This window comes from Podarcis vaucheri, assembly GCF_965113315.1.
Source record: "Podarcis vaucheri genome assembly, chromosome: 1".
Lineage (NCBI taxonomy): Eukaryota > Metazoa > Chordata > Lepidosauria > Squamata > Lacertidae > Podarcis > Podarcis vaucheri.
Genome location: NC_138759.1, coordinates 38,487,325 through 38,559,413, shown reverse-complemented (window position 1 = coordinate 38,559,413; position 72,089 = coordinate 38,487,325). Strand labels below are relative to the sequence as shown.

The following is a 72,089-nucleotide window of genomic DNA, read 5'->3' as shown; positions in this document are numbered from 1 at the left end:
CAACAGAGACGGGCAACAGTTTGGAAAAATTAAGTCCTGTGAGGAACAGTAGAAGAAACTGTGTATTTTTAGCCAGCAGAAGTTTTTTTTTTCTAGTACCTGAAGGGCTGTCACATAGAAGAGTGGGGGAGAAACCTGCTGTCTGCTGCCCCAGGAGGGTAGGTTTTCCATGTACATTAGAAGAATCATTTAATGGTAAAACCAGGTTGACCATGAAGCCAGTGTGGTGTAGTGTGGTGTAGTGGTTAAGAGCGATAGACTTGTAATCTGGGGAACCGAGTTCGCATCTCCGCTCCTCCACATGCAGCTGCTGGGTGACCTTGGGACAGTCACACTTCTCTGAAGTCTCTCAGCCCCACTCACCTCACAGAGTGTTTGTTGTGGGGGAGGAAGGGGAAGGAGAATGTTAGCCGCTTTGAGACTCCTTCGGGTAGTGATAAAGCGGGATATCAAATTCAAACTCTTCTTCTTCTTCTTCTTCTTCTTCTTCTTCTTCTTCTTCTTCTTCTTCTTCTTCTCCAGAGGGGTGGTTGGCTTCCTTTTACTGAAGGCCTTCAAGCAGATTGTTGGGGATGTTCTAGTTTTGTATTTCCTGGCAATGAGCCAGGATTAGGTGTAACTCTAGAATGACTCCATGGGATTCTATTATTTCATTTGCACATCACTTGATGTCATAGCAATTAAGCGATGAAAATGGATGCACAAACCTGATGCTGCTCCATAGTTAGATCAGCTACAGAGCAATCCACACTGTAAGAAGTCAAGAAAACTTATGACAGGGTTGATTGTGCCATAGTAATTTAACCCTGTTGCAAACTCAGTTCCTGAGCGGGGGTGAGCCAGGCCCAGCCTGGCAGAGAAAAAAAAAAGCCCTGAAAAGAGAATTTGACTTAAACCACTTTCTTTTTCCCAGTGTCATGTCTGCTGGGTTGTTAGGTAATGTGCCCAAGATGAACAGAATTTGGAATAGAGGTGAGTCTCCCTTGCCCCACCCTACTGCCTTTTCAGGACTGATTTCACCCTGACCCCTGGCTGAGGAGGGATGGTGGACTTACACAAGCATATCTCCAGCGGAGCCAGGTTGAGAGACTTTAGCTGCAATTTCACCTATTTGAAACACCACTGATCCCAACAGAAGTTGGGTTTGGATTGCTCCCTTATAGATCATAAAAATAAATGGTGAGCCATATCATACACAAGGTGTCCTCTGAGAACATGTGGAGCCCTGGTTGTATGCAGGAGTGAACACATCTACTGTGATTTTGGGCAGGCCAAGCTGATCTTTACTATATTCCTAGGAGCTCTTTCTCCTCATTCCACAACCAGTGGACCTTCTTGGTGGTAGCAACCACCCCTAGAATGCTCTCCCTTGGGTAGCTTGTGAAGTAGAGACAGTAACCACTGTTCAGGTGATTGGCACTTGGAGCACACCTTAAAAGGGCTAATTGTAACAGACGTTTGGTGGTAACAGGGACTTCTTTGAATTCCATTCAGAGGAAGTGTTTTGAATGCAAGCTGCTTTCCTCAAACAGAGCATTTCTTCCTCAGTGTCTGCAGGGTGGGGAAGCTCCCTTTGGAGGTAACAGTTTGAATCCAAACTTATTCCCTCAAACAGATAAAGCAAGCGTCCTCGGTGGCACTAGGCAGTTCCCAGTGAGGAACACCATAGATCAGTCAATCCCAACAGGCCTCCTCGTCAGTGTCGATCAGCTGATTGACAGACAGAAAGCACTACTTGCATAGGAACAACAGGAATCTTACTTTAAGCTCCTGATCACTCCCTTGTAACCACCTCCATACCTACCCCAGATATGATGTCTTGTGGCCCAAACTAGGACCCACGCTAATTAGACCCTCAAATGGGAGCTTCCCCAGTGCTGCTTTAGCCCTACATCTCCTGCTGTTGTGCCTATCCTGATGGTGAGGCCACATTTGTTATTCAAATTTGCTGTGCTTTTCTACCACGTCCGCCCTTCAATGTAGCAGGTTATTGAAGATATTTATTCTGTAACATGGCTGGGAACTTTAAATTGGCTTCCTGAAATCCATATGATAGACTATGGAGAAGAAGAAAAAGTATTCAGATGAAAACAAGGCCAGTTGGCATTTTGGAGTCAGTTGTTATTTTATTTCCATAATTATTGTTGATTATGATAACTGATAATTTCAGTAAGTTCTGTGATATAGTTAATTGGTCGAAGTCATTTAGATGCTCTTTTATCTGAAATTTTCTTAATTAACAAAGAACATTTAAATAAATTACCATAATATTGAAGGTCAGACAAATATTAGACATGGTTTTGTGCACTGTGTGATAGGACTTCTTCAGCAGATCAGGAAGCAGCAGCTAATTCTGCTATACAATTTCAATCGCAGGAAATGGTATTTAACTAAGTTCAAAATAGCATGTTTTTCTCCCTGAGTTCTAACCTCGGCTAGTACAACCTTCCTTTTCTCCTCTTCCCACCAGTCCTGATTAATAAAATACTTAATTATATGTTACTTACAAATGCTTATATAGTCTCCTTCATGAGTTCATCACAAGAAGCATGCTCCATATGATTTTCAGAGAGACGAGAGAGTAAGTTAATAGACACATATCTAGCACTGTGTAATCCACTTCCCCTGTCCCTTGGATGTCTGTTTGTGTGGCTGTCTGCACTGTTGAAGCCTGTGCATGATTAACTGCCCATGTGTTGGCTTCTTCCATGCAGATGTCTGTGCCAATGCAGAGCCAGTGGTTTCAAAGACTGTAGGGTATAGCCTCCACATACTAGGCTGTTTTTGCTGCATAGCATCATTACATTATCCAACATGTAATATCAGTAAAGGGGCATATTTCTAGTGAAGAGATCAAGCAGAGCTCACCTTTTATAACCCAAGAGTAGACCAAGCAGCGCCCATTCCTAGTCTGTCCCATTCCTAAGCCCCACCAAGGGGAGACCAGATGTGGATGCTGACTGACTCCCCAGTGGAAGGCCCCATGCCATCTTCTATGTGGCCGCCTGCAGCAAACACAAGCACCCCAAGGTCACACAGGAAGCCAGCTGCTGGTAAGTCCAGGAACTGGGATGTCCATCTTCCTCCTAATCTAATGCTCCCAACAGTTATACAGTGGTACCTCAGGTTAAGTACTTAATTCGTTCTGGAGGTCTGTACTTAACCTGAAACTGTTCTTAACCTGAAGCACCGCTTATTACTCAGGACAGCTATATGCTTTTAGAAAGTAGGTTGAGCCCTGGTGTATCACATCTCACTGCTGTTTTTTTTTTAAAACATTGAATGTGAAATGAAAAAATTGTAAGGAAATATGGAAAGGAGAAAAATAGGTTAATAGACTTGAAAGCTATGATGGTTTGTTGGTTGGCTGGTTTTTTTTGTAAAATCCCACCATCAAGTGAAATGTGAGAAGGGTCAAGAGTAGGTTTTTTATTCAATACCTCCAAGTCAGACATAGAATAATTAAACTAATAAAGTGTTATAGTTCAGAGACTCCACAAAGTAAAAAAATACTGGTATTGAAAGTCAACCAGGTACTCAGAACTTTAGACAAGGAATAGGAAATAATGACTGAATTAAAACCATCTAGAAATCATTATGGAACATAATGGGAAGGCAATATGTCTGTTGAAATACCACTGGATAAATGGTTTTGGATTTGGAAGATTGCTCACTATCTTACTTTTTCTATGAATATTAAAGAAAATCTTTATAAAATGTTGACCTGACAGTATCTGACCAATGCTAGAATAAATAAGACTTACCCAAGGACTGGTGGCCAAGGTTGTAGCTTCAAATTGAAATATATTTCATGTTATATGGCCATGCCCAATGATTAGGACCTTTTGGGAATTTGTGTTAACAAAAATAACAAATATATTCAGTCATGATCTCTCAAGAGACCATGCTGTAACAATGTTTGGATACCTTAAGGGCATTAGACACAAGAGGATTTGGAAATGGCAACTAACTTATTAGCAAAGGTGGAAAAGTACCTTACCTCCCTCTATTGATGCTTTGTTAGCATCTATAGTCTGGGATATGGCATACATGGTGAAATTTAAAAACTTTATGACAGTAAGGGAAAGGGAAAAGGAAACAAATAGTATGTTGGTCTTTTATTGAAATGATAAACTACAAGATCAAATTGGCCCACATTTTTTATTCAGAGGAATGTAGATTATGTAAGTACAATATAGTATGAAAAAAACATAGTTTGTATCCATATCATAAAATCTATTTAGAAAGTTTAGAAATTTCCTTCATGGATTATTTCTTCAGTTTGTACCCTGCCCTTCCTCTCTAAGGTGCCCAGGACACCAAACACATCAGATCATTAAAAACTTTCTATAAACCAGGGGTTAACAACCTTAGGCCCATGGGCCGGTAGAGGCCCACGAGGCTTGTCTGACCAGCCCATGGTGACCCCTGCCGCTGCCCCCACTGCCCCCATTCTTACCAGCATGGTGTGGCGTGGGGACTGACTTCTGGGTTGATGGTGCCCCTGTGCATGCGCACGGGTGCTCCTCCGACCCAGATGTGTGCCGGAAATAGCACGTGAGTACATGTGTGGGACAGAGAAGTGCCCATGTGCAAGCACATAGGCTATTTTCAGAGGAGCACCGGAAATAGCGTGTGAGCACAAACACGGGCACTCCTACGACCCGGAAGAGCGCATATGCGCACACGCTCCAGCCCATCCTCTGACGGACGGAGCATCGACCGGCCCAATCTTGGATAAGGTTGCTGGCCTCTGCTATAAACAGTTTAAAATGTTTTAAAAAGAGATAAAAGCAATCACATTCTCTCAGCCGATAATTTCAAGTTTTCCAGGAGCGGTAACTTTCATCCATCAAATGCCTGGGTAAAACGAATGTTTTAAAATTCCTCCTGAAAGTCAATGATGATTTTGTGTATATCAGGAAAGGGGGACCTCTGGGCCAAGGGGCAAGGTCTATCAGCACCCCACCCCAATTTGGCCAGCAAGTCTGTTTTCACTAAAACATACCCCCCTGACCAACACCTGACATCACATGTGGGCAGGTACCAGTGTGACCACAAGGGAACAATCAAGTGAGCTCCTCCTTATTCCTTTGCTGGAGCAAAGCATCTGCTACTGGCATCAGGAGGGCATTGCCTTGAGGAAGATGCGAGGGGGTTGCTTCAGCCTGGGGAAGCCACCAATCCTTGCTTGGCCTCTAATGTGCAGTGATGGTGCCTTTCTCTGCCAGCAACCCTATAGTCTTCTTCGTCTTCTTCTTTGGCGATCACTCATAGCTGAGTAAGATGTCTTCCAAAACAGGGTTTTAGCAGTGAGCCCGTAAGTGACTGTGGAGGCCAATGCTGGATCCACACGTCCTTCCACAATGGGGACATAAGTTTCCTGGGAACTGCCTAGTGCCACCGAGGACACCTCCAGGCAGGAGGTGATCACGGTGAGGGTTTGCCAAGCATGCCTTCCTCTTAGCATGTTTCTCCCTTTCATCCTGAGTTTGAGTGCCTTCAAAGCCCATGACACCTTTGGTAAAGGCTGTTTTCCGATTGGAGCGCTCGCAGGCAAGTGTTTCCCAACTGTTGGTGTTTATACTACATTTATTAAAGATTTGCCTTGAGAGAGTCTTTAAACCTCTTTTGTTGACCACCAACATAAAGCTTTCCATTTTTAAGTTCGGAATAGAGTAGCTGCTTTGGAAGATGATAAACAGGCATCTACACAACATGACCAGTCCAACAATATCGATGTTGCTTAGGTATGGAGAATGATCAACAACAGAATGATCAGGAGAATAAAGTAAGCTCCTATATTCATAGGATCTTCCTAGGATCACCTGCCCTCCCTTGGGTAACTTGTGAGGTAGAGACAGTAATGACTTTTAAATGCCTCTAAAAATCTTTTATGTTTGCCAAAGCTTCCTGTGACTCAGTCTTAATTTTTAATCTTTTGTTTTGTCATTTGCTCAGCATTATCTGTGATTACAGTTGCACTATAGATGCACTATAGATCCTGGAAATCTTATTGGATGTTGCCCGATGGTGATGATGATGAAGAAGAAGATGATGATGATGTAAGCAGCTTAGAGATTCTTGTGCTATTGAGCTGTCTATATAAATAAAGCAGTCTGTGAATACTGTAACTAAATATCAGTTCCCACCAAGTAATGTGCCTTTTTTCACTTACTTATAAATAGCTGAAAATTTATTTAATCTTATTATTTATATATTCTACATTCTGAATTCTTTTTTAATTATTAAGTTTCTATACTTGTTGGTTGTTGTCAGAGTTGTTGTTTTCTACTCCTGAAAATGAGGGTTTGATTAAGGATTATGCTAAGGAATCACTTCTCACCTCTATAGAGAAAAGAAGCAGAGAAGAACTATTCTCACTTTGAGAAGACATTTAAAATCATAATAGTGTTGGAGTCTGAGACCCCTCCAAACTACAGGAAAGTGTTAGGCTTCAGATGTGTCCAAATGACCTCTCAGAAATTACCGTATTTTTTGTTCTATAAGACTCACTTTTTCCCTCCTAAAAAGTAAGGGGAGATGTGTGTGCGTCTTATGGAGCGAATGCAGGCTGCGCAGCTATCCCAGAAGCCAGAACAGCAAGAGGGATCACTGCTTTCGCTGCACAGCGATCCCTCTTGCTGTTCTGACTTCTGGGATTCAGAATTTTTTTTTCTTGTTTTCCTCCTCCAAAAACTATGCTCTGGTGCGTCTTATGGAGCGAAAAATACAGTAGCTATTTGTGGACAGAGAATTTGGCATGGCCATGTCAATGGGTTTTTTCTAGTAGGAAGAGAAATTCTTCCACAGTTTTTCATTGTAGGGGGTCCACCAAAAGTTATGGCAGTAGGGCAGCTTCATTCTGTTTTCCCAAAATGTGTTTGTTTGCTCCCATAGCAAATGGCAACCAGGTTACCCTTTTGAATTCCTCCATGTTTCCCCAGACCTAGGGGTATAGAGTTGGGGATGTCTCAGCAACCACAAAAGATGGAGGAAGAATACTTGGATAATATTCTGCATAGTGGCCTTCTTTTTTCAAAGGGAAAGGAGGAGGGACTTAAAAAAAAAATTCTCAGGGAAATGTCTTCTGAGAAATTTTGGCTCAGCTCTGCAGTCTGCAGAGCTTCCAGGACAGTCCTGATGAATGGGTAGCACTGCAAGGGAGTTCAATTTGAAAAGAGCAAGCCAAAGCCATTAAATCTTCTCCTTATGTAAGAAAACCTGTTTCCAGCCAATTTTTATTAATAAAAGATGAAGGAGAAAATGGGCAGAGAGAGAACGAGAGAATAAGGTTTTTATTTGTTGTTGATTTTGTTTTTGCTGTGTCAGCCTTATAACAAATAAAGCCTCAGCTCTCCAGAGATGAGAGATTACATTTAAGTATTAATATCCTTGATATATTGTTGTTTACAACATTATGGATCTCTCTCCCTCTCCTTTTTTTACAGTATATATTTCCTTAATAACATCACTCTATAAGCCCAATAATATCATCTTATCAAATAGATACTTTGCTAATTAGCATTTATTATTCCCTTTTTTGTCTCAACAACATTTTTCTCCCTCTAGATTCCCTTTTATTGGGATTCATATACATGTTAATGCAAAGCCTTGGACCTGATGTTTTCTTTGATTCTTGCTTACAGTTATTGTAAAGGCCAAGTAAAGATAAGACAAAGCATTTCCACATTTTCTGGGGGGAAATTGGACAGTACAAATGGTTTTCATTTAGCCAGCCCAACAAACAATTCATTTAATGCCCACCCTGCAGTTCATTGACCACCATCATTTTAATCTTCAAACATAGTTGCAAGGAATCTGAGACCCTTATCCATCTTGCCAAATGTTTTGAAAGAGCTTCTGCATAGACATGTCCAATCTATTCTAGTCCTACAATTTCCATGATCCAACCATTAAGAAGTGGGGAATTTTTTTGAGTTGCTGAGCTGCCACCAAGTCCTGGCTTGTCTACAGCTGCAAAACCTAGAGCACCGGGCACCAAATTACTACCAGAAGTAGCAAATTAGGAAACTTTCCTGCTTGTTTGTTTTCTAGACCTTTTTTAATCGTCTCTTTCCTCACATTCTGCCAGTTTCCCTATTTACCTTTGCCACATCCAGCCCCCTTCAGTAAGGTTATCTGAAGGAAAGTATTACCCCATACAAACCAGTCCAGGCTCTGAAATGTTTGGGGGAGGGCCTATTGGTGGTGTTACCGGAAAAATCCGAGGGCTCCCTTGGACAAAAAGTAAAGACACCAACCAGAGTAAATTGGAGCAAATCAGCAGTCTGTAGGCTTGGCCTTTATTGAACTGTTGCAACAGGGTGCTCCCCTCACTTGCAGGAGAGAGGAAAGACACAGAAAAATGGTGTGCAAGACCTTATAAAAACTTCCTGAAATTCCCATCTTGTAGGTCAAGCCCACCCTCAGAAACATCATGCATACATTACAGAAAGGAGGGGTTGAGGGAGGAGTTGTGGTGGTAACCTGAGTGTCCTGTCACCTGGCTGGTTCCCTTCTCCTCCTCCCCATGAGTCATTTTCAGAAGACAAAAGGTAGTCACAGTTTCCTGCCCCCTGAGGGAAGATCTGATCATTGTCCTTTGTTCCAGTCCATGCTGAATCCACTCCCATATGGAAGTTCTTTGTGATCTTGATTGTCTTCTGTCTAGGACCATCAGGGTTGGCATAGCAACTGGGCAGGGCTCCTGTGGATGTGCTGGGATGTTCAAGGGATCATGGCTGGCCTGTATCAAACCTTCCCCATATTGTAGTCCTTCCTTCATGGAGTAAAATAAAAGTGGAACAGTGCAAATCCAATGTATGGTTGATTTTCTATGAATTTATAACAGAAGCGTAGCGTATGTAGTGTGTGAGTATGAGTGTGTGTGAAGTTTGTACAAACTGAATGATGGGGGGGTTTCCTGCTACAGTGGTTATTAATATTGTGCATATGGAAGCAATAGGGTGAATAAAAAAATGACTCTTCTTGAAATAAAAATTGTCCAAACAAAAAATATAATCCTAAAGCTTTACTAACAGAACTTGTTCCAAAACAGACACTCAAAACAATAATGTTACATCCAAATAGCTGCATAATATTATGTGCTTGTTCAAGCACAGGTACAGAATCTTAGAAACATAAAATTACGTCAAACAGGGCTGAAAACACAGCTCTGACTCCCACAGCCTCCATTACAGCCTGAGGCTGTGTTCCTGGAAAGAATCATCAACACACCTTCCTCTTGGGTGGTTTGAGAACAAAGAAACTAACACACAAAATGGAGATTTACAACTGAATACCCCATGTGATCTAAGTTAAACACCTGGTGTCAGCATATCAGATATACATTCCTAGTTAATTATCAACCTGTTAGGCTCTCTGCAACTCCTTTGTTCAGCTTTAGTGGAAGTTTCCATGCTATGCATATACAGAGTTGCTTACCATTCAATGTACAATTAAACAGTTGTACTTAACAAGCCCTTCTCTCAGTCCTGCTGCCCTCACCAGCACCTTGGTGAAGACACATGAGAAGGCCTTCCTGTGCCTTTCCTCCAAGCAACATTTGTGGGTCGGTAAAGCTCCCTTCCCCTTTGATACTATTGTCCATGATGTTTGCTGGCACAGAATATAACTATTCTCTTATGGGAATATAAAACCCAGGCATATGACCTATCTGCTCTAGCACTATTCAGTATGCACAGCAGACAGAGAACAAAAAATATTCCAGAATGTTGAGTCATTATATTAGTAAAGCTGGGTATTAATTTTTTGAAAGCTTACTAGGTGCAAAGCGTGGTTAGGGCTCTGTTTTCCAGAATGACTTCATTTCAGTCTGGAGTCAAATTACAGTATTCAGTTCGAGTAAATATGCCTTTTAACGAGGACAACCCAGGCATTGGAACAGGGCAGTGCATCAGCTATGGAGTTCCTAGATAAGTATTTAGTGGATCTCATGGAATTTAGTGTGGCTCTGAGGAGATTGTTGTGCCAGCACAAGCATTTTCACTTGCCTGACAGAATGAATTCTCCTTTCCTCCTACCTCACACTGTTCTGGGGTTTCTCTTGACCCATCAGATGTGTGGGAGGTACGCAGGGGGAGGAGAGGGAAAAGCCCCACAGTGCTAGAAGGAGTTCTTGTGCTGGCTTCTGCCAGCAGATCATGTGAGTTGGATCCAGCCCAATGTGTTTGAAGGGACCTTCTATGCCACCTAGTCCAGCCACCTGCTTGATGCAGAACATCTGCTGGCTGTCAAATGTCTACATGAAGACTTCTGGTGCAGGAGTGCCTACCACCCCTCTAGGAAACTGGATCCATGGTCAAACTGCTTACTTTCTGAAAGAAGCTTCCTTCATAGTAAACAAACAGAATTTCATTCAGCTGTTCTAAACTGAATATACTTTAAACATATGCTACAGTTAGCTAGCTTGCTAGTCGTCAAGGAAATGAATAACTGAATAATTAGAAATGGGAATTTGTCAACATTTTTATTAAAGTTCGATTAGTTTTAAAATGAGAAAATAAAATAAAGAGAAACCCTTATTCCCAGAGCTTTCTCTCCATCTTGCATAAAATGCACTGTGGCTATGATGAAAAGAGGAAATTGCTTCTCTGTTTAATGCAGAAAACCATGGGATTATACTGTATCACAAAAATACATGCCATTACATCTCATTATTGATCAATATTGCACTTTATGCACCCAATCCTGTGGTTTGGTCATGATAGGTTTGATATCCACATCTGCTTCTACTTAGAATAGCATCCCAACTCATCTTAATTAAGGAATGTGAACTGCAAATCACATCCACACCCAGAATAATGAGATAAGGCATGTCATTGAGTTAATTGGGGTCACAACTTTGAACATAACAGTGTGCTTCAGTGAATCCTATGACCGTGTGGGACGTTAAAATGATGCAGTTGCTACTTTGCAACCATTTCAGCTTTAAGTTCAAACAAACCTAACCTGGTCCTGGTCCTGGAATGGCGGCAATATACTTCCTCTCCCCTCCCTACCTGGCCACACCTTTTCACATATGAAGGAGGCACACGTAACTTATCCCCCAAACCCCATGGCCCAAATATGTGAGCCATGCTAGCCCTGATAGAGTTCCTCTCCTGCCCCAAGTCACAAAGCTCTAGGAATTCACAGGAATCTCCTACTTATAGCTGCCTGGCAACTAACTCAGCTGTTTAACCAGCTGTTTAACCAGCATCCCATAGTGAACAGTGTAGAATGCAAGGGATCTTTCTCTCAGTGTCAATTTGGTCAGCTGGCAGCAATAACAGCAACCCCTCCTTTGTCCTTACAACTGTGACATTGGAGAAGTGGGGGGGGGGCTACATGAGCAGGGGAAAGGGTAGCAATGTGGGCATAAATAACCCAGTAGGCTTCACCCCATGCCAACATCCACTAACACTAGAATGGATTTGCCATCATATCCTGCCTGTCTCTGGGGTCTTCCTAATCATTACATAGCCCCTACTCTATTGCTGCTGCATTCAGTGGCTTGAGCAAAAGTGTGTGGTTGTGCTGTTGTTTTCAGAATCCTGTTGATTAGGACTTTCTTGGTTTCATATATCAAAAATTAAAAATGGACATTTGAAATGTAGATATGAGAAAATGCAGATTCAAAATCTCTATTTGAACAATATATTTATAAGAAGTAATTGACCATTATAACCTATGGCAGTGTATCTTGTAATCAACCATTTGTACTGCACTAAACATCAACTCTTCTTTCTCTGGAATTAGAGCCCATGATTTGAAAGTAAGATTGAAACTGAACAGCTTTTCAGTATCCTGCAAACTCAGAGAGTAATGGTTTTAACATGGAAATTCTGAGATCACCTTATTTAATTATGCTGACTTTTCCAAACTTACAATTACAAGAGACTTTCATTGAACCCATTAGACTTGTTCATCCTCTACCCTCCCTCATTTCTGATTTACCAGGTGAGCATGATAAGACACTGACATTTTGTCATATCCATTAAACTTTGTTTACTGATGAAGACAATGACTCTGTCTATCAAAGAAAAAAAGAGCTAGATGAAAATGGGCACAAAGTTAACAGGATATGTGATGTGAATACTAGATATATAGATATTATGAATGATAGAACGGGGACTTCTACATGCAATCCAGATGCTGAGAATCAATTTTTTATTTCATTTTCAAACTAAGATTGACATGGTGATAGAGACAGACTGAACCAGAATCCCATTTAAAAGCTCCTTTGGGTGATACCATAGATCTTTCATTTGCAAAACAACCATTTGGTTATGAAACAGTTTGAAATTGCCTTCTCTGTTGAAATGGCTCAAAGTTGCACACTGCTCATATCAGTCCCTGAAACCAAGGTGAGACACACAGAAACTTTCCAGTGCACACATCTTTTTAAATGACGATTTATTATTCCAGACCATATCTGACCCACTAAAGAATCTTGCTTCATTTTCTGCCAGGTTGCTTAAGTTTGCTTTTCAGCTGCTGCTTCAACTCTCAGCCAAAACTGCTTCAGATTGAAATGAAGTTACACTGTTATCAAGGATCACCAAGTTCAGGTATGTCACTTTGCGTGTTACCTTCGGCTTAGCAGAAAACAACAGATATGGGAAAGAGCTCTGGGGAAAGTATGCCCTGCAAATGCACCAATAACGCTTCGTTCCCTGCAGGGCTAGCCCTAATCATTAGGCAGAGTGAGGCAACTGCCTCAAGTAGCAGATGTTGGAGGGCAGGAGCACACACAAACATACTGCATTGTTCCTGCTGAACCTCCTGGCCATTGTCTTATGTAGGAAATCAGAGCTTTGTGTGCCAGAGGCTTGTCAAACACTCCAAAAAGCAGCCTGATTACCTCAGGGGCAGTGGAAGATGCTGTCCCATTGGCAGTGATGAAATGAGGTTCAACTGCCAGTTGAACATGGAATAGGCAGAGAGCACCATCTTGTCCTTTGCCTCAGACAGCAAAATGTTTTGAACTGGCCCTGATGCCTGCATGGATAGAGGCGGGTGAGGGAAGATTGTGAGAGGGGACTGAAAAAGCAGAGAAATCTTCGGAATCCAGCCATTTGAATAAAGCAAATCTAGTGGTATTCACAGAGACTATTCAGTTCCTCTTTAACCAGAACACAATACAGCTTCTTGAATTTATCCACATGCAATTCTTTTAAAGTGTGAGAAGGTACTTTTTCATTGAGGACAAGAGTCAAAAGTGTTTGATGGTGGTGTATGGAACAGCGAAAGAGAAGGGACAGTAGATTACTATGTCTGCCCTTAATTGGGAGGACTTAAACTATGATTTCCCAATCCTCCAACGTTAGAGCTACCAGATGCCCTCTTCATAGAGGAATGTTTCTTCTTTCAGAACATGATATCTCATTAGGAAGTAATGAGCATCCATTATTCAGAGCTCTATAGATATACACAAAACTGCCTTGACAGCTATTGGAATTTTGATTTGCAGTGCTGTGGCTCAGAGTCTTTACACTTGTCTTATTTCTACAGTAGAATCGTATGCTAAAATATACACTTCACAACTGCCTCAGAGTTTCAACCAGTGCTCTGAACCTCTAACACATGACCAGAAACCTCTCAGGCTGCCATTTTAAATAGTGCCCTTTATCTGCTGTACATCCCACCCCATGCGCTCAGTATCCTCGCATAAAAGCTCCGCAAATCTGAGAGGAAATTGGAAGCCACGAGTCTCCGCGGCAGCACAGAGATCTGTACAGAATACAAATGTATCACATCTCTTCTCAGGATGTTCTCGTTCGTGGTGCTCCCAGCTAGAAAAAACAGCTTTCTTTATTGTACATAAAAAGTTATGCTGAGGAGAACAACGAATGCTGGGATAGCCACACAGACTCAGCCCTGACAGGAATGCTTATGAAAGTTCTCACTGGAAAAAAACAAAAACAAAATTCTGTTTCTCATAAACAGCTGCTCGGTGCCTCATAATGTATTCTGGGCACAGCATTCCTTCTTGGCCCATCAACCTCCTGCACCTGCTCCCCTCAGTTTACTTCACCTGAACAGATCGTGACATGAGTAACAAAGCAGCGTGTTCAGGAGCCCTGCAGTCAGCTCAGCGCTGCTCTCTCACAATCCACATCTGCACCCTTATAAATCCTGGCCCTCAGTCAGAAAATACACAATATCTGTGTGGCTTCTTGTTTATCAGTTACCCTTCTGACTGCTGTCTTTACCGAAAAGTGCCATGCAACTGTTTAGCATAAGAAGCAATATTTCCAGACACCATAGCAAACCAGGTTACTGCTGTAAATATTCTGCATGCCTTATAAAAGTGGCATATTGTTGGATGCAAGATAGTTCCTCAGAAATGCTAATATTTATAATTTAGGAGTCATAGGAGATTCTGAATGGGGCTGCCCATCAGCTGCAACGACTTGGGACACAATGTTATGGCATACAAATAAAGCGATGAATTATGATGAGGACCCTAACCTTCCCAAATGCCCTACAAAGAAAATTCACGATAGCATCTGGTGGCACCTTGATCATTGTGCTCAGTAATGCTGCTATAAAGAGTGTCACAGGTTTCACGGTTTCAGCTACAAATAACTATTCTGCAGTGTCCAAGAAGTAGGGTGATTGAAAGAAGGAAGATAGATAGATAGAAAAACACCAGGCTAGCCTATAAACTTTGGCCATGAGGATGATAGGAGGAGAAGGGAAAGAACATTCTGGGATCAAATGTAAACTATCTTGTTATGAGTTGGAGGAGTGGTAGGCTATATGCCTAAATTGCTTCTAATTCTTGGATTCAACCAGGATCGAATTGCTGGAATAGCTGAACAAGTTTAATGGTAATGGTCTAAGTATGAGCCATTAAAGTAACAAGGGGAGTGGCTCTGTGCCAAAGGGCAAGTGGGTGCCCCCCCCCAATCTTCAACTGTCTGTTACAAAGACAAAGGCCAGAGTTGAGAGTTGAGGGGTGTGTAAAGGAGATGCTAGAAGCAGGCAGAAGCCAGAGAGAGAGAGATATGCTTGACTTCTGCTTGAATCCAAGGCTGCAGCTAAGGGAGAATCAAGACCCTCTTGGGTTCTTGATGCTGTGAGCCCCTCCATCAGGATGCATGTATGTGTAAAGAAACCATATATCATAAAGACACCACAGTCTCTGCTGTCCCCTATTCCAAAGAAACCAAATCCTGTGTAAGCTCCTGGAACCCACGGTATCTCACACCACTCAGAGACAGAATCAGGCCAAAGACCTGCCAAAAGAGGGAAAGTCTTCAAAGGAGAGTGGAAGAACAACAAAGACAGGACTAAGCAGATCTCCCAGGGCAGGCAATTCCACAATTTGAGTGCCACAACAGAGAAGGTCCCTTATTCCTTATCATGGGACATGCTGAAAATCTTATTAATAAGATTCTGTAGACCCAAAGGATTCTATGAGATGAAAATGGGGGTGTTCAAACGCTGTGTCCCACCGGTGTAAGGATTTCTGCTTTTGCAATGGGACTGCCCCCATCTTCCCTGCACCCTATACAAATCTGCTCCAGAAATTTGGAGATGGGGAAGGAGTGTGCAGAGGGGTGAGAGGACAAGAACATTCCACAGTGCAAACAGAAATCTTTTCCTGGTGGAATGAATATTCATGTTGGATTCTACCAATGATCTCCTTGTTCCAATGTATCCTTATCCCATACAGGGATTAAAAAATCATTATCAGCACTTTGATTCTAGTGGAAGCAGCCAAGGCACCAGTGTTGTTTGTATAAAAATCATGTGCTTTTAAAAAATGGGTCCAAAGAAAAATTTTCTGCTGCATTTTGAACCAGCTGAAATTTATTAATTCCTGCAAACAGACATTTCCTCCAAGGACCTAAAGCCAGAATACATGCTTCTGTCCTTCCCCAATTTTGCTCCCACAGCAACTTTGTGTGACTAAGAAAGGATTGCTGGTCCAAGGTCACCTAGTGAGCATTGTGGCTGAGATGAGATCTGAATTGGGCTCTTCCCAGTTGTTGTCCAGCAGTCTAACCATTACACCATACTGGCTCCAAACAATCTTTGGTGCATTATTGTAATCCATTATTGATACTGCCTTTTACTGTTGCTACTAGATCCATTGCAAAGTTAGACATGCCTGAGAGTCAGTGAAACAAATAGTATATCATGAAACTCTTAAATCCAATTTACTTCAAAGCAAACCCAACTTTTTCTTCTGGATTGTGTCCATCCTGCAGTTTATCCAACTTCTCTGGAAAGTAGCTGTACTAGAGAGCACTTTGGGCAGAAAACAAATGGCATTCACATATTAGGACTGCAGAGTTTTGGATCCTGGACAAATACCCACATTTAAGAGATTCACAATCTGCTCAGGATAAATTATTCTTTGGGATGCAGTTCAGAAAATCCCTAATGAAAATTTGTTGTGTGACATTCATGAAATGATTACTCTGTACCTTTCGATTTCATAAGGGTAGATATTTGTCATTTACACAAGCTTATTCATGTGTCTCTCGTTCCTTTTTTTTTTTAATCGGCCACTGACTAATGTTTCTGTTCTTCTGGAAGACATTTTTTCTTAGTGAAATAACTTTTTAAAGAGCATTTATTCATTTCAAAAAAATGAAATGTCTCATCTCGTAATGTGGGAGGGGAAATACCTTTAACGGTAAACTTACTTGCATGGCAATGCAAAGCAAAGCAGCCATCATATTATGTGCCTTAAACTGTGCAGTGATTGAAAACATAGAAACTGGCTTAATAAAAGAGAAATGACATTTGACTCTTCAGAATCTTATCCTTTTCCTTTAAAAGCAGGAATGGAGAAGGAGTCTCCATGCACCTTGCCCTCAACTCATGCAAGGTGATGCACATTGATCCCAAAGGAACAGAGCAAGCAAATGGGCAGCAACATTAGTAATGAGGAGCTGGGGCTACTCAAGGAAGGGCTTTCCCCCCCCCACACACACAACCAACAAACTGGAGTCAATACTGCCAGTATCTATTGAAACTGCTTCATCTGTGAGTTTAGCCTTCAATTTGTTATTATTTATTAAATTTGTTAGTTGCTTTTTCTTGCCCAAGGAATTATTCACCTTATCAGGGAGCCTGCTTTTTTCCAGCCCCCCGCATCATGCACCCACCCCCCGCTCATGTTGCATCCCAGCAAAACATTCACACTTACAGCATTTGTATGCTCAAGTACAGAGAAAGGCCTTGATAGGGCAAGGTGGTATCTTCAGGAGGGACTTGAAGGGAAAGAAGATGCACATGGACAGGGAGAAGACACTTGGGAAAGCACAGTAGAAGAAACAGGGACAGACAGTGGAAGCGCTATTCTTGTTGAGTATTTTTGATGCACAGTGAATATGTGTTCATAAGGAATCTGGTTCAGAATGTGTTACGTTTAATACATTGCAGCCAACTGTCCATCATCTTTTTGGTGTCACCTTAGCACAATTTGTAACAGTTCATGCATATAGGAGTGGTGTGAATTCCAGCTTGTACATTTTTAAAAACATTGGCTGCTTCGCATTGGCTGGGTTAGATTTCCAGCGTTGTGTTGGGAAGAGACATCATCCAATAGGCATTACGAGGTGAGGCTGCCCTCAAGAGTGCTGACAGGATGGCATGAGGCTTTGTAGGGGCACTGATCTGGCAGTGAGCATTTTGAATCAATCCAATTCAGGGAAGGATAAATCACCATGAATCAATCCAATTCACCTCAACATTCAGTCCAGAGCTGTTGTGCACCTAGTAAATAGCCCCTCCTGCACAATAATTCACACATGGAGGGAACAAATTAATATAGGTCCCACTAGATTTCATTCCCAGTGATTCTTTATCCTGCACCACAACATGCTAACAAAACCTTTGGCTGCAATCCAGTGTCCCATTGCATATTCCCAAGATTCAGTCAGTTGTATTTAATTCTGCATTAACCGAGCACAGAACCACAGGCTTACAAATTAGTGCAAAATGACAGACTGGGTGGAAAGTACTGATTACGTTAAATAGCACTAAACAAGCAACCAATAGATATTATATACTTCATTTTATTGAATTGTTGTTTTTTTCTTAAGAGACCAAAACCTGAGCAAAGCCAAAGACTTTTTAGTCGCTTCCATCTTCAGCCACTTTTCTTCCACACAAATTAAAGGACACAGAATTCTCTGCTGATTTCCAGATTACTTTATTTTGTAATTTGGGAAGACTCTGAGAAACAGGCTGTAGAAGCAGAGGCAGCTGGTTGAAACAGGTGTTGCAGAAAATTATAATCCTGCTTTGATTAATCCTGTTGGGTTGTGGGTTTCTTTCCCTTTTTTTTAACAACCGCCCTCCGGTTATGCATGACAAGTAACCAAATAACCAAATGTATAGGCTTCATAGTGACAATCCAAGCTATTGTCAGGAGAAACATCAGGAATGATTGAAGTATGTGAGCCAACTTAATTTGCTGTTGATGGAGACAGGCTTTTCTAATGTCCTCTTAAATGCAAGCAGACTTTTTCACGGGGGTGTATGTGTATGTGAAATAAGTGTGTTTTTAGCACAACGGTCAGAAAGAAATATGCATTGCATTATCATGCATTTTAGCTTGCTGCTAGTAACCATACAAGCTTCTGTGCATTAATTTTGAGATTACATTAATAAGAAGTATGTTCAAATTAGTAAATAAGTTATCCGAAACTGTTCCAAGCCAGCCTAATCAAAACCGTTCCATTCTATGATGCAATTAGTGGAGTGGAGCGGGGGGCATTGCTCTTGAAAAGATCCAGGAATGTCATTGCAGGGAGAGCTGTAAATGTTAAACTATACGGGCAAATACTTTTAAAGTGACTATCTTGTTTGAGTGCTTCATTTGGAAGGACTGGCTGCTCGAAATGTTATGAAGAGAACTGACCTTCCCAAAGTGATAGGCAGCAGCTTTACAAAAGAAAATGAAAACCTTGTTATATGCCCCTTAAATAATGTGCAGCGATGACTCAGTTATCAGCTAATTAGCATGATCAAATAATGATACTAGCAGTGTCACTCTTAGTGTGTGCATGTCTGGGCCCTCATAACCCACTCACTCCCAAGCAACTGAGAAAGACAAGCAGATGGCTGTGGGTGGGGGTGGAAGTGACCAACAGACACAGCATTAGCACCTGCCATGAGCACACTATGGCTGACACTAGTTGCTGCAACCTCTATCTATCATCTGTCTATCTATCATCTATCTATCTATCTATCATCTATCTATCAATCTATCTATCTATCATCTATTAAAGGAGCAGCTTGGCATTCTTTGCGGTCAATGAAATTCAATCCACTTCTATATTCATTTACCCAGAATGCCTCTAGGTCAACAATTGATTTACCAAAACTTATATGCTGCTTGATTGTAAGAAAGCTTCTGAGTGGTTCACACAGATATACACTCAAATTCTTGATTAAAAGACAGTTTGAAACAGGTATTTTAAAATATTCAAAGGATAATCAAAATCGACCGTACCTATATAGAAGTTACACATGAAACTTCTATGTGTCTGGATGGGCTTGCATAAACAAAAATATTTCATGCAGCTGCCGAAAACCATTTAATAACTCTTCTGTTGGGGTTATTAAGCCTCTTGCAAGATCATGATGTAATGTTACAGGCAGTGCTTTTTTTCTTTAAAAAAATGTTTAGGTACTCACATTTTCTTACTCATATTGAAATATTGCCCCTCAATGGGGCCAAACTTAGATTTACAAAAAAATAGGGGTTTGTGTACCCCTGCATCAGAAAAAAAGCACTTGTTATGGGATTTGGTTCAGATACACATGTAGCTGGTGCAATTCTCATGTGGTCTTTTTAAAAACTTAACTTTCCCATCAACTCTCAGTCTGTTTTATTGCACCCCAGATACAAATAAATATACCTGCATCAGTGGACTACAAGATGAATGTTGGACAAAAATCTGTTTCTGTGCTGCTAAATAGCACCCGTTCTCACCAGCTTTCCCTTTTAATTGCATTAATTTATTTCTTTAGAATTGAACAGCATATATATTTGAACACTACGTACAGCAATTATCCAGATGGGCATACGTTACAAGGTTAAGTATATCAAGGGAAATAAGCAGGCAGGTGTGTGTGTGTGTTGTGATCCGCTGGAAACTTTCCTCTTTTATAAACATTAAATCTGTTTTCTCCACAATCTGCACTTTGGAAGGCTTTTTTAAAAAAACACCTGTTCTTTAGAATTGACCTGAAGATGCGTACACATAAGTTAAACAAGAGCATTCTGACATTTATTCAGAAAGCAAAGATTAATTTGATAAACAAAACATAACGTAAGTTTTAGGTGTGTATAAATCCAAAGGCCAATCTCCAGCTTCAAAGTAGAATCATCCATCCATCCTCCCCACAGAATGTCAGTATCTCAATATGTCCAAGACCCAACTTCTTATTTTCCATGTCAAGCCTTCCTTTCCTTGTTCATTCTCCTGATCCATTGATGTTGTTGCCATTCATCATCTTAAACAGGCACATAGTCTTGGCTTTACAGTGGTACCTCAGGTTACATACGCTTCAGGTTACAGACTCTGCTAACCCAGAAATAGTGCTTCAGGTTAAGAACTTTGCTTCAGGATGAGAACAGAAATCGTGCTCCGGCAGCACGGTGGCAGCAGGAGGCCCCATTAGCTAAAGTGGTGCTTCAGGTCAAGAACCGTTTCAGGTTAAGTACGGACCTCCGGAATGAATTAAGTACTTAACCTGAGGTACCACTGTATTTTCCATTGCGCTTTCACTCTTTTGCTCTTGCTCTCTCCTTTGTTCCCATATTCAGCCTGCTATCAAGTAATGCCATTTCTCTCTTTGAAACATTGCAATAATATGTCTCCTCCTCTATGCCCACTCTGCAAAAAAAAGTACAGTATGTCTGTGACTTGGTCCTCACTCATCTAGGCAACTGAAGTCTTCCTGGGTTTTCTATGGTTCCACCAATATTAGTCTTTAGCTCTGCTGCAAAAGTCATTCACCTCTCATATTGCTCTGATCATGTGACACCCTTCCTTAAATCCTAACACTTGCTTCCTGTTCACTTCTGGATCCAGTACAAACTTCTTGCTGTTGTCTTCAAAGCCCTCTGTAACCTGCCCCTGTCTCTCTCTGCCTTCACAGCCCAGCACAACCCTGCATGTGGAGTTTGCCTCATCACCACCCACCATCAAAATATTTCCTGTTGCCTCCAAAGATTCCATTGGAACTGCCTCACAGCACCCCTGTGTGCTGCCACCTTTTCATTTTCTCCAGATTCTTCCTCAAAACCCACCTTTTCCATTAGACCAGTGGCTCAACCTTGTCAATTCCGTGTTGCATTGCAACTAACCCTTAACTATGGCCAAGGACACAATAATTCCTTTTCAGCCTTTCCTCTATTATTGTCCTCAAGGAAGGGACCTACCATCTTGTACTCTGTAAAGTGCTATGCACTAAATCGTGCTATATTATTATTTAATAATGATGATAGTATCTGTGTTTAACCTACCTACCTACCAGCTTTAATGGGTATAAAACAGGATAGTCCAAGGCAGACCATGTTCAGCCCTTTGGAGGACAGGCAGAATAAAACTGTGATATATAAATACTGCCACCCAATTCAGTCCACAACATAACATTGTGTACTTGAGATGGTATACAAACCTGAGGGCTACCATTACCTCTGGGCCCTGGGCAGGTCATCTATTAGTTTTAGTTCCCCACCAGTTAAACTGAACTAATTGTAGTTCTTCTTATGTTGTGAGGGTGGACACAATGAAAGATTGTAGAGCACATTACAAATTAAAGGGAACAAATAATAATTGCAAGGTAGTTAGATGGAGAGATATAGCCTTGGTACAAGAACTTGTGCTGTGTAACATAATGAGCTGTTCAGCTCCCTGCATTCAGAGAATTATTACCAAAGAAATCTATTTTGAAATGATGACGTACTAACCACCCAGCTGAAGGGAGAAAACTTTAAATTACCCAGGGTAATTTACCTGTTATCAATTCCCAAGTATAGAAAATAATTCTGTTCTTCATTTCTAGCAGTGCACAGTTCATGCATTTAATATATGTGCAACAAAGCAGAGACCATGAAATAACAGATTCATTTCTGCTTGCTCCCATTTGCTAAGTTAAATTAAGATTTTTGTTGTTGCTGGCTATATTAGACTGAATATACAGCAAAATCATTTTTGAAAGGCAAGGGAATTCAGGAGAACCTGAACAATGTAACTTTACTGGAAAGCATAGTTAGCTGATCCTGTATATTATTTTTTATCATCCCTTCCCCCCAAGGCAATTGATTGAATGAATTGAGTGAGTCCAAACTAATTATCCCCAAACAAATGAATGCACAATATGGGGACCTTTTGACTCTTAACCAAAACGGACATTACTCTTCTTTGCTAATAATATGGAATAAAAAGGTATTTGGTGTGGCTCTCAAACACACCAAAAACAATATTCAGATATCACTTTCACAATTCCTAGTGGGACAGACTAAAGGTCCAGCTAGCTGAGCATCCTGTTTCACTTAATGGACAGACAGAGGTTTCTGGGAACACACAGGCAGGGCATAAAGGCAATAGCCATCTTTCCCTGTTGATCCACAGCAGCTGGAATTCACTAGCAAACCATCACTCTTTAATTGACCTGCTAAACATTTTTGTTTAGACAAGCCTACCCAGATGCGTAGAATGTTGACATGTGCTTTAATCTGCTTTTAGTTTATCTCTTGTTTTATTTTTTTGAGGATGTTCTGAATAGTTGCATTTAACTGTTTTCACCAATAATTTTATTGCTTTACTCTCTTTGTAAACCACCTGGAGGTTTTTGATGATCTAGTGGTGTGTAAATTTTATGAAACAAACAAAAAGCCATGATGGGAAAATCTATGGCCCTCTAGATGTTACTGGGCACCAGTTCCCATCACCCTTGACCATTGGCTGTGCTGACCAGGGTTGATGGGAGATTAAGTCCAATAACATCTGAGTGGGAGAGCAGAAGTTACTCATTCTTACTCATAGCCTTTTTTGTAAAAAAAAAAAAAAAAGAATTAATGATGCTTGGGCATAAAGTATGTATGAAAAACAGATGTACACACTGGCACTGCTCCAACATCTCTACACATCTTGTATATGCCCACTTCATCCCTGACCTTCCCAAACTGAGCAGGGAAGTGTTTGGCTGGACACACTTTGAAACCGCAGTCAAGTACCCTGATGATGCAGTGACCCAGAGCAAGCAGGGATGTCGGAGGACGGATGCACATTTCTACCCACATGCATTCAAAGCACTCATGAATCATAGAATCATAGAGTTGGAATAGACCACAAGGGCCATCGAGTCCAACCCCCTGCCAAGCAGGAAACACCATCAGAGCACTCCTGACATATGGTTGTCAAGCCTCTGCTTAAAGACCTCCAAAGTAGGAGACTCCACCACACTCCTTGGCAGCAAATTCCACTGTCAAACAGCTCTTACTGTCAGGAAGTTCTTCCTAATGTTTAGGTGGAATCTTCTTTCTTGTAGTTTGGATCCATTGCTCCGTGTCCGCTTCTCTGCAGCAGCAAAAAACAACCTTTCTCCCTCCTCTATATGACATCCTTTTATATATTTGAACATGGCTATCATATCACCCCTTAACCTCCTCTTCTCCAGGCTAAACATGCCCAGCTCCCTTAGCCGTTCCTCATAAGGCATCGTTTCCAGGCCTTTGACCATTTTGGTTTTCCTCCTCTGGACACGTTCCAGTTTGTCAGTGTCCTTCTTGAATTGTGGTGCCCAGAACTGGACACAGTACTCCAGGTGAGGTCTGACCAGAGCAGAATACAGTGGCATTATTACTTCCCTTGATCTAGATACTATACTCCTATTGATGCAGCCCAGAATTGCATTGGCTTTTTTAGCTGCCGCGTCACACTGTTGGCTCATGTCAAGTTTGTGGTCAACCAAGACTCCTAGATCCTTTTCACATGTACTGCTCTCAAGCCAGGTGTCCCCCATCTTGTATTTGTGCCTCTCATTTTTTTTGCACAAGTGCAATAGTTTACATTTCTCCCTGTTAAAGTTCATCTTGTTTGTTTTGGCCCAGTTCTCTAATCTGTCAAGGTCGTTTTGAAGTGTGATCCTGTCCTCTGGTGTGTTAGCCACCCCTCCCAGTTTGGTGTCATCTGCAAATTTGATCAGGATGCCCTTGAGTCCATCATCCAAGTCGTTGATAAAGATGTTGAATAAGACCGGGCCCAAGACAGAACCCTGTGGCACCCCACTAGTCACTCCAGGATGAAGAGGAACCATTGATGAGCACCCTTTGGGTTCGGTCAGTCAGCCAGTTACAAATCCACTGAGTGGTAGCATAGTCAAGACCGCATTTTACCAGCTTCTTTACAAGAATATCATGGGGCACCATGTCAAATGCCTTGCTGAAATCAAGGTAGGCTACATCCACTGCATTCCCTTCATCTACCAGGCTTGTAAAGTGCAAACTCCTTCTAAAGCCATCTAACCAGTGACCATCACCCAATTCAGAAATGAAATATCCATTCAGTGAAGGGCGGGTGGTGGTGGGAATTGTTTGTCTATCTTAAATCTAGTGCCAGTCAATTTCATTGAATCACCCAGAGTTCTAGTGTTCTATGGGATCTCGATCTCTCTTGATCTCTTTCTCTCTTGCTCTCTCCCTCTTCCTTACTCTGCACCATACATACTTTTATAAATTTTATAAATCTCTATCTACCTCCCCACTTAGTGGTTTCTACTATACATGTGCCCAATAAAAGCAGAAGAAGCATACATGGCAACAAATAATACTAACAAGTCCCATTAGCAGAAGCCTGTGTAATAGGTTCCGCTAGTACAACCGGACTTCTTCTCCATCTCCTCTCCCCACACCCCCATATTGGCTCAGGGGAGGCCAGGAGAACCTTCAGAGCAGTGGATGGGAGAGAAGACAGGATGGGTAATTCCACTTCTGCAAGCTGAAATGCTTGCGCTAATGATCAAGTGCCAAAGTGCTACATTGAATTCTTACCTATGGCTCTTTTCCCATGCCTGGAATCTAGCAGGGCATTACGGACCTATAAGGCTGACCCAGATTGCCCCAACCTCATGCCCTCCAGCTGTTTTGGACTACAATACTCACATTCCTGACCATTTACCACGCTGGCTGGAGATGATAGGAGTTGGATTCCAAAACAGCTAGAGGGTACAAGGTTGTGAAAGTCTGGGCTGAGCAATTCAGCAGATGGGGCTGGTGTGAGAATCCCAAACTTGGCTGCTCAAGCATAAACCAGCAGTAAAAAACCATTCTAACTAACTTATCCATATTCTCCATGGTTTGCTTCCTTTTCCAGACACTGAATCCCTTTTTCAAAGTGCCACACAATGCTTTAACTTGAAAACAGATGCAAAAAAAAAAAAATGGCGGGGCAGACATCAAAGATAGAATTCTGATTTTTTCTCTCTCTTTATACTGCTATTTTGCATGCTCAGTAATGAGATGAGCATCAGTTTAAAAATAAAATTGAACTTTTCCCAGACTATTAAAGTTCCTATTATTTCAGCCAGTGCTTTGTGAATCAAAACTTTCTTAATACCCTTTTAAAATTGATCACCCTCCAAAAAACTGCAGAGGCTCAGCTAAAAGAGATGCTATGGTCCACTGACCACATTAAATCCAAGCGTGAAGCTCTTAAATGGATTTTAAATGTATCATCCATATAATGTTTATTACAGTTCACACTAAATCCCTCTGATACTTCAATGCATTTTACTGAACAAGAATAGAGTGTGCTGTGAGTCTCCAGCTATAATTTATATATTTGATACAAAATCCTATTACAAATGGTCTTTCAAAATATGACATTCAACAAAATGATCCTCCCATAGCATGTGAAAGAACAGACTTCCATTAGCTCTCACATCCTTGATCAAGCGTTACCACCTTTATGGTGTTGTCATTTAACTTCAGAAGATCCATCAGAAAACAAAATATGTAACTTCCAAATTTCATTTGAAAACAAAACTGATATAAGCAAAGTGGGTTTTTTCATCTTCTCTCCTAATTTCCCCAGTGTCTTCACCAATGTTATTTCAGTTCACTATACCCTGTCCATCCTTTGCTCCTCTTAACTCAGAATAAAACCAAGACTGTACGTTAAAGTTTTGGGAACTACTTTCAGATCCAAAAGTTCAGTAGCACATTACATATTCAGCTTGAGGTATGGTGCAGGAAAGAAATATAACACAAGCATGTTTTTAAAAGAAGTCTGGAATTTTGAAATAATAGTACACAGAGAGAGAGAAAGAGATTGTGACACAGTCACATCAGGAAGAATTTGAATTCAGGAAATATGGCAAGCCTGAATTTCTAATGCTTTCCAGTGATCACTTGGTCCAGCATTGTTTTAGAGTTAGATGCACCTTGTCAGTAAGAGTAGTGATAGCCACAAACTTTAGTTAGGTGAGAAGAAAAAATGAAAAGCCCTACTAGAAAAGACCAAGAAGAAGAAGAGTTTGGATTTGATATCCCACTTTATCACTACCCTAAGGAGTCTCAAAGCAGCTAACAATCTCCTTCCTCTTCCTCTCCCACAACAAACACTCTGTGAGGTGAGTGAGGCTGAGAGACTTCAGAGAAGTGTGACTAGCAGCTGCATGTGGAGGAGCAGGGATTTGAACCCGGTTCACCAAATTACAAGTCCACCACTCTTAACCACTACGCCACACTGGCTCTCAGACCAAAGACCCATCTTGTCCAATATTCTGTACACAGCAACTGACCAGATGCCTATGAGAAGCCCACAAGCAGGACTCTCTTCCACTGGTGTTCCTCAGCAAAGTAAATAAGTTGGATCCAGACTTGGACATGCTTGGAGTAGACCTGATGAAATTAATCAAGTTGGGCTTAAGTACCACTGGTTTCAATGGTCTACTCTAAATATGTCCGTCTAGATCCAACTTGGCAACAGGGAATATGAATGATAGGGGAGGTCCTCATCCCATAGGCTTGGATATTGACACCTGCAAGCTGAAGGAAGCTCACAGAAGTGCATTTTCCCATCAACTCTTCCCTCATACCGCCCCAGGAAGCATCTCCAGAGGACTGAGGGACCTTCCTGAGCTGGGATGGGATGGGGCACTGGAGCTGCAGCAGAAAAGGTAATAGTAATTATACAGTGGAAGATAATCTTTATAGGGTTTCTGCTAGTGTTCAACTAGAACTCTCTCAAAGAAAGACTTGACCTCTGTTGACCCTTGTGTGTGAGAGCTGCATGCTTGTGCATGCGTGCCAGCAACAATATGGAGAATTGTTCAGTCAGTAATAAATATAAAACAGGTTAGTGATTCAATGAGTAAGTACATTTTGGATTCAACTTTAACTTCTTTGTGTTGCATGCTAGAGCTGTGCAGGACTCCTTCAGTCTGACTGAGGGCCTGATCCAATTCAAGCAGTGTGAATTCAAAGCAGGACAATCCAGGGCTTACCCAGCCTAATGAAACTCTGATGAAACATTCAGCCATGAGAGGGGAGAAGGAGGCCTGCAGGTCTAATTCAGTTCAGGATCCAGGATTTGGTGAGTCTGTTTCAAAGCCCTGTTGCACACTGCATCAACATAACAGTACTTTCTGATGTCATCTTCTGCCCTAGCTTGTCTTTAGCACTAAACGGGAGACTTTCTCTTCCACCCCTGCGCTCATAAAGCTTAACATGCATTATGCATGGTAATAGCCCTCAACAAAAATGAAAAGTTTCTGAGATTCATTACAATGTAAAGGAGCTGGCTAGCTAGCACACAGGGAAAAGAGGGCCTCTAAAACAGGATTTAGTCTGCTGAGGTTTGGGTTAAATAATTTGAACAGTTTGCTCAATGAGGCCGAGAACTTGTGGATGGATGTCTTGTAGCAGGGTTTGATTGACAATTTGACATTTTTGCTTTATTCAGTCTCCGTTAACTGCTTGTCTTTATGCACTTTAGCCCAAATAGCACCAAAGTAAACCTCTATTATTCAGAGTGGCTCATTCCTTAATCCTCATTGATTGCAGCTCATCTCTTATCTCCCTCCAAGCCTCATGACTCAAGAAGAGAAAATATCACACACACCAGCACAGGTGAGGAAGAAGACTCACTGATCTGGAAGGGACCTTGTGAAGGACATCTAGTCTAGTCCCTGCTCAGGCGTGCATGATCTTCAATGCAGGGTACAATTGCAGAATTCCTGACAAATGTCCATACATCTATCCTTCGCTTTAAATATTTCCAGCAAAGGAGAACCCACCACATGACTGGCAGTCAGTCACACAGTCAAACATCTTTAGGAAATATTGCCTAATGTTTAACTGAAATCTGCTTGCATGCAATTTCCACACATTAGTTCTGTCCATCGGTGCACCAGAGAACAAGTCTTCCCTTCTCTGCCTCCCTCACTGTGACCCTGAAATTGGCTCGATGGGACACACACAAAACAACATCACCTCAGCCACCTCTCAGTGAGAAGTTCAAAACCCTGCACCCTTCAATAACCTAAAAGAATTCTACAGGAATTCTAATGTCCCTTGAGAATGAGGTAGGAAAACAGAAACCTCTTCCATTGAAGAAGAAAACCTTTGAGAAACTGGAGTTTGAGACAAGTGTTGCTGCTTCGGTGATCACTTGTAGCCGAGTAAGATTGTATCCATGAATATGGTCTTAACAGTGGAATGGCCAGCAGTCATATAGAGAGGGATTCAAGTCCTGTGGTCATGCCAGTATAAATCTGCAAGCAACCATGCTTTTGAAAGGTTGTCACACAGGGAAGGAAGGACTCAATTGAGACGCTGAGGTGAGATCCAAAGATAGCACCCCAGCCGTGGAATGCTCTCCCCATGAAGGGTTGCCAGGTGATGAATGTGATGTCCTTTTGATGCCAGGTAAATACTTTTTTATCTGTCTAGGCCTTTTCGGGTCTTTATGTTTGTAAACCACTCTTTTAACCTGGCCTGGCACTCATATGCTCTGGCTGCTTTGTTCATTTTTATTGATCCAATTTTATTGTTCCTTTATTGCTTTTAAATCTTTGTGGGTTGCTCTGTGCGCCCTTTGGCTAAAGAGCAAGCAAAGAGATTTCCCAGATAAATAAATAAAATAATGTTATGGTTACTTAACCTGTTGACACCAGTTCAATCAGATCTCCAATCACACTCTGACTTTGATCTTCATTTTAGAGTGTGTGTGTGTGTGTGTGTGTGTGTGTGTGTGTGTGTGTGTATCTTTTAGGTCAGATGGATAACAGATACTGTAGCAAACTGGATTTACCCTCTTACGTAGACATCTTAATAGACTTTCCCACTTAGGTCTCATGGGCAATAATAAGTCCTTAGAAAAAAATAAAATAAACGGTACTGGCTTAATCTCTACCAGTATTTTAAAATGTCGTTTTAGGTCCTAGATTTAGTTCAGAGAGAAAATCTGAATTTGTGTGTTTGTCAAAGCAGATGGCTACTTAAATTTGATCTGCAAATCGAAAAGCGCTAATTATTTCCTCTTGCAGCACTAATTTAGAATTTTGTCCTGATGCTTTTCATCAGATCCCTGCATTTTAAGACCTTTAGGTGAAATGTTGCGAAAAATAAACCCTACGCAACTGTAATTGGATTCAGGCACTTGACTTTCTGTTAAAAAAACAAACCTCTGAACTTCTGTGCCTTGCCACTAAGGGGACTGCTCTTGCAATCCAGAATGCAATCATGATAACTGGGATTCTTAAAGCAGGACTTGTAAGAGACCCACAAAGTTTCCTCTAAATTAAAAATAATTAATTGCCAAAAATACCTCTAATTTTATGGATTAAAGGCATTAGAACAGCTTCGCTGCCAGTTTATCTCACAGCCCTAGCTTTTCACTTTTCTATTAGTTGGTTCACACATATTCACAGACCTTTTTCATAACAGGAAGTGTGGGAAGCTGGGGTGGCTGCAGATTGGTGGAGAAATGTTTACTGGAAAAACAAAGTTGGCCCCCTCTCAATGATCAAGTAAGCTCCACACTGACTGACATTCTGGTAAGATCGTTCCCTCTGATTAAAAGCTGGACCTGTTGCTGTCAAATAAACTGCCCCTCTCACCTCCTGATCCTGACATTTGCCTTACACTAGAGCTTTAAGTTTTCATTTTGCAAATATACTATCTCCCTCACTCCTCTGTCCCCTCACACTTTTCGCTCATATCGTAAAAGTTTTGATTTTATTAGACACTTTGTGGCATTTTTGGGTGTCTAGATCACTGAGGCACCACAAAGTGCTGCAGGGCTCACTGCTTTGATCCCAGAGATCTCGCTTCTTCACATTGGACATGCCCCAAATCCCTTTTAGTCATCCTGCCTTGGCTCAGGATTGTTTTGTATCTAGTGCTCAAGATTTTGAAACCCTAGTTTAAAGCTGTGTGCATCCTTAGTTTGAAGGAGGGGAAGGCTTTAGCTCTGGTAGTACTATAAAAGTGTTGATTCTCAGCATCTCTGGTTAAAGAATGTTAAAATGAAAACTATGGAGAACTGCTGCCAGCCAGGTTAAACTTACTGGACTAGATAGACCAATGATCATTAATCATTTGACCTATCTATTCAAAATACAGGGGTACCTCCGGTTACGAACTTAATTCCTTCCAGAGGTCCGTTCTAAACCTGAAACCATTCTTAACCTGAGGCGTGCTTTCATTAATGGGGCCTCCCTCTGCCACACAATTTCCATTCTCATCCCGGGGCAAAGTTCTAAACCCGAGGTACTACTTACAGGTTAGCTGAGTTTGTAACCTGAAGTGTTTGTAACCCGAGGTACCACTGTAATAATTGTAATACAACTACTACTGCTGCTACTACTATTACTACTGCTGCATAAGAGGAGGAGGAGGAGGAGGAGGAGGAGGAGGAGGAGGAGGAAGAAGAAGGAGGAGGAGGAGGAGGAGGAGGAGGAGGAGGAGGAGGAGGAGAAACAAAATGGCCATAGCTCATGTTTAATATTGCTTAGCATGTACAGTGGTACCTCGGGTTACAGACGCTTCAAGTTACAGACACTTCAGGTTACAGACTCCGCTAACCCAGAAATAGTACCTCGGGTTAAGAACTTTGCTTCAGGATGAGAACAGAAATCGCACAGCAGTGGCGCGGCAGCAGCGGAAGGGACCATTAGCTAAAGTGGTGCTTCAGGTTAAGAACGGACTTCCAGAATGAATTAAGTTCTTAACCTGAGGTACCACTGTATATATTTCCTTATTTTGTGTTCAAAGCACTTCACATATATCTCAATAAACCTTACAGAATGTTAGAAGGATGTTGGAATGAAGTTATGTGGTTTTAGCAGAAATGTTATAAAAGATTAAGAAAAAATAGATTGTTAATTCGTGAGAATGTAGAGTTACACTATATTAAGATAAATTATTAGGATAAAAACAAAGAGGGAAAGGATTTGCTGAAATAGCAAATTGAACTAGAATACAAAAAAAAGGGAGGTGCGAGAAGGTCAAGGAAACAAGCAAATGAAGGATAAGTTATGGAAGGATTGATTTGGGTTTTTTTCCTTTTTTCTTTTAATTGTTTTTCTTTTTTGTGTTTTTGCATTTCTTCTTTTTTCTTTCTTTCAATTCTGTAATTTTCCAAAACCTTAATAAACATTATTTTTTTAAAAAAAATCTCAGTAAACCTTACAGCACCTCTGGAACGCTGGTCAATAGTTCGAATCTTGTACAGTGAAGACTGTAGTTAGAGATAGCAGCTTGCCTAAAATTACCTAGTGAGATTGTGGCAGATATGTGTGTCTAACTGGTGGCTTCCTAGTTCACAGTAGCTACTATTAGCTGTGGTCATACATGTCTTGATTTGATGCATGCTAAGAGCTTCTTTTTTGTTTTACAATTTCCTTATAGTTTTTGTTTTTAAAAACTACCACTTATATAGCAGAATCGGCCAAATCTATGAGCTGTAGTATATGAGACACTGCAGATGATTTCATGTATACAGAACTAAAAACAATATAAAGCCAAAGGGGTAAATTTAGTTGCAAAAGGAACTGTTTACATCAAACATCAACTAATTTGAGCAAATAAAAATGAAAGAATACAGAATCTTGAACTGGTTCTCAAAATGATACCACTATCATTATAAACATGAAGATAAAGGCAGATCAATACATATAGAAAATGTGGTTGATTATAAAGGAAGAAAGTGGAGCGCAAATTATGTGATAGTTATAGGAATTTTTTTAAAAAATGGGCTAAAATGAGCATCAATGCAAGAGCCCTGAGTACAACTAGGGCCTTGCGATACAGTTTGTAATCAACCAAAAATATATAGCATCATTACTAATGCTATATGTGTTGCCAGGGCTTCCAGGGGACAGAAATCACTGAACAATCCAAGCTTTGTTTACTGGCAGAGATTCTCTTCAAGGGCAAATCATTTACTATACCACACAATAAGGCACTGCTGTCTTTTGCTAATTAAGTGGCATTCAATAGGCAACTGATACAATAATTTCCCTTTATGGTTTTAATGACTTTTTATCCAGCCATATAAATGATAAATGATTTCAAGTCTCAAGTCTTCTGTTAGGACGTGACTGCTAAAAGCACTTTGCTTCACCCCTCCGTCTCTCTCTCTCCCCCCCAAAAAAGTGTTTCTGGAATTTTTCGAGCTTTGTATCTACCTGTGGAACACCCTCCCAGTACAGCTACAGCAGGCAGCTGCACTTCAGGCTTTTGAGAAAGCCTGAAAGAGTCGTTTGTCTCTATTGGTCCTCCTTGAGTAATTTTTCACCCTGATTGCTAGAAGCTATTATATTTTTATGTTCCTGGAGTTTTGAACTTGTTTCATGTTTGGGCTTAACGATACAGATTTTTATATTGTAAGGGTGTGTATGTGTGTGTGTTGTATTACACTTTGCATAGCTGCCAACTCCCGGGGGCCCTGGGTACCCAGGCACCCACAAAATTCCCTATGAAGGGGCTGGGCACCCACAAATTTCGGTGCCAGGGCCATGCACACTGCATGGCACCCACAGCCCCAGGCACCCACAGTCATGGGGCCAAGCTGGCACTCCTGACACTTTGGATGGGCTTTGCGTGGAAAAGCAGGATATAATTCAAAGAAAAATCAGAGGGGTTTTTTTGCGGGGGGTGGTGGTGTGCATGCTGAATAGCACTAGTTATTGGGTTGGGTTTGATAAGTCCTCCAATTAACATTGGGCAAGTTGAACTGGAAAGGATTTAAATGCAAATCAGGATTTGCACCTTGGGAAGACAGAGTGAGGAGTTTAACCCTCCCGCCGCAGCATAGTCCCAAAGAAAATCACTCCCTGAAACCACTACTGGTAAAAGAAAGGTGTGGTCCTATCCAGCTTTACAAAGGTAAGATAGCATAACCTTGGAGAGACTTGGAGGAAGGCAGGATATTAAAAGACAAAGTCCAGCAACTGGAGGAACGTGTAGCTACGCTCCAAAGAATTAGAGAGCTGGAGCTCTTCTTGGAAGCAACAGAGCACACCGTCTCCACCAAGGAGGAGACAGGGGACTCCCCTGAGAAGGAGTCTAGTTCACCATCACAGGAGCCAGATATATGGAGAAACGTGACTCAAAGAAGTAGGAGGCCCAGGGTTCACTCTGATTGCTTAGAAATACACAATCGCTTTGAGGTCCTCTCCCCTAGCATGGAAGACGAAGAGCAGACTCCATTTGAGGATCTCTCCCTCATTACAGTCGATCAGGTATATGAAGACGAGCAGCAAAGTCAGTCCTCAGGGAATGTGCAGGCGACCTTGGAACGGACAGCTCACGGAAGAACCCCGACCAAACCCAAGAGGAGGCGTGTAGTGGTGATAGGGGATTCCCTACTGAGGGGAACAGAAGCAGTGATCTGTGGGCCTGACAAGATGTCTCGGGAAGTGTGCTGTCTCCCCGGGGCTAAGATCCAAGATGTAACTGAACGACTGCAAGGAATCATAAAACCCACTGACAAATACCCCTTCCTCTTGGTTCATGTGGGAACCAATGACACTGCAAGCAATAGCCTCCAGAAGATCAAAAGAGACTACGAGGCTCTCGGCAGGAAATTGAAGCAACTAAATGCACAAATTGTCATCTCATCTGTCCTCCCAGTTGAACGACGTGGCCCAGGGAGAGAGGGGAAAATAGTGGAAGTGAACAGCTGGCTTCGCAAATGGTGTAAACAGGAACGGTTTGGATTCTTAGATCACGGACTGCAGTTTCTTGAAGATGGACTTCTGGCAAGTGATGGGCTGCACCTCACAACGGTTGGGAGAAATGTTTTTGCCAAAAATCTCAGAAACCTCATCAGGAGGGCTTTAAACTGACTAATGTGGGGGAGGGAGACAGTGCTCCTGAAGGTAGGAGCCTATCAATTAATGAAGATGATCATCCAAATGTCATAGACCAAATGGAGAAAACAGCACACGGACCTAGTGGTGGGAGGAAAAAATCCTTAAATAAGAGACACGGGGGAATGATTAATGGACTTCAATGTCTGTACACTAATGCGCAAAGCATGGGAAAGAAACAAGATGAGCTTGAGCTCTTGGTACAGCAAACTAAATATGACATAATAGGCATCACTGAAACCTGGTGGGATAAGTCCCACGATTGGAATGTAATAATGGGGGGATACAATCTATTTCAGAGAAACAGACCAGACAAGAAAGGAGGAGGAGTGGCGTTATATGTCAGGGATGTGTATACCTGTGAAGAGATCCAAGATTTAGATCCTCAAAGCCAAAGTGAGAGCATTTGGGTCAAAATTAAGGGAGAGAAGAATAACAGAGACCTCATTGTGGGAGTTTACTATAGATCCCCAAGCCAAACGGAGGACATAGATGATGCCTTCCTGGAACAGATGGCCAAGCATGCAAAAGGAAGGGAGATAGTAGTAATGGGGGACTTCAATTACCCGGATATTTGTTGGACGTCAAACTCAGCCAAGAGCATAAGGTCAAACAGATTCCTCACTGGCCTTGCAGACAACTTCATTGTCCAGAAAGTGGGAGAAGCAACAAGAGGAACAGCCATTTTAGATCTGGTCCTAACCAATGTTGATGACCTGGTTAGTGGGGTAGAAGTGGAAGGATCATTAGGCGCGAGTGATCATGCTCTTCTGAAGTTTACTATACAGCGGAAAGGAGCAGCCAAGCATACTAGGACTCAATTTCTTGACTTTAAGAAAGCCGACTTCATAAAACTTAGGGAAGTGCTGGGTGAGATCCCATGGACAACAATACTAAAAGGAAAGGGAGTTCATGATGGCTGGGAGTTTGTTAAGAGGGAGATACTAAAAGCACAACGTCAGGCAATACCAATGAGACGGAAACATGGAAGGTGCCTAAAGAAGCCAGGGTGGCTATCTAAAGAACTTTTAACTGAATTAAGATTAAAAAAGGATGTGTACAAAAAATGGAAAAGGGGGGAAACCACCAAAGAGGAATTCAAACAAATAGCCAGCACATGTAGACACAAAGTCAGAAAAGCTAAAGCACAGAATGAACTCAGGCTTGCTAGAGAGGTTAAAAGCAACAAAAAAGGCTTTTATGGGTATGTTCGTAGCAAAAGGAAGAACAAAGAAACTGTGGGGTCACTCAGAGGAGAAGATGGTGAAATGCAAACAGGGGACACAGAAAGGGCTGAACTACTCAATGCCTTCTTTGCCTCAGTCTTCTCCGATAAAGAAAACAATGCCCGACCTGAAGAATTTGGAGCAAATGATTCAGCAAAGGAAACACAGCCCAGAATAACTAAGGAGATGGTACAAGAATATTTGGCTAGTTTAGATGTATTCAAGTCTCCAGGGCCAGATGAACTGCATCCAAGAGTATTGAAAGAACTGGCAGATGTGATCTCAGAACCACTGGCAGTCATCTTTGAGAATTCCTGGAGAACAGGCGAAGTCCCGGCAGACTGGAGGAGGGCAAATGTTGTCCCTATTTTCAAAAAGGGGAAAAGAGAGGACCCAAATAATTACCGCCCAGTCAGTCTGACATCAATAGCAGGGAAGATTCTGGAGCAGATCATTAAGCAAACAGTCTGTGAGCACCTAGAAAGGAATGCTGTGATCACCAATAGTCAGCATTGTCAGGGAACTGACATCGGAAGAAAGGGAAGTGGTAGGGCTCCCAGAGACTGGGAGAGAGTCAACAGCCAAAGCAGGGACCAGCAGGGGGAGCGCGGGGTCTCTGGAGGAGGATCTCAGTAATGCTGAGAGAGACGCAGCAGCCCAGGCAGGAAGCAGCAGGGGAGAGAAAGGGGTGAGAGACACTTCGAGCGAAAATAGCGGGGAGGTGTCAGAAGCAACTGCAGGGAGACCTATGCTTCGCCGGAAGCTGTCACGTCGTGAGTCCAGGAGACGCGTTTCCGTTAAGGAACTTCTTTGCTGGAAGCGCTTCCGCAGACAGCCACTGTCGGACTCTACAAGTGACTAGAGCAGACATGTCTGAGGAGCTCTGTCACACACAGAGGTTTGTGGGGTCGCACAAACTCTGAAGGGGCACTATTTTAAGCACAAGCAGCTAATCATCCCCTGATAGCAGTCCGACAGTCTCTGTACGCTGCCTGTGCAGGAGAAGGCATCATGAGCGACCCAGCAGGAGCCGGAGCCGCAGGGGGTGGAGCTGGTCCAAGCTTGGAAGACAGATGCCGAGCATTGGAGGTCCAACTTGCGCTGCAGACGGCGAGGCTCGAGGAGAGGAGGGCTCAAGATGCAGACAAGAAGGGGAGAACCACTCAGTTCCCCAGAAAGGTACCAGGATTAGTGCAGAAGTTTGGGGGGGACCCCAAGGATTACCATGCCTTTAGGACTGAAATGCAATATGCCCTGAATGTGCAGTTTGATGAGTTCCCTGATGAGGAATCCCGAGTTGCTTTCGTAATTGGGCATCTTGAGAAGGGGGCGCGAGATTGGGTTCGACCCCTGATGGCAACGCACAACGATATCCTGAAGGACACTATGAAATTCTTTCGTGCAATGGATATCATGTTCTCCAGCGATATTGAGGAGGGGGTAGTGCGCAGACAGCTAATGGCTTGCAAGCAGGGAAGCAGATCTGTCCGTGAGTACTGGACTGAATTTACCATGCTGATTCACAGATTGGGGTGGGATTTATCGGCAGCACCCATTCAGATGCTATTTGAAGAAGGTCTTTCTTCAGCTGTGAAAGACGAGCTGGCCAGGAGCCCCAGGGCGGTGTCTATGGATCAGCTGACCAAATCTGCGCTGACCATTGGAGCGCGCCAGGAGGCAAGAGCCTTGGAGAGGCGGGAAGGGAGAGGGGAACGTTGGAAGGAGTTACGCATTCCAGACATTCCTGAGCCAGCTTTCCCGCCGGCAGAGCCGATGGAAATCGGAACAGCCCGCGCGCGCGCAGTTTCAAAGCCCAGTGAGGGGGCGAAGAAGGAGGGAAAGGGACCCCGGAAATGCTATCTCTGCCAACAGCCAGGCCACTTTGCCAGAGTCTGCCCCCAGAGGAAGGAATGGCAAGGGATGGTGGGAACTGTTGAGGGGGAAGAGCAGGGAGAAACGGAGCAGGTAAAAGCCAACGCCTGGTTGCCAGCAGGGCACTGCAGCCAGGCCAAAGAGCAGTGAAAGTGCCCCTTCCCCAAGTGCCAGTGCCAGAAGCTCCTCGACCTGCTCTAGTGATTGAAGTGTCGCTAGAGTTGCAAAATGGACACCCCCTAAAAATAAAGGCGCTGTTGGACTCAGGCAGCTCCTGCAATTTCATGAGCAAGGAGTTTGCTGCTGAACACCAGATACAGACTATCCCCTTAAGCAACCCCCTGCAGGTGACCACGATCGATGGCAGAGAACTGTTGGGAGGAGGCGTCAGCTTGCAGACCATCCCAATGATAATGAGGGTGGCAAGGCACACAGAACTGATAGCGTTTAATGTGGCCACCTTGGGAGGCGCTCCCATTATTTTGGGAATGAGCTGGCTAGCCCTACATGATCCGCTGGTGGGCTGGCATCAAAGAGTGGTTTCCTTCGGTTCCGCACATTGCTTAGAACACTGCAGGGGGGAAAAGGGGTCAGCAGGGGCCCAAGCCACCCTAGCAGGGACGGAAGTGATGGAGAAGGGGAAGGTGCCATCACAGTATGCTGATCTCAGCGACGTGTTCAGCGAGAAGGAAGCTGACCAACTACCCCCGCATAGGCCCTTTGATTGCCAGATCAATTTACTCCCTGGAGCACAGCTTCCTGTAGGCAGGTTGTATGCCATGTCAGACAGGGAGATGCAGGAGTTGCGAGCGTTCATTGACAAGAACCTGAAGAGAGGCTTCATCAGAGAGTCCAAGGCAGCGGGGGGTAGCCCAGTGTTTTTTGTGGATAAAAAAAACACGGACAAGCCGAGGCTGGTATGTGACTTTCGGGCCCTAAATGCAGTGACAGAGCCGGTGGCTTTTCCTATGCCCAGGATTGATGATATTTTGACCAGGGTGCGAAAAGGAAAGATTTTTACAAAGCTGGACCTAAGGGGGGCGTACAACCTGATACGTATAAGGAAAGGGGATGAATGGAAGACCACCATGTTCACCCCTTTGGGGGCATTTGAATATCTCGTTATGCCTTTTGGATTACAAGCAGGCTCCGCGTGTTTTCAAGCCTTTATGAACCATGTACTGGGGCCTTTGCTCTACAAGAATTGCGTGGCCTTCTTAGATGACGTGTTGGTGTATTCGGAGAATGAGGAGCAACATGTGAGAGACGTCAGAGAAGTGTTGAGCAGGCTGCAAGCCAACAGACTGTGGGTGAAACTGGAGAAGTGTCAGTTTCATACCAAGGAGGTGGAATTCCTGGGGTACCGCTTGTCAGACAAGGGGTTGGCCATGGACCCCGGCAAGGTTCAAGCGGTGCTGGAATGGAAAACACCCAAGACTAAGAAGGATGTGCAGAGGTTCCTAGGGTTTGGAAACTTTTATCGTAAGTTCATCCGAAACTTCGCTCACCTGACGGCGCCCATCACGGACTGTCTCAGCAGCAAAAAGAAGTTTGTTTGGACGGGGGAGGCGGAGCGAGCGTTTGAGGAACTGAAAAAGGCCTTCGCCTCTGACGAACAACTTCTACATGTGGATTTACAAAAAAAGCTGAGGGTCGAAACAGACGCTTCTGACAGAGCCATAGGGGCGGTGCTTCTTCTGCAGCCGGGGAAGGAGGGGTCCGAGTGGCGACCGTGTGCCTTCTTTTCGCGAAAGCTGAACAAATCTGAGAGAAACTACACGGTGTACGACCGGGAACTTCTTGCGATTTATGAGGCCTTCCGGAGATGGAGGCACCTACTAATTGGTGCACAACAGAAGGTGCAAGTGCGCACGGACCATAAGAATCTAGAGTATTGGAGAACTGCGCGAGTGCTCAACCAACGGCAGTTGAGATGGGCCCAGGAGTTCTCCAAATTTAACTTTGAGATTTGTTACGTACCAGGCCCGGAGAACGTTAGGGCGGACGCTCTCTCACGCAAACCTGAATATTTGGAGGGAGAGGGTGCACCCGAAGAGACCCATGTCATTCCCGAGGACCGCTGGGTGTGTGGGGCGGCATTGGTGGGGCTAAGGGAACTGATAGAGGGAACGGTGCAGGATGAATATGCCCAGGACAAACTCAGGAGTCTCAGGAGGGAGGGAGACAAACCCGGGGGTTTTGAGGAGAGAAACGGGGCGTTGTACTACAAGGGAGCGTTATACGTACCTGAAGGAGAATTGAGGGAAAAGGTACTCAAGCAACTGCACGATAGCCCCACAGCAGGGCATTTTGGGCAACACAAAACCATGTGGCTGGTTACCAGGGAATTCTGGTGGCCCAAGGTCAGGGAAGATGTGAGGGAGTATGTGAGAGGGTGTGACCGATGTCAACGAGCCAAGGGGGAGAGGCGGGCACCGGCAGGTTTATTAGAACCACTACCCACGCCGGAAAGACCATGGGAGGCAGTGGCAATAGATTTTATGACTGATCTGCCCAGGTCCAAAGGGAAGACAGCCATTATGGTTGTGGTAGACCTGTTAACCAAGATGGCCCACTTTATAGCCTGCTCACATGCGGTCACAGCAGAAGAAACCGCTAAATTGTTTGTGGAAAATGTGTTTAGATTGCATGGTGCCCCCTTGAGGGTGGTTTCGGACCGAGGGAAACAATTTACTTCCAGGTTCTGGAGGAAGCTCATGAGCTTATTGCATGTAGAGGTGAATTTTTCCACTGCCCGCCATCCAGAAACCAACGGGCAGGCGGAAAGAGCTAATGGTGTCCTCCAGCAATATTTGAGGTGTTATGTGAATGACAGAGAGAATGATTGGGTGGAGAAGCTGGCGTTGGCAGAATTTGCCTATAACAATGCGGAGAACGTGTCCACGGGAATGAGCCCTTTTTTGGCCAATCACGGGTGTCATCCCCGAGCCTTCCCAGGGGGGGAGGGGGAGAACTGGAGCGTTCCAGCCGCAGAACAGTTCGTTGAAGAAATGGAAGCGATCCATCGCCAGCTCCAGCTTAATTTAAACAGGGCGAAGGAGGAATATAAGAGGCAGGCAGACAAAACCAGAAGGGAAGGAGAAAGCATTAGGGTGGGGGACCAGGTGTGGTTGTCCACCCAAGGGTTACCATTTAAAGGAGGTTGTAAGAAGTTAAGACCCAAAAGGCTGGGCCCATTTGAAGTCACGCAACAGGTCAACCCAGTGGCTTTCAGACTCCGGTTACCGAACCACATGAAGTTGCACCCAGTGTTCCACAGATCATTGCTGTCACCGTATATAGGGGACAGAGAGGGGAGGGTCAATAGGGGACCAGCTATGGAGGAAAAAGAACACAGCTACCATGTAGCGGAGATTCTCGATTCCAGGTGGAGGGGAGAGCAAGTAGAGTATTTGGTAATGTGGGAAGGGGAGCCGGAGTCGGAAAACACCTGGGTCAGGGCAGAGGATGTAGATGACGAGGTTTTGATTGAAACTTTTCATCAGAGATTCCCTCGGAAACCCCAGCCAGTGGCGAGGTTCCGGAGGGAATACTTCGCCACCACCGACGAAGAAGAAGAGTTGGAGGGGTTCGCTGATTCCGAGGTGGAGGAGGATTCAGCGAGTCGGAACGAAGACCGATGGAGGGAAATGTTCGAGACGTCGGAAGATGAAGAGGATTCTTTTAGGGGTTTCAGCTCCTCACCGCCCAGAGGAGAGAGTAGGGGCGGGGGAGAGGGGGGCCCTGGAGGGGAGGTGGATGTCAGGGAACTGACATCGGAGGAAAGGGAAGTGGTAGGGCTCCCAGAGACTGGGAGAGAGTCAACAGCCAAAGCAGGGACCAGCAGGGGGAGCGCGGGGTCTCTGGAGGAGGATCTCAGTAATGCTGAGAGAGACGCAGCAGCCCAGGCAGGAAGCAGCAGGGGAGAGAAAGGGGTGAGAGACACTTCGAGCGAAAATAGCGGGGAGGTGTCAGAAGCAACTGCAGGGAGACCTATGCTTCGCCGGAAGCTGTCACGTCGTGAGTCCAGGAGACGCGTTTCCGTTAAGGAACTTCTTTGCTGGAAGCGCTTCCGCAGACAGCCACTGTCGGACTCTACAAGTGACTAGAGCAGACATGTCTGAGGAGCTCTGTCACACACAGAGGTTTGTGGGGTCGCACAAACTCTGAAGGGGCACTATTTTAAGCACAAGCAGCTAATCATCCCCTGATAAGCATGGATTTCTGAAAAATAAGTCATGTCAGACTAACCTGATCTCGTTTTTTGACAGAATTACAAGCCTGGTAGATGAAGGGAACGCAGTGGATGTAGCCTACCTTGATTTCAGCAAGGCATTTGACAAGGTGCCCCATGATATTCTTGTAAAGAAGCTGGTAAAAATGTGGTCTTGACTATGCTACCACTCAGTGGATTTGTAACTGGCTGACTGACCGAACCCAAAGGGTGCTCATCAATGGTTCCTCTTCATCCTGGAGAAGAGTGACTAGTGGGGTGCCACAGGGTTCTGTCTTGGGCCCGGTCTTATTCAACATCTTTATCAACGACTTGGATGATGGACTCAAGGGCATCCTGATCAAATTTGCAGATGACACCAAACTGGGAGGGGTGGCTAACACCCCAGAGGACAGGATCACACTTCAAAACGACCTTGACAGATTAGAGAACTGGGCAAAAATAAACAAGATGAATTTTAACAGGGAGAAATGTAAAGTATTGCACTTGGGCAAAAAAAATGAGAGGCACAAATACAAGATGGGTGACACCTGGCTTGAGAGCAGTACATGTGAAAAGGATCTAGGAGTCTTGGTTGACCACAAACTTGACATGAGCCAACAGTGTGACGCGGCAGCTAAAAAAGCCAATGCAATTCTGGGCTGCATCAATAGGAGTATAGCATCTAGATCAAGGGAAGTAATAGTGCCACTGTATTCTGCTCTGGTCAGACCACACCTGGAGTACTGTGTCCAGTTCTGGGCACCACAATTCAAGAAGGACACTGACAAACTGGAACGTGTCCAGAGGAGGGCAACCAAAATGGTCAAAGGCCTGGAAACGATGCCTTATGAGGAACGGCTAAGGGAGCTGGGCATGTTTAGCCTGGAGAAGAGGAGGTTAAGGGGTGATATGATAGCCATGTTCAAATATATAAAAGGATGTCACATAGAGGAGGGAGAAAGGTTGTTTTCTGCTGCTCCAGAGAAGCGGACACGGAGCAATGGATCCAAACTACAAGAAAGAAGATTCCACCTAAACATTAGGAAGAACTTCCTGACAGTAAGAGCTGTTCGACAGTGGAATTTGCTGCCAAGGAGTGTGGTGGAGTCTCCTACTTTGGAGGTCTTTAAGCAGAGGCTTGACAACCATATGTCAGGAGTGCTCTGATGGTGTTTCCTGCTTGGCAGGGGGTTGGTCTCGATGGCCCTTGTGGTCTCTTCCAACTCTATGATTCTATGATTCTATGATTCTATGATTCTATATGTAAATGTGTTCATACATAACTGCTGGGACTGTACTGACTTTAGAAGAAAAAAATGATTGTGAATTCACCCTCCCTTCATCATTGTGTTTGGGGATAAACAAAACTTCTGTAGCATTGTTCCACGTGTTTATGAATGAAGAAGTCTGTCCATCTGTGTACCTTCCCTTCCTCCTGAACTGCTCTGGTAGATGTACTGCTAGGTTGAGACACAGAGGAAGGTAACAGCCACTTCTGGGTGAGCTGTGACCTTTTACCAAAGGCCACAAATGCTTCTTTGTGTGGCAAGGAGTCCTTCTCTCCAGCTCCTGAGCTTCCCAACACCAAGAAAGAGGCATGACAACTTGTGTTTTGGGTGAAACCAGGCCACAATCTTATTGTTTATGGATGTAAGAGGTTGGACATAGGCATTGGATAGAACCCAACACTTCCGGCCCACCTGCCAGAAGGACTTACGGTGGGGTCAATCAGAAGTGAGGACGTTCCAGACCTACAGCAATGAGTAACTCCCCTGCTGGATTGCACCTGGGGAGTGCTTTGGCCCCTTGCCCCCACCTAGATGTCTGGACAGAAGCATCTCCCCTAAAGCCCTTTAACAGGGTATGCCATTTTCAGAGGGACAGGTAGAAGCTACAACCTCCCCTCTGTCCAAGACTATGCCTACCCAATGCCTAGCCACAAAGGCTTCTTTTCCAAGGAACAGCATTGGAGAAGACCACTACAAGTCTGTCATTATATGATTTCAGCACTCATTACGCTAGTCCCTACTTTTATGACATCAGCAATCATTATGCCAGTCTCTACCTTTATGACATGAGCAATTACTACCACTAGTCCCTACTTTTGTTTGTAAGTCATAGAAATGCAGATTTCAAGTTCATGTCACTTTCACATGACATTCCACCCTAATCTGCTTTTTTTTTAATCTGCATGAGAATTCATATTATATAAATGCTGGGTTTTTTAAAAAAAAAAAGTAATTTTTTCTCACAAACTGCACATTTCCTAATTAGTTTCTCTCAAATTATGCATTTTCAAACGCATTTTTCTCGATGCATTTTAATAATTTTCTGGACCAAGAACTGCATCTCAAAATCCAGAGAAGTGTGAAATCTAATGGTTGATTGTAATTACATTCCAATCTCCACATTCGTCTGAGCATCACAGATCATAATTAGCCAAGAAAAATATCCTCCAGCATCCTTATCTGCATGTGGCTGCAGTGTGTTTAGTGCCAATAAATCAAAAGGTTGTCTAGCAATCAACTACTGCTATGCCACATTAAGGGAAATGAGAAAAGCTTCCATACTTAACAGGACTGGACACAATGGGTCAGAGGGAGTGAGCAGCAACGAGAAGATCTGTTGTCAGAATGTACAACTAAGTGAAAGTGTAGAATTTTATGCCATCCAACATTTCATAGATGGAGCACTTACTTCATGTGTCTCCTGCGTAAGGGATCTAAAACATGAAGAATGATAACACTAGTGCATTTTTAAGAGGGGAAAGTGAGGAGAGAAAAACATACACCAACATTAGGCTGAAAGAAACAAAAGAAAAAGGAAAATGAATGAATGAATGAAAATAAAAAAAGAAAATGAACACATTCTTTAGGCTAAAAGAAACAAAAGAAAAAAGAAAAGGATGAAGCCCCATTGGGGCCATTTATGTATTCCTATCAGGATCTTTAGCCAATAGGAAGGTCTACATCAACAAAAAAATTGAAAACTTTATAAAAATTATTTAAAAAGGAGGAGGAGGAGGAGTGACAAGGGCCTACGGTAGAAGTAATATAAGGCAACAGACCAAAGGAGTAATAAGTAGCACGCAAAGAGAGAGCATGATTTGGATTGTGCTCAAGTAACTGATACCCTAAAAATATGAAAATATCTTATTTCTGAGTTGATACTCAAGATTTCCCTGCATCATTATTCAGTTCTGAGCCTCATCTTCTTGAGATCCACATCTCTCTTCCAATGTGCCACTAGTCCCTCTTTAACAAACTTTTTTACCTGACGTTGACGGAGTGATAACGACATCATCTTTTCCCCTCCCTTTCATCTTACCTGATTCCAGTGCCTGTTGTCAAGGTGACAGAGGCAGAAGCAGCAGTTACATCTTCCCTCTGTCCATGGTGTGCTGCACAGATGACCCAGGTGCTGAGCACTCTAATACAATAATGATTTCCCCAACCATCAGTCCACCTGGCACCCTGGGAAAATTAAATTTCCAAAGGTCTCCAAAAGCTGTTTTGCTGCTATAGCCATGATCTGCCATGCCAGTGCACTGCTGTGTGCACTGCTGCCACAGCAGCCACATAAGGGGAGGGGTGAAGTGCTAATCTGGTGGACAGGGATGAGGGGTGAGTGAATAAGTTGAGTTGGCAGGGACAGAAGAGTTCTTCTCCAGCTTGGATTTCTTCTCCAAGCTGGCAGCGATCTTGAGTCCTAAAGCCTTGGATTGGCAGTCAGCATGATAAGCTCTGGGTTTCATATTCTGAGCCAAGGAATTACAAACTTTGGCAACAGCACTAAACAGCACTGAGTACAACATAAGGAATAGGGAGTGGGGTAACAGCAGGCCAAAGTGGAAACAGGACCAACAGCAAAATGTGGAGCAAAGCCAACTGAGAACAAGGGGAAAGAAGTTAAAGCACGCACCCCCACACTCAGCTACAGTTCATCATTGTGGCTGTGTTTCCATACTTGCTGATGATAGGCAGAGAGATAGTCTACAGCTAAAATATATATCAGTTGTTGTCACATTCTAGTTCTTCTGGTAGCTGTCCACACCAGCCCACAAATCCTGGCTCCAGCAGATGCTTTGCTTCAAGCCCAGCATTGGCACCCCCGAGTTGCCCGCAAGAAGCTATGCAAATGCTCTAATGTCTAAGTTTTACACTAAGAGAACAGTTTGATGAAATGGTCCATACACAAATGTGATTATCCAGTAAACATACAGACATAGATGTTTCATTAAGCACAGGCATACAGGGGGAGAAAGTCATCTTCATAATGTTTTTAATTAGGATTTTCTACAAATGGCATTTAAACTACCAATCCATTTCCAACATGTGAGACATGAATAAGGTTCTGACCCTGTTGTACTGATTGGAAGGATTTTTAGAATAGCAGAAAATTTTAATTATTAAAAGGTTGTCTAGGTGGTTCCGCTCTGTTTGCCCATAACGGTCTCAATATGTTGTGATTGTTTCAGTACTCCAAAACCCAGCAGCAGCAAACTCTTGCCTCTAGCATGCTGAACCCAAGCGTTTTCGAGCAGCCAGCAAATTGGAAAGCTGTTATCAAGTTTAACGCATGTTTTGTAGCCCCGCATGAGCCAAGAATATGCCAACATCTCTCTCACTGCTTCTTTATTTGTGATATTTAAGCTACTACAGTCACAGGCATAAATCACTTCTGCCAGACAGGTACACTCCTGACACAGTCACCTATGCATCATGAACAGTGCTCTCCCTGCCCCTTCAGAAACGCACTCTTTTAAAAACTGAAAATAACAATAGTTAAAAGAAAAAGGGGGAATGATGAATATTGTTGTGAACAACTGAGCTTAAATAAGGAAAGTCAGTCTGGGGTGTAGATTAATGAATGCAAGAGGGAGTAAAGATCCAGCATTGGCTCCTGTGATCGCTAGGCATGAAGCCTTAGTATTGGCAAGGCCCAGTGTGTCAACTTCTGCCTTTCCCTGGTCATCAGAGCAGGACCTTTTGCTTGCTGCTTCTTGCTCCTAGCTACTGGGAGACACATACTCTTATTCTAGATTTTGATATGGTATTCTCTCTCTCTCTCTCTCTCTCTATGGTATTATATATTATTATATGGTATTATAGATTTAGGAAGGGATGTGGGTAGCACTGTGGTCTAAACCACTGAGATTCTTGGGCTTGAAGATCAGAAGGTCAGATCCCTGCAATGGGGTGAGCTCCTGTTGCTCTGTCCCAGCTCCTGCCAACCTAGCAGTTCGAAAGCACGCCAGTGCAAGTAGATAAATAGGTACCGCTGTGGTGGGAAGTGGCATTTCTGTGCACTCTGGTTTCCATCGCGGTGTTCCATTGCACCAGAAGTGGTTAGGTCATGCTGACCACATGACCCAGAAAGCTGTCTGAGGACAAATGCTAGCTCCCTTGGCCTGAAAGCGAGATGAGCACCTCAACCCATTGACTGGACTTAACTGTCCTGGGGTCTTTTACATTTACCTTTCTACCTATGGTTTTGTAGAACCCTGTAATTCTTTTCATGTTGAACTCCAGTAAGAGATACTGGCAAGATGTAAGTCGCCCACTTGTATGGAGATAAGATAATCCCTCCTCTTGTGAAACAGACCTCTGAAAACATGGTGGTTTTGCCCTCAACCAGCCCCCACTTGCCTGCCATCTTACTCCTAGCCAGCCCAGGGAGTGGCCTTGACTGTTAGCTTCCTCCACCCTTAGTCTCAGTGGTGCCTTTGCACAACTCAGCAGGGAGGAAGAAGGAGACAAAGCTAGAACTAGTTGACTGTGCCTGTGATTGCTGCTGGCTCCAACTTCTGTTAGTCTCCCTCTTTTCTACCTACCTGTCCCAATGGGCACTAGGCGCCACTGAAAGGTATTAGTTTACTACTTTTCCGGTTAATCACAAATGAGTCACAATCACAAACAAAAGTACAACCTGTGACTCGTACCATACAAGCTCGACATAAAAAGAATTTCCCCCAGTGAATTAGAGCTTTGTTAAACAGATCCAATAGAGACTACATCTAGTTAAAACAGATTCTTTCTGGTATTCTGCAGTAATTGGTATAGTTATTCATTGTTTGTATGGCACATTGCAACTTTGAGAATTTAATATGCAGTTTTATAAAGTTCTGGGTTTTATTGTCATTTGTATTATTGTGTGTGTGGACACCTGTTATGTATAGTTTTGCTTCTATAGCCCTGACCTCACCCTGACAATAGCAATAACAGGGCTTGTGGCTACAACCGCTTGTGCCTGCAAGGAACGTCTAGTGTTTCCACTCATTGACAGGATCAGAGTTTTTATTCTTTTTAAACACTTGCTGAATTCCTCTAATATTTATTTGGCTAGACTAGCTCCCCCCCCCTTCTTCTCAAGTTCAAAGATGTGTCCTTTTAAAATATCAGGGCCAATCATCTTTGAACTACTTACAGATTATCTCTGAGAGCAGCTTCCTCACCTTTGTTCCCACCCTTATCAAATTTAACTGACCTTGAAAGCTGAGTCATGTCGATCTGTTTAATCAAGAATTGGCAAATATTATAAATGACGTGGTCCCTGCACATTTTAAATCTATCCCATTGACATCTTCACCTTGCCATGCAGAAGAGCAGCCCTGGAGCTGGAAAACAACTCCCAAATGCTCTGCTCAAACAATGGAAAGCCATTGTCACTTCTGTTCAGGTTGCTATTTTGTATACAGAGCAGTATTATTGGCTTCACTTCTGACATCAGCTCCGGGCAGCCTAGGGCAGCTGCTGGGGCCCCACCACCCAGTCTGGCCCACTGGCTCTGATACAAGTCTTGGGCCCTGTGTGTCAAGTGACTGATCTCCAAGCCTCTCTTTAAATTTCCCAGATTGACACTATATCAGGCACTCTGGGACCTTGGAGTGCTGCTGCCAACACCACCAGGTAATCTGGGAGGGGGGGCAGCAATGTAAGAGAGCACTTTCCCCAGAGCCCCCTCAGATATGGTGCCGGTCCTAAGTTAGGGATGCCATGTTTCCAAAAGTGAAAATTCAGACAGAGTTGTTTAGCTGATCTGCCTGAAGGCTTACTGAGAATGTGAAAGAAGGCCACTTCCCACTCAGATTCCAACCCTAACCCTGCGGAAAGCCATCTAACTAGACTTTAATTTGATTTTGACCTGTTTTTAGGAGGTAATTTAATTATTGTTTGATTTTATACTAATTTTATATATTTGATGTTGGCCACCCTCAGCCCAACCTCGGCCAGGGAGGCCAGGATATAAATAAAAGTTTATTATTATTATTATTTAAATCTTTTTGTGTTTGAATGCATGGAGCACTGAAGCTGCCTTTGAATCCCAAGGGGTCTCCAAGTCTCCTCCAGCCATCTTATCAGGTGATGGATGAGAGCTTCAGCTGCCATATGAGTTAATTCATCCTTTGCTGTGCCATTCTTGTCACTCACACCTTTGTTACCCACTCTCTACCCAACTAGGTCCAGTTATTAAGCAAGGAACATAAAAAAGGTCATTGCCAAATAAGTGGGATATGCAGTGAATCACTTGTGGACTATGAAATGCTCTTCTTAAGCATCCCTGAAACAGGTAAATATACAGGATGACTGAAGTGATGCTGAAACATTTTTTTTCAATGGCCTGCATACTCCAAATGATCACATGCCCATAGGTAGGGACCAAAAGGGTGATCTCTGAACGTACCTTGCTATATTTAGTAAGCCAATGATGTGAAGCCAGTGACTTGTTACTTGTTCTTTCATTAAAACAACATTTCACTGTATCCTTTAAATGTACAGTTAGAACGTTGCCTTTTCACATCTCATTAGTCCTTCACTGAGGAGATGGTGCTTCTCCTGATGTCTTGTACTTTTTGGTCACAGCATAGTTCAAAAATAATGCAAAACTTTTTGCAACTGCATAGCAACCTTTCCCATCAAGATTCATTAATGTGGGGGGAGTGGGAATACAGTATGCTGGATTAATTGTTGGGCAGTTACTATGGGAAAGAACTGAGCTTTCTTTTGTTAGGCATTTTTGCTCTGGCAGAGCTAAAGCCTAAGCTATTCAAATATTCTCTATTGTTAAAAAATAAAGCTTGTCATAACGAGTGTCGTCTTTTTTAAGAAGATTAGTTCTATCAGACCATATTTTTATTCAAGTAATAAATGCTAATTCTAGCATGGTAAAGCCTGATTAATCAAAATAGATTAAAACAGATTAATCGGGATCTCTTTGTTTTCATTCCTCCCATACACATAACAGAAAAGAGCTACTGTTGCCTCTTTAGCTCTGTTTCCAAAGAGCATTTGTCCAGCATCTTTGGTCAGTGTAAACAGAAAAATTAGTGCTTCTACAAAGCCACATGGACAAGTTTATACCTATGTTCTCACAATGCCGGAAATGTATTTCCAATACTTCGTCACACCGTGCAGAATTAAATTGTGGGATTCATTCCTACAAAATATAGTGATGGCAACAAACTTGGATGATGTTAAAATACGATTTGACAAATTCATAGTAGGTAAGGCTATCAAGGGCTACTAGGCACGAAGGATAGCTATGTTCTGCCTCCATTGCCAGAGGCAATGTGCCACTAGTTACTGGGAAGTGCAAATGACAGATTTGCCCATCTCTAGTGGCAAATGAAAAGGGGATTCCTAAGTGAACAAAAGAAGCCAGTGTGTGGCGAGGCATTGTCTTAATTGCCCTAGGATATGGGATATTTTAGCAAGCGTCCTTAGCCTAAACCAGAAAGGATTTGGATGCTCTCTTGTCCATGATGCCAACAAAGGTTGGTGACTGATCCTGCTTGTACACCCCATCCTTTACAGCCAGCTCTTGCCAGCTAGCTATCACATATAAGATGAAATCTGAAAAAGAAAAAGGAGGGTCTGGAGAAGAAATGGAGGCAAGCTGGTGTTCTTTGGCAACAGTCTCCCCTTTTGATGTCATTGTAATATCAACCTTCATGTAAGTAATCACAAAGCTTTTATCCATCCATCATGATTATCATTTCTACCTGTTTATAAACATGCACACCACAGGACCTGAATACATTTGGTTAACTGAACCTATGATTGTTAGCAATATTATCTGTTATTTTCCCACTATGTCTCTCTGCCTCAGTAGGAGAACAGCAGACTGATGCAGTATTAATATTTCTAAACATCTGGCAATTCCTGTAAGACTTCATTTACTTTAGAAGCATGGAATAAAAAGCTGGGAATGTGTTTAAAATTGACTTCAGAGAAATAAACCTCCTTCTTACACTCTCTCATATTATATGCTTCAACAATATATTTTTTTATTAGGATCACTTTTGTTTTTAATGATGCTGAAGTTATACAGCCTCAGGAGTGAAAATGACCTTGAGGCCGACAATATAAATCATAGGCTCTGTACTATCCATTTTTTACTGCTAGAAATAACAAAATATTAGGTAGTAAAAGTTAAAAGCATCCACATGAAAAGATTGAAGAAACTTAAATCAATGTTAATTTTGAAAAGGAAAAGAGCATTCATTTGGAAGAAAAAAACCCCAACAACTTGCAACACTGGAGGCTATTTTGCAGACAGTTCAGTGCTTAATATTTAACAAACGATGTGATTTGTCAACAGGTTTAAAACTGTCTGCATTTTTATTGCTTTCTCTGCCCCATTCGTGGTTGTCCATTGAACAGCAGTTGAAAAGAATTATAGAAAAGCTCCAGCACCAGAAAAGTTTTAGGAACAAAGGAAACTGACTTACTCTGAATCAGATCATTGGTCCATCTAGCTCACTATTGTTTACAATGACTGACAGTGCCTCTCTCATGTTTCAGGTGGAGATATCTCCCAGCCTTACCTGGAGATGCTGAGAATTGAAACTGGGACCTTCTGCATTCACAGCAGATGCTCTACCATTCTGTGACACTCCATTTTGTGTTTTACATTGTGTGTGTGTTTTCAAAAATAGTAAGTTAATGCCTCAGTTACTAAAGGCTAGCAAATGAGAACACATAGCCCTGTCCTTTGCTGATATTTTATTTACCAAATAAGTTGTTGATGGTTTGCTGATCTCTTTTTACAGAATTTGTACCAACTGAGCCATGTCATTCTGATGGGCTGGCAATGAAAGCACACAAGGAATCAGAAAGATGCTTAGATGCTGAAACTGTAATCATGATTTTAAAGCAAGTCTTTCTGAAAGCAGAGGATATAATCTCTATTATAATTCTCCATTTTTACATAATCATATTCTGGATTTGCATTTGGTGCAAACATAGCTGTAATTACTCTTTATGCCCAATTGTTTATGTTCCCTCTCTTCTCCCTCCCCCCAAACTTATTGATGTTGTTTGTTTGCAACGGGTGCTGTGTGTGCAAACATTATTTTGCAGCACATAAAAAGAAGACTCATTCGTAATTAGCTCTACAGCTGTACACACAGTAGTCTCCTTCATAATGTGTCACAGAGCTTCCTTACCCAACTCGTTTTCTAAGGATAAAACCCTTGCCCACCCTACTTGAATGATACTCAATGTGTTGTGATTCAGAAATACAAGAAAACAACCTCATATCAGATTTCTTTTTATTCACCAATACAGTATATCTATCACCTAGTATGGGGAAGAAGAAGCAATAGAAAGGATGTAAATCTGCCCCTCCCTTTTTTGATCTTACCACATAAGGTCTGGTTTACATATGACAGGAAATCCCACACAGTCACCCCCAGGAGCAGTGATCAAATGACAAGGAAGGCCAGAGAACGCAAGGGTAACCCAAGATGTTTTGCTGCCTCAGGCCAAAAGACAAGATAGCCCTATTCTACCTCCACATGTCTAATGGTCTAGTATTTGACTCTGACTCCATCACTGGTGATGGGACAACATCATCCACATCACCTGTGAGCAACAGGTTAGCTTATGGGAGCAGGGTACATGTATGATATGAATGTAGCCACTATTGGTCCTTCCTTAATGGACTTCTTTTTCTCACCGTTCTATGCCACACCCTTTTGCACAGGTCACATTCTGAGGTCCTTAGCAAGAGGCATTACACCTGCTGCTGCCTCTCTTTCAAAAGCAGAAAAACCATTATTAAGTAGAGCTGAGTTGCAATATCAGTAGGATCATGCAGTACAGGTCATGCTGGATTGTACTACTTGCAGGTGAGAATGCCCCATATCTATCATCTATCTATCTATCTAGTGCTTTTTTCCCTAAAAAGAATGTAATCTCATTTTCCTACTCATATTGAAATACTGCCCCTCAATGAGGCCAAACTTAGATTCACAAAATGTTTAGGGGTATGCATACCCCTGCGTACCTCCAGAAAAAAGCTATCTATCATCTATCTATGTAGCATCTATCTATCAATCATCTATCTATCTATCTTCTATCTTTTTATATCTATTATCTATACCTTCAATGCATACAGAAAACAAATATGGCAATGGAGAAAGGTTGAACCATGATGAATGTGTTGGTTGCTCATCTTGATGGGAGGCTGATAAAATCAGCATCAAGAAATTGCTTTGAGATGCAGAGACAATTTGAGATTGCTTTTTGAATTGCTGCTTTTCACGTAAGCTCCATTGGGTACCAGCAACAAAACTCAGCCTCTTACTCCTCTAGTACTGTCATTGAAACACCTTTGAAATCAGTGGCATTCCTTCAAATCCTCTGCAGTTTCAGGACTACAACCTCGTATGCTAATCTTTAGTGTCTGTCCAGTCCAAATTTTTTTTCAGTTTCCTCAGTAATCTTACATTTTTTGAGATGAACTCACTCTTGTAATGGGAGCCATTTCAGCTTAAGTAATTAACATGTCGTGGTCAGTCTTCATGGTGATTTATTTTGTTGGATTTACTTTGAAAAGACTTCTAGACCATTCTGGTTTGTCAATATATTGGCTAAATTAATTTGTTTTTTCCCCTGATGAAACATCAGTGCTTCTGGAAAAAAAATCATTTATTAGCTCAATTTAATAAATTCATTTGAGGGGGGATGATATTTTCCTATTAAGATAGGTATAGTCATTCCATAGCTCTGTTTCTAGAATGCCCTAGGGAGCACATATCCTTTAAATAGGCTTTTTAGAATTATTGAGACCTTTTCTATATGTCAGGAACGTGGCCCCCCAGAGTGCTGGGGATGAGTTAGATTCAAAGACTGAACTAGGGACCGACTCTGCAGATGAGAACTGCCTGTCAGAATTGAGAAAGGGCAGTTTGACCCCCCCCCTTTTTTTGGGGGGGGGGAGAGGATTCTATTAGCTCTCAAGGAGGGGAAGAATTAGAAGGCAGCCAAGGCGTTGGTAGGCAATCAGCAGATAAGCAGTGGTCTGGGTTGAGTGAGAGTGAGCAGGGGGGAGGTCAGCCTCTCAGTCCCAAATCCAGGCATTTAAATAAAATCAAAAGGCAATGGAAAGGCAGGAGGGGAAAGGCTGGAGTCAGGCGCCCTTCCTGTTGTGGGAGGAGCGAAACTTCAGACTGACCACGAAACGTAATTGCGAGCAGGCGAGATGCCGGGCACTGGATGTGTCTTTTTGTAAATAAACTTGCATAAAAACTTCTGGAGAGTCAATTACTTCTTATCGGAGCTTGCTTTTCTGCTAGAGATCATTACACTATACATGTTATAATATTTATAAATAATTCTTACTGAAATCTTGTTTCTTGATAATAAAAATGCTAGTGGTAAAATATACAAATATGCCGTTCAGTATTTCCAACTTGATCATAAAAAGATATACACACAGTTTAAAACATTTTTTCATTTATTCATCACTGGTCAAAATATTAGTGTATTTTCCATTTCAGAGAATGTATGCCCTTCCTCCATGGCACAGCATCCTACTTTCTACAGTTCTTTTTTTAATTTTTAGAATTTTGCTATTATCTCCCAGTTAAGCTACATTGTTGATTAGAATACATGTCCTATTAATCTGGGTCTGGGCACATACATACATACATACATACATACATACATAATGGAGGGCATGTTTCTTGAAAAATATGCATACTGACTGGAGAAGGTGCATATTGCCTGGAGAATGTACAAAATGCAGTTGAGATATGTACATTCCCCAAAGCCTTTGGGAGATTATGAATAATAGCTGGAGAATGTACAAAATTTAGTCACTATAGGCAAATTCCTGAAGGCCTGGTGAAGATTATTCATAATGGTAGCAAAATGTACAAAATTCAGCTGGCATATTCCCCAAGGTCTGCTGGGGGGGTATGCATATTGGCTGGGAAATGTGCACAGTTCCCTCTTCCTGGAAGGATTATGCACACCTTCTTCCGAAGTACTGGTAAATGGACACAACAGCTAGTTACTATGCACATTAACTGTTTGACTTACATTCCCCTTAACAAATATATATGTGACATATCTATTAGTGGTTTGCTAGGTATCTTTTCAGCATTCCCCTATTTCTTTAGAAATGCTTCCAGTCTTGTAAAAAAGTTTGAAATGGCTATGCAGTTGTACTCGCAAGAGCCTGTGTGCATCTCTAGTTCCCCGGAAGCATCAATCTGCTCATTGTTGTTGCTTCTTACCCAATGCCCAAGTTGACAGTGTCATGCTCTTTGCCGGCTGTGTATTTAACAATAGTCTCCTGCTGCTGCTCCTCTGCAGTTCGTTTAGAACCATCAGAAGCGTTAACATGGGGTTGGAAGGTAGGAAGGCTCAATCGGGACCAAGTTTAAGTACAGGCCTCCATTCAAATAAACAGACTTAAGGAGTGCCTGTCAAGACATTGTGAGACTGCATGACTTCAGGCTGAAGACTGGGATAAGTCTGTGCAAACAGAGCATCTGTCCTCAGCTGGCCAAGGCTGAAGGTTGGCTAGAAGTAAATGCATTCCTACTTAAAGGTAAAGGTAAAGGTACCCCTGCCCGAACGGGCCAGTCTTGACAGACTCTGGGGTTTGTGTGCCCATCTCACATCTATTGGCCGGGGGCCAGCGCTGTCCGGAGACACTTCCGGGTCACGTGGCCAGCGTGACAACGCTGCTCTGGCGAGCCAGAGCCGCACACGGAACGCCGTTTACCTTCCCGCTGGTAAGCGGTACCTATTTATCTACTTGCCCCCGGGGGTGCTTTCGAACTGCTAGGTTGGCAGGCGCTGGGACCGAGCAGCGGGAGCGCACCCCGCCGCGGGGATTCGAACCGCCGACCTTTCGATCGGCAAGCCCTAGGCGCTGAGGCTTTAGCCCACAGCGCCACCCGCATCCCTGCATTCCTACTTGCTTGGTTCCTATTGCCAAACCCTTTGCAAGGTATATGCAGGCCAGTCTCAGGGCTGCCCATTCTGGGCTTTGTGGCATTTCTCTTGCCACTTTGGTCAGCCATTTTATTGGAGAGAAAGATCCCACTAATATTTACACGCACCTTTCCCAACAAATTCAAAACAGTGCCTCATTCAAAGGATCTAATTTCCAAATAAAACGACATTGAGGACCCAGCCTTGGTTAATGGTTTCAATGAAAAGCTGACAGTTTTGTGTTTAGGGGAGGAAAAAGGAAAAGAAAAAGAAAAAAAGGTAATTCAGCTAGTGCCTCAGCTAGTTAAAATGTTTATGTGAAATTACCTCCTCTACATCGTTAATAGACTTGATTTCACCAGAGGCTAGCATTTACAACTTAGCAGGGTTGGAAACTGTTATTACCCAGTGTAAAAGTCTAACTCCAAAAGACTCGCCTAAAAGGATCGATACACTTGAATTTTAGCAGATCGATGAGATTGGTTTCATCACATTAAAACGAGTGAGAAATTGCCTCACTTAAAAAAAAAAAACCCAGCCAAGATTATCTTCAGTTCTTCTGAAATAACCCTACTGCCTCAAAAAGTTTTTTTAAAAAACTAATTATCGAAAGCACAGGCAAGTAAAAACAACCTGCATATCCCCAATCTTTAGGGGTGGGTCGTAGTTCAGTGGTACAGCATCTGTTTTGCATGTGGAATATTCCCTGTTCAATCTCCATCTCCAGGTATGGCTGAAAGAGGCTCACTGACTGAAATCCTGGAAAACATCTGCCTGCCACACCTGCTTGTCACTGTAGGAAATACCGAACTAGTTTACCAATGGTCTGACTCAGTATAAGGCAGCTTCCTACATCCCTAACCTTGCAAAACATATTTATTTACGATATTAGTATGTTGCCCAAGAAGCATGTTCTCTGGGGATAGTGAAAGGTGTCTGAAATAAATTTTGCCCTAAGTACAGCATTCAACAGTTTTTCCCATACTAAAAAAAATTGAAAGCTGAACCAGAAAGGCTGGATTTTATGAACAGCTTTGATATTAGTGCGATTTCACATGCACACCCAGTGTGGTGATCCCTAAGGGGCCATAGGTTGCCTTTGCTGGTAGTGTTGCTCTCCAGAAGATTGATCAATCCTGAAATAAGTAGTAATGAGACACATGCTTTCTGTCTCTGGGTGACAGGTTCAGAAAGTCAGTGACTGTTGTATCCAGGGCACATGTGCAAAGGCTATAGAAACATGATGCAATATTACTTGCACACTTTATTCGACATCTACAACCCACTGGTGCTGAAAAAAGGTGTTGTCATTCTTGTAAACCAGGGATTTTGGGGTGTCCAAAGTCATCTGTTTTGCCTATTCTTGTAGTTTTTAACTTATTTTTTAGGTGACGTAGTACTGTTGAAATTAAGGACCTATCTGTTCTGAATTTCTATTTCTTGTTATATCAGAATTAGTCAAAAGTTTATTTACAGGTAAAAGTTAATTTATTAAGGCTTGAAGAAGCCATAGAAAATTGTGTCCTTTGTGCCTTTGGTGAGAAGCAATGGATATTTCATTTCCAAAATATCCTTTTTTATGGGTAGAGGCACAGCACTGGTGTTGGCTGTTTTGAACTGATTTTGTGCTGAACTGTTAATTACACATGATCCTCTGGTCTAAATTTAATTAAATTCCATTGACTTCCTGTAGAAAGAAAAACCTAAACAAGCGGTATTTCTGTAAGAGCAGTGACATTTTCAGACACCTAGAAAGTGTTATCTATGCTGACTTTATTGCAGGTCTCATTCTAACAAACTCAACAAGATTTTCATCACCCATGACGGATATCGGGACTTAGATCCAAAGAACTATGCATGGTGTTGCACACTTGAACCCAGTGTCTTGTTAGTAATTATTGATTCACCACGGTGAAAGGGTTGCCCCTTTTAGGAAGATGAATCTAGGCTTTTTGGCCTTCACCTCCAGCTTCCAATTTTTATTATGTTTATATATTCCATGGAAACTCAAGGCAGCATACTTGTGGTTCCTGGGCATTCCCATCCAGCTGCTGATCAGACACAGACCTGGTTTTCTTCAGCACAATTGCTACATCACACCCTTTCTTGCTATGCTTTTTGTTACACTAAGGTAAAGGTAAAGGTACCCCTGCCCGAACGGGCCAGTCTTGACAGACTGTGGGGTTTGTGCGCCCATCTCACATTTATTGGCCGGGGGCCAGCGCTGTCCGGGGACACTTCCGGGTCACGTGGCCAGCGTGACATCGCTGCTCTGGCGAGCCAGAGCCGCACACGGAACGCCGTTTACCTTCCCGCTGGTAAGCGGTACCTATTTATCTACTTGCACCCGGAGGTGCTTTCGAACTGCTAGGTGGGCAGGCGCTGGGACCGAACAGCGGGAGCGCGCCCCGCCGCGGGGATTCGAACTGCCGACCTTTCGATCGGCAAGCCCTAGGCGTTGAGGCTTTAGCCCACAGCGCCACCCGCGTCCCCTTTGTTACACTAGCAGAGGAAAACTGACATTGTCTTCTAGTTTTTCCTTAAACTGATCAAAGTATGTACATCTGTGTGTGATCTGTGTGGTCCACAATTAGTAGTGCCATGCCTCTGCCCTTCTGGTGATGGCATTACTGCCCCCAGGGGTGAGGCAGAGTGGCAAGAAGGTTGGCGAGGCACAGGCATGCTAGCTCAGCCAATCTGGCACTCCTGCCATTACGCCCATGCAGTCCTGGCCTCACTGCCACCATGTCCTGCCCCAACACCAGCTGGTTGCTCCTGTGTGGGAGGCCAACACAGGCTGAATTGTCTTAAGCAAGTAACATGGGATCACAGCAGCTTAGTAGACAACAGAGGAATTTTAGCTTAGAGCAGAGATGGAGAACCTGCGGTCCTTCAGATGCTGTTTGACTCCAACTCCCATCAATCCCATCAAGCATAGCCTGGATGGACAGATGGAGCAGGTTAGACTAAGACAGCTTCCTATGTTTCCATTATGTCAATGCTCGTTATACAGATTGTTTCTACCCCCAAGATTTTCTTCAGAAAAAAACCCCCAATGACAATATTACATTTGCTTACATATGTGCCCTCAAGGTCTTTGAAAAGTGACCTTGTGTCAACTGAGTGTAATTGAGTGTCAGTTGACCACAATCCTTGAGCTTGCCTGAGCACTGAAATATCTAGGTAGCTGCATGATTTGCTCACTGTTACTCAACAGACCTTTTCAAAGAACAAGAGCTAAGCTTGAGGAAACAGCTATTTGAAAATGTTAGTGTTTTGTCATTTTAAATATGTTGGAAATGCGATATCTAAATTTAAAATAACACGATTTAGACCAGACTACTAGAAGAAGAGTCCTCTGAGGTCACTAAAGCTTTGATTTTCCAGTTAGCTTATTTTATAGCTAGTGCTTTAGAAGACATCAAGCCCATAATGAGACAGATCAATCAGTTTGTTTTTATTAGTCTACTGTGTACAATGTATTCGACAACGGTATTCATTGAATCTGATTGTTTGGGAATTTGCATTATACACCATGTTACTTTTAACCTTGAAACTTCAGCACTAGAAGCTGCTGTTTTTAAATTTATAGTTGAATTATATATCTGTATTAGAAATTGAAATTTTAAGTAGGAGTTTGAGTTTTTGCCCTTGGGTGCAGTACAGTTGCTAGGATTATTTTAAAGTGCCTGCTGATGTCCATGAATATTTCTGAAATCTTCATATTTTATTAAAAGACCTTGACACGTTAAGGCATAGGCTTAAATCTGAGCACATTGAAATAGCCTTTCTATTCTGGCTGGTGAACAGTATGAATGGCTTTTTATTTATTAGCTATACCACTCTCCTTGTGCTTGAAATAATAATGAGTCGTCCCCTCACAAGTTCTAAGGCTTGCCTTGGCACTGCTTCCAAATCTAAAACCTTATCCAGATAATTGGAGTAATTGGGAATACCATTGGTTTGGTCTTGCGAAACAGGCTATGAAAGGAAACATTTCTCATACAGAAAACTTAAGAAGAGCCCTGCTAAATCCTAGGTTCACCCACAACATACCTGGTTTTCCCCTGAATCTCTACAGCACAGTGTCATCAGAACAAGTATGACATCAGAACTTTCTGCTGGGGAATTTCAACACCATGAATGTGATCTTACCTGTGAACCTCCCTCTCTGTGATCAGAGCATCATGTGCATCACCTTCTAAGGTCCCTCACCCAGCCTTGTGGGGACAATTGTATTGCAGTTTTCATCTCCAACAGAGGGCCTTCTTCTTAGCTGAGAAGGGAATGTTGGTGCTCAGGAAAGAGAGCTTGCAACAAGAGCCATTTTGTGTGTGTGCTGAACATAATAAAGAATATAGGCCTACGAGGCCATGAGGCCTTCCTGAGTGAGTAGTGGAGATGGCCAGCAACCCTCCACCCCAACACATGTACACAATGACAAGGAAAGTAAGATTTCCTCTCTCCAGCTTTACTTTTTCTCACTGTAGGGAATGACAACCTTTCCTCCATTGGAGTAAATACAGTTGCTCACTTTATGAGGGGAAGTAGTGTATTTAAGTGGAGTGAATCTGTGCCTTGTGAACCACAGTCTTAGCCTGTCCAGTGAACATTCTTCGGCAGTTCCATACATCAACCCATTCCACAGCCAAACCAGCTGTACCTGTACAGCCTTCCCTTGAGGAGTCCATTAGCCAATACCTCTTGCTGATGCCAGGAAACAGGAAAGGAAGAGAAATGCATTCAGAATAACAATGAAACACTTCCATCAATAAAATTTGTTGTGTGTGACGCATTCTTTGTGAGGAAGGGTGGGACATGAATCCAATTTTTTTAAAAAAAATTGACTGGAGTCTTACGCTATGGTAAAAGGTAAAAGGTTAAGGACCCCTGGACAGTTAAAGTCCACTCAAAGGTGACTATGGGGTTGTGGCGCTCATCTCGCTTTCAGGCCAAGGGAACAGGTGTTTGTCCACAGACAGCTTTTTGGGTTATGTGGCCAGCATGGCAACTGCTTCAGGCACGATGGAAACCAGAGCGCATGGAAACGCCGTTTATATTCCCGCCGCAGTAGCACCTATTTATCTACTTGAACTGGCGTGTTTTCGAACTACTAGGATGGCAACGGGACAGAGCAACGGGAGCTCACTCCGCCGTGGGGATTCAAACCACTGACCTTCTGATTGGTAAGCCCCAGAGGCTCAGTGGTTTAGACCACAGTGCCACCTGCATCCCTCTTATGCTATGGTACATGTGGCCCTCCAGATGTTGTTGGACTCCAATTCCCATCGGCTCCAGCCAGCATAGTCAGTGATCACAGAAGATTAGACTACATATACCGTACTTTTCCGTGTATAAAACTGTTTTTTTTCCTTTAAAAATTATGTTAAGAAAAGGGGGGTCGTCTTATACATGGGGCAATTTCCCCCCATTTTCTTAATTTGGAGTCCCCAAAAATAGGGGGCGTCTTATACACGGGGCTTGTTATACAAGGAAAAATATGGTACATCAGGAGGGCCACAGCTTCCTCATCCCTCCTATAATATAATAAACATGGAAGGTGGTGTGGGCTGGATTGTGAGGTTATATTGTTGCTTGTAAAGTTCTTACTCCTTAGCAAAATCATATGTAACAGGGCAGTTTCCAGACACCATGGAGGAATAAAGCAGAATCTCCACCCCATGTGGCAGTGTCTAGATAACATCACATTTAGGAGGCACAATAGAGAAACATTTTTAGAAGTGTTGTGTCTGGCACAGCTCTCCTTGACAGGCATAGGCATATAGCATGTAAAATCTAAAACCTGCTGGAGTAGAGCTAAAAGCTGTTATCCAAGCTGTCGTATCTGTATTACAGTGTGTAAAGATATTTCCTGACAAGAAAATTGCGAAAGCTTTCTGACTAGTAAAACAAAGCCTCTCTCTTTCCCAGTGGCCAATCAACAGATGCAGTTTTGGTCACAGATGGTACATTTATAGCCCATCTTCTCCTCTCACCTTTGGCACAGTGATTTCCTTATCTATACCAAAAGTAAAGAACAAAGACAAAATTAAAGGCTTGCTTCCCACACATATCTCAAAAAGCTAAGGCATGGTATAAATGCCTCAATTTCATTGCACGTCATCAATTCTACTACATTATATCATTATACAATAGTAAATATTCATTATTGATATAGGGATAATTTTTCTTGTGGCACTTTTTTTTTAAAAAAAAAAAATAGTCTCAGCATAACCTTTTTTTTCTTCTTTTTCTTTTTTGGACATCCACCAGTCTCCGGTGTGTCTCATTTCTCCTTTCATCTAAAGAATGATTTAAGGAGATCAGAAAACGAGGCTTAACATAGAATAAAGTTTCAGCTCCTCTGATTAAAAAATAAAGAATTTCTTACACTTGCATCTAGGCAAGCTGAAGTGTGAAAACAATCACCCAGCCTCCCATGGTCAAGACCAGATGTTGCTGTCTGAAATAAGCACCGAAATATGCAAATGTTCATAGATTTCAGAGGTGTTTTGTTGATGTATAGATTCTCTAGAGTCAGCTTTTTTTCTTCCTTTATTTTTTCCTCTTTATTCATTTTTGGATCCAGGAAAGTTGTGTTGATGCATATATAGCCAGTAAATAAATCATTAGAATACAAAAAAATTGAAATGGCTCATATCCCTAACAGTAAGGAGGGTGTGTCTAGGGGATGAAAAGGGTGAGGAGGGAGGGAAGGAAGAGAGTTTCATTCTCATGCTGACTAATTTATGTATTATTATTATTATTTTAAAAAAGTAATCATCCAGCCTATCATAAATTGGTAATAACACCTAAGAAAACTGCTTTATTAACTGATAAAATGACCATTTATCATATGTCTAGGGATGAATGAATCTGAGAATTTCATTTTCTCTCCATTTCTTATTTTTCAAGTGCTCGATTCACTTCTCTGCATTTCTGCAATGTTTAATTAAAAAAAAAATCTGAAGAAAATCCATCAGCATTTTCGTGTGAATTTCTAATACACGCATTTTTATATGCAGTTTTGACTAATATACTGCATCCAGTTTTTCAAGGCAATTTCCTCTAATATAATGCATTTGTTTGTCACTTTCACAAATGAATGCCTTTCTATGAAAACTTGCCCCTAATATATGCATTTTGTACACATTGTTTGTTGGAGACTGGCATTGCAAAATTCCAGTAAGTGCAAATTTCAAAGAATAATTGTGTTTCAGCTTGCACATTGGTTTGAAAAGTGTTAATTATGCAGTTTCTCATTAAAATGCAAACAAAATAAAATTCCTGCCCCGTCCCTGTGTGTTACCCAATTACCGGTGTAAAATTTCAGGTTTTTCCCCTGATGTGTTTTTTATGGGGGGAAACTCAGAAATTTGGATGGGAATTAAGAAAAAATAATACTTTTTGGAACCATTTTTTATACATTGAAAATCACTTTGTACCATGTATTTTCCATAAAATTATAATGTTTTGTATATCAAAAGTACAGTTAATTCAGGCAATAATTATAAACTGAATTTACTTATTTAATTCTTTGCTACATGTGGAGCTACAGCATGCTGTACTATAAGAGAGGATCTCTTTGTTTCTTCTGGTTTATTAGGGGGGAAACAATAAAAGCAGTAGTAACCACCATCATCATAGCTCACTTAGCTAGAGCGTGATGCTGATCATGCCAAGGTTGCAGGTTCGATCCTCATGTGGGACAGCTGCATATTCCTGCACAGCAGGGGGTTGGACTAGATGATCCTCAGGGTCCTGTCCAGCTCCATGTATTTGGATAATTATTTTGTCTCCTCAAGTCCTCCTGTGTTAAGCAGACATAAAACATTTGTCTCCATAGAAAGAGCTGAGGAAAAGACAGGGGCAAGATTCAATTAATACCACATGAAATTTAATCACTCTCCTTTTCTCAGCTATCACTATCAAGGTTTTTTTTGCTTTTTCATATCTATCATCTAATTCATCATGGACTTCTGGAAACTGATGGCTTGCATGTTCTCTGCCCTGGTGTGGGAAACTATAAGAAGTCACTGAACTACAGTTCCCATCATTCTCTCTGTCCCTGTGCAACTGCCTAGTCTTTGTACAAGGTAACCTTACTTCAAGTTTATGTTGACTTCCTGTACTTTGTAAAACTAGCATATACTATGAAAAGTAACTGTATCATTCCGTAACGCTTCATTCTCCCTTTTTGTCATCAGTATTGATGTGGCTGTTTTAGCCCTGTTTATCCTATAGCACAGCCAGTGAATCCATTCCCATGAATGGTTTAATTATAGGGGGGGGAAACATTTTTAATGTCAACATCTTGACAAAGGGCTGCTCCAAGGAACTTAGGAGATTACTCAAGAACTCTGACAGCTTCTTGATTGTTAAGGATCACTTCATTTATGACAGACACATGTTTAAACCCCAAATGAATGAGTTTGACTACAAAATATGTCAGCTCGCAGATCAAAGGTTATAAATAAGAGAAGTTAGAAGGAAGTTGGAACTTTGCTAACTTAAACACATTAAACACATTTCTGTTCTTTCATAGGTTGCAATACTTAAACATGTAGAATCAGGGTGTGCAAGAACAAGGCATTACGAAAAGTGTACAGAAAGCTGCTCCCAGAATATAATCAACAAATCATTGACACACTCAAGCAATTTTCTTTTTACATCATAAACTACCAGATACTAAAATAGTATCAACATTTTCTTTAGCTTTATATCCTGATTCAAATGAAGTGTGTAAAAACCACTGTAAATGGAAAAATATTGTGTTATTCAATCTGTTCATGCACCTATGCAGGAGAGGCATGCATTTTTATTTTTATTTTAAAGGCTCTCATGGTGGCTTATACTGCCAATAGACAAAGTGGTACTTGCAGTGAGCCCTTTGAAGGTGGGCTGTCAATGACAATCGCCTGATTGGTTGATACTGAAAGTGTACCCCAGTAGAGCTCGTTGATAGTGCCGATCAGCTGATCGGCACTGACAGCAAGCCCCTTAGACTAGTAGGGAGCTTTGTATGAGAAATGCCCTAGTGAAGTCAACCCGAGTGTGATCCACTGTCAATGATGATCAGTGTTTCCTTGTTGCAAAGAAACAATCAGGAGCTCCACACCTGTTCTCACCTATGATGCCATGGGAAGGTGGGCATGTTTGAGGGAAATGGCCATGCAGGCCAATTTTGGACTAATTAGACCTAATTAGGTCCGTGGTCTGGAGCTTCCCCACCTCTGGGTTACAGTGATCAATAATAAGATGGTCCCTCTTGTCCTCAGGCTCACAATTTTTTAAAAGCCTGTTAAGTGTGAGTCAATGCTTCCTACCATGCTGGCTGGGTGATGATGTGATATGACTGCAAACTGACAGTAAACAGCATGTGTGAAAGGCAAGTAAAGTTTTATTCTGCAGCTTCTCCGTTCATCTAAGAAAAGGGGTCTCCCTGGCGTCACCTTGAAAACATGGATGAGAACGTGACAAAGCCCTGAGCAGGGTCTTCTTCTTCTTCTTTGGCGATCACTCGTAGCCGGTAAGATTGTCTTCCATAGACACAGTTTTAACAAGGAGTCCGGAAGTGACTGTGGAGGCCAATTCTGGTTCCACACGTCCTTCCACAGTGGGGACATAGGTTCCCAGGTGAGAGTTGATCACAGTGTGGATTTGCCAAGCGTGCCTTCCTCTTAGCAAGTTTCCTGAGTTTGAGTGTCTTCAAAGCCTATGACACTTTTGGTAAAGGCTGTTTTCCAATTGGAGCGCTCCCGGGCAAGTGTTTCCCAATTGTTGGTGTTTATACTACATTTTTTTCAGATTTGCCTTGAGACAATCTTTATTTTTATTTTTTTAAATAATTTTTATTTTTATTTTTTTAAATAATTTTTATCTTTTTTAAAAATAATTTTTATTTTTTAAAAAATAATTTTTATACCTTGAGACAATCTTTAAGCCTCTTTTGTTGACCACCAGCACTACACTTTCCATTTTTAAGTTCGGAATAGAGTAGTTGCTTTGGAAGACGATCATCAGGCATCAGCACAACATGACCAGTCCAACAAAGTTGATGTTGAAGTATCATTGCTTCAACACTTCAACACTTTGCTTCTTCCAGTATTAGTTCGCAGCGTATAATTGAGCTAAAGGCCTAGAAAAAAAACACACACACACACACACACACACACACAATGTTCCAAAGAATCTGAGGCTACTGATCTTCCTACCACTGTGTCAATTTGAACCTTTTAACTAAATATTCTATCTGCATTAAGGAGAAGTTTTGTTAGACACCAACAAACTTGGTTGTACATTTTATTTTCATTATAGCAATGGCTTTTGCTGACATTGAGTTCCATGACAAATATTATGCTCCAATGGAAGATGTGCATAAATGCATGATGGGGACAGAAGATGTCTTCACAAGCAGAGCATCATAGAATTGTAAAGTTGGAAGGCACCCTGAGGGTCATCTGGTCCAACCCTTACCATTAAAAAAACAGACACTATGTACTGACTGAACAAAATGCAGTGCTCTTAGATCAGCCAAACTCTTAATGCAAAGAGGTGAAGTCAATACATCATATCTATACTAGCCAATAACACTTTAGGGCGCTGCTTCCAACAAGTATGAGAATGAATTGCATAGCAAGAGCCTTGCACATGTTTTCCATGAAACAGTACATGGCAAAATTGGATGGTAATTGAGTTCCATATCCTGGGATTCAAACATTCCTTTTCTCGTCAAACATCTTTCTTCACACTTTGAAACTTCACTCCTGTCTGTTTAACCACAGAGACCCTTACAGCACAATCTTCGCCACCATTTCTTATGCCAGGTTTCTTTTTATAGTTCCTAAACCTTGCAGAGCTCCATATGTCTCATTAGCCTAATTGTAGACTTTGGGAAAAAATATAGCTGCTTCCAAGTCTACTCATTTCACTACAGAGCCCTACTGTTTTTAGATTACATTAGTTGACCTCAAGAGCCTTTCCCCCTGGTTTATGTACAGTGCTATAGCTACTGTCATCAATCACCAAACAGCATAAAAATCCAGCATTCACTGGAGAGGGAATACATGATTTCTTCAACCCGGTAGGAGCAAACTTTAGAATCGATTTCATGATAATTGAGTTTTAAAAGCACGATGTAATTTAACTGGATTTTTTTTTAAAGCTGCCTTTACTGGAATACTTTATTCTTCAGGTCTAGGGTTAGAAAGTTGACTAATAGACACTGATGATGATAAATCAGTGTAGCACAGTTAATTTTCACAGAGTTGCATTGGATTTAGCTTCTCAGCTCTCAGCCAATGTTGTTGTAAGAATGAAATCCCTCTGCAACCCAGAGAATTTAGGACTAAGAATTTTAAGAGGAGATTTTTGTTTGTTTTTTTAAAGTGTGTCAAAATAAAAAGTATTAAATCTTAACTTGGAATGTTGGAAACTAGGACTCAACAGGAGTTTCTCCAGAATGTTGCTGCCACTTTTGGAAGGGGATGAATCACTTCTCCATTCTTAGCATCAGCACTCCAGGAAAATTCTTAGTAGCACTGTCAGTATCTACAGTATATTACCAAAACAACATGGGAGCAAACTCATGCATACTCCCTGATTTTGGATCATGAACGCTAGGCCCACTGCAACCAACAGACCCACCTTATGCATCAGGTGCAAGAGATGGCTCAGGTTGGTGCCCAGAAACAGCACATGCTGAGACAGCTTGCCCTCAGTGGTGGCAATACTGAAGCCCACTCTTGTCCCAAAGCCTACAAAACACTGGAGCAGACACCTCTTCATGGAAGGTCTGGGGCCACAACAGTCAGTAAGCTAGATAAGAGTCTTATTATTTCTCTCCAACAAGGATAGTACAGCTACAGAAAATACGCCTGACTCCCACACAGACATAACTTAAGTCCCAGTGCCAGCTAGTGATTAAACTATACAGTGGTACCTTGGGTTAATAACTTAATTTGTTCTGGAGGTCCATTCTTAACCTGAAAGGTACCACTTTAGCTAACGGGGCTTCCTGCTGCCGCCGTGCTGCCGCGTGATTTCTGTTCTCATCCTGAAGCAAAGTTCTTAACCCGAGGTACTATTTCTGGGTTAGCAGAGTTTGTAACCTGAAGCGTCTGTAACACAAGGTACCACTGTACAATGACACTATTCACACAGACCTGTGACTTTAAAATCATTACCACACACATTAACTAGTTTTTTTTTAAAGTTACTTTACATTTTATTACTGTAACTGCTTAACAAAACCAGCCAAAGTAAGATCTTGGTCATAGCATCTAGTTTTAAGACTATTGTGTCCCTGTGCAGATTCTGTGGTCAGCGTCGCCCCTTTCAATTTTAACACTTCTCATCTGCCCACCAGGAAAATACTAAGTGAAGTCTTTGGTATAATTTGCACTGCTCTTGCTTAATCCCTAGGCTTGGAACAGTTTTCCCTTCCTTTTGACAGGTAGGTGGCATAGTTGACTGCTTTTCCTCCCCCACTTTTACAGTGCCTCCAGTCATAATTTAATTACCTTTCTTTCTCTTCTTTTTCTGGTTCCTAATCTAAAACATCAGCTTTGGCAATCAGTGATCAGTGCATTAAAATAAGACATCATCCTCCATTAGGGAAAATTCTTACAAGTCCACTAGGGTTAACTTTCTCTCCAGCACTAATTTGCAGGGGGGAATCTCAACCGATACAAGAAATGAATATGCCTTTAGCATCCCATTAAGTAACATAAAGCCCAAAGTATCATATTTCACCTAGTTGTCTGTTTTAACTTGAGGAAGCAGAAGGAGTTGGCTGATACATCACCAGAACATCACATTTGTGCACGTTCAGAATCATTCTTCTTGCAGACAAATATTAATAATAAACACACATGCTGTTAGAGCTGTCATGTCATCTGTCCAGATCGGTTTCAGACTTCAACAACCTTTGCCAGGTTACATTTGTGCATCAGGAGAATTTAAATCCATGCACATCAGACAAGTACTTTACACATCGTTTACAAATGATCGTTCCCTCAAAGTACACTGTTGAGGTTGCACTGCTTTGAAGGGCAAAATGTATCTCTCTTTGAAGATGAAATATATTTGCTTGAGTGGATTGTTTCTTCTACATCTCTTTCCATGGCAAAGTCTTATTTTATATGGGAGTAGATTACTTTGAATTCAAAACAAGGCAATCTTTTTCTTCTTTTTTATAGCCCTATAGTCTGGTCCTAAGATATAGGGAACTTCCTATGCTCCTGGCCCATGCCTTCACTCACAATTAGAAGTGGAGAATTTGAACGGCCTTCAGACAAAAGGGTTCAGAGTTACAGTGTTACATAGTATGGTACTGCCACATGGACTGCCCAACTCATGGTTTGTCTGTGCTTCGTCCCATAGAGGAAAGGAAGAAATCAAAGCAAATGGTGCACGGACACTGCAGCTTCTCATCCCTGTGTTCTAGAGGCCGCTGAAACCTACAGCTATAGCTTTAATTGACCTGAATCTTTTTCCTGAAAGCCAGGGATGCATATAAGGCTCTAACATATCCAAGATGCCTCCATTCTAGTGGCAAACTTGCCAGAACTAATCTGGAGTGGTCATTTTTGCCTATTTCAAGTTTGTAGCTTGTAACCCCTTTAGAACATGGAAGCCAGTGCCTCCATTCCATTCATATACAGTAATGACTTTTGATCTGGCACATGCCTCTGCTAATGTAAGGGGAGGGGATTTTCACCCACACCCCCTGCAAATCTATTCCAGGGGGTTCCACACTCCAGAACAGTGTGGGAAATGGTGGTGGGCTACAGTAAGAATCAAATAAAACTGCCTTAGAATTATAGAATCATAGAGTTGGAAGGGACCACAAGGGTCTTCTAGTCCAATCCCCTGCAGTGCAAGAATCTTTCGCCCAACATAGGGCTCAAATCCATGGCCCTGAGATTAAGAGTCTCATGCTCTACCAACTGAGCTATGGCATCTCCTCACACTAATGGAGGTGTCTGCTGGAACAAAAGCAGTTCCACAAACAATGTGGCACTGTTAAATAGACCAAGCAGAATGGGAATAATTTTGCTTTAGAGATCCCTTTTGATAAAGTGACATTTTAAAAACACACTTGTGCTGCTGTTTTTTTTTTTGGGGGGGGTTCTCCATGCTTAGAGCACTGCTATTTTCATACCTGTCTGAGCCCACCTCCCTCTATTGCTGAAGGCTCTTTGCCACCTGCTATAAAATGTACTGTATTAGTTTACTCTGCAATAGTATTATGCTCCATAGATTTATGAGCCAGGAGGGTGATTATTCCTTTGGTTGAAGATTGTAAAGAAACATAATTGCACTACAATATGTGATCAACAGCTCAGAATATTCTTCAGCGGCTACAATGAGCGAAAAGGCAGGCTGGGTCTGATGGGCTTGCATCTACTTGCCTGGTGCACTAGCGGCAAGATGCTCCTGCCTCCTGGCAAAAGGGGCTGAACTCTACCAACTCACTCGAATAGGAACGTAATGGGACATTCTCAAAAGGTAAATGCAGACATGGGGTTGGAACCGTCATTTACCATCAACAGGGGGAAACAGAAATATGAGCTGTCCCTAGTATGTAGACCTTTCAACCACAGCTCTAGAATTATCAACTTTAAATATCCCAGTCTAGTAAGTAACTGCATTCTGATTTTCCACTTTGATATTTTCAAAGAGGAATAAATATCATGGCTGAAACCATGTTTCAAACCTTGGCAAAGCGAGACACTCTTAAATCAGCAGGACTCTGCCTTTATGTGTAGACCCAGATAGGCTTATCTGGTGACAGGAGCAATCATGGGCCGAAGCAACACTCTGATCTGTGCTAGTCTGCTGAAGGGTACCTTTTTTATTTCCCAAAATCTCTCTGTAGAAGTGCTGTCTTTGGGTAATTGTGGGAATTAAAATGGCAGCTCCCAAATCAAACTGCTCAATGTACTACAAAAAATGTAATGGGAGGCCCAGACAGACACTGATGTTGAGTCCTTTTGGGGCCTTTGCATGCCATCACAGGACCAGATAAGAATTGTTGCCTTTGGTGACATTATTTATGCTTTATTTGTTAAAAACTAGCACAACTTGATTGGGACTGTTTTTTGTTGCACCCACAAATACAGAAAGAACTCCTGTATTATTTCTGGCAACAAAAAGCAGCCGATGCAGTGGGCAATTTATATAATTATCAGGCAGCCAAGTAAATCTAACTCTACTTTGCTTTTCAGTTTTTTAAGTCAGCAAAGCCTTGTTTTCCCAGACTGTATTGAGAGCCTATATTTTAAAAAATGTTTATTGAATTTAACAACCCCTTTACAAATTGGCATACTTGCCTAGGAAAAGCAAATGCAGTTACCTCAGCATTTATAGCATTACTTCTTCTTTGTGCCCACTTTACAGTTTTGAAGAACCATGATAAATATTCATCTGACCTGGTTACATTACTGTAAACCTAGTAAACATAATTTGCTGAAGGAATACAATATCTTCCAGATTATAATAGCCTGATTCACACAGTCCTGTTAAAGTAGAGTCCTGGCATTTAGGGAAGTTGGAAACCTGGTCCTATGCCTAGTTATCTGGAAATAAGCCTCCCAATATTACTTGCAGGATAGAGTGTTTTGGAGCTGCAATCCGTAAACTGCAATCCTGGAAGTAAGCCCCATAGAATTCAACAAGTCAGGGTTGTTACTAAGACCCCATCCATGCCCATAGCATATGTTATGTGGAGGACACAGCAGGACTGCACCTCTCAGGACTGCCACCGCTGTCCCAGTGGCGTAGCGTGGGTTCTCAGCACCCGGGGCAAGGCAAGTAATTTGCGCCCCCTAACCCGTGGATTTTAGCACTCGAGTCTCTTCCGCGCCCCCCCAGATGTTGCGCCAGGTGCAGCAGGCCCCCCTGCACCCCCCACGCTACGCCACTGCTCCCACCACAAGTCTTCAGGACAGCGTTCCGAAGGCTGGCGTGGGGAGAAGGTCTCTCCACCCCACCGCCAGGCTTCGGAGCAGCCTTCCGAAGGCTGGCGGCGGGAGGAGGTCTCTCCGCCCCACCGCCAGCCTTCGGAGGAGGTCCGAGGACAGTGGGGTTCCTGCTTCCTCGAGGAGGGCCGGCCAAACGCACGCCCCCAAATGTTGCACCCGGTGCGGCCGGCACCCCTGGCACCCCCCGCGC

At 42.5% G+C, this 72,089-nt stretch overlaps 1 protein-coding gene across 1 annotated transcript; it reads left to right on the top strand.

Annotated features, from left to right (window-relative positions):
* Positions 1-11,774: 11,774 nt before the first annotated feature.
* Positions 11,775-51,614, top strand: LOC309532151 (uncharacterized protein). Its single transcript, XM_082222162.1, has 4 exons — positions 11,775-11,964; positions 12,477-12,575; positions 50,496-50,634; positions 51,486-51,614. The coding sequence occupies exons 1-4, from the start codon at positions 11,841-11,843 to the stop codon at positions 51,526-51,528; spliced, it is 405 nt and encodes a 134-aa protein (XP_082078288.1). The 5' UTR covers positions 11,775-11,840; the 3' UTR covers positions 51,529-51,614.
* The last annotated feature ends 20,475 nt before the right edge of the window (positions 51,615-72,089 follow it).

Bases quoted from the DNA above. Each gene is read 5' to 3' on its own strand.
- LOC309532151 (XM_082222162.1), top strand. From the start codon at position 11,841: ATGGAAATTCTGAGATCACCTTATTTAATTATGCTGACTTTTCCAAAC. The intron at 11,965-12,476 runs GTGAGCATGATA...ATTTTCTGCCAG, and splicing joins CCTCATTTCTGATTTACCAG to GTTGCTTAAGTTTGCTTTTC. The intron at 12,576-50,495 runs GTATGTCACTTT...CATCCTTTACAG, and splicing joins TCAAGGATCACCAAGTTCAG to CCAGCTCTTGCCAGCTAGCT.